Source organism: Delphinapterus leucas, chromosome 3 (assembly GCF_059928025.1).
Source record: "Delphinapterus leucas isolate spDelLeu-1000000601 "Yukka" chromosome 3, BTC_Dleu_Yukka2, whole genome shotgun sequence".
Taxonomy (NCBI): Eukaryota; Metazoa; Chordata; class Mammalia; order Artiodactyla; family Monodontidae; genus Delphinapterus; species Delphinapterus leucas.
The window spans coordinates 74,402,275-74,474,363 of NC_143131.1; the positions used below are offsets into that span (position 1 = coordinate 74,402,275).

The 72,089-nt window shown below is 39.5% G+C and overlaps 1 protein-coding gene across 1 annotated transcript; it reads left to right on the top strand.

Annotated features, from left to right (window-relative positions):
* The first annotated feature begins 2,389 nt into the window (after positions 1-2,389).
* Positions 2,390-59,028, top strand: LOC149749589 (adhesion G protein-coupled receptor V1-like). The gene is made up of 4 exons (XM_089909111.1): positions 2,390-2,751; positions 46,370-46,561; positions 48,947-49,124; positions 58,569-59,028. The coding sequence occupies exons 2-4, from the start codon at positions 46,424-46,426 to the stop codon at positions 58,685-58,687; spliced, it is 435 nt and encodes a 144-aa protein (XP_089765237.1). The 5' UTR covers positions 2,390-2,751; positions 46,370-46,423; the 3' UTR covers positions 58,688-59,028.
* Positions 59,029-72,089: the final 13,061 nt, after the last annotated feature.

Below are 72,089 nucleotides of genomic sequence, written 5' to 3' on the forward strand. Positions count from 1 at the left end.
AGAGAGGGAAAAATACAAAGTGGCTTAAACATTTGGAATCAAGTTGATACAATGACATATAGACACCTCCCAATAGAGTTATAATTGAGTACCAGCTACTAGCACAGTGTGCCAGTGCTACCATTACTAGGGTGAAGATGACAGCACTGCTTCTCTAGGATCTGATGATTCAGGGAGTAAGCAAACAATTAGCTGTAAGGGTATACTCTGGCAGGTGCCATGTAAACAAAGTGTTATGAGAGCAGAGTAGAGGACTTGTTTACTCCTGCCTGTGCTAGTGTTTGAGCTGAACACCAAAGGTGAGCCACTCAGGTCAGAGGCCCTGTCTTGGTCAGCTTTGAATACCTAGGCCTAGCAGAACTAACACCAAAGTCCACATTGACAGCCTATAGATGTGTTTTATTTGGTGGACACACAGTGGTACACAGAACAGGGTTTTAGATTTTTTTAATATACAGAGTGAAGTAAGTCAGAAAGAGAAAAACAAATACTGTATGCTAACGCATATATATGGAATTTAAAAAAGCGGTACGGATGAACCCAGTGGCAGGGCAGGAATAAAGACGCAGACGTGTAGAGAACAGACGTGAGAGCACCGGGGATGGGGGGAAGGGGAAGCTGAGATGAAGTGAGAGAGTAGCACTGACATATATACACTACCAAATGTGAAATAGATAGCCAGTGGGAAGCAGCTGCACAGCACAGGGAGATCAGCTCGGTGCTTTGTGACCACCTAGAGGGGTGGGAGGGATGCTCAAGGGAGAGGAGATATGGGGACATATATATATGTATAGCTGATTCGCTTTGTTATACAGCAGAAACTAACACACCATTGTAAAGCATTTATATTCCAATAAAGATGTGAAAAATAAATAAAATTTGCTCAATTTTTAAATTGCGAAATTTCACATGAAAACCTGAATGTCTGGCTTTCCTCTAATGGCAGTATTTGCATGGCAGCAATTTTCAAGTCTTGAGTAGATGCTGCCCTCTTTAGATGGGGCACGTTACCTCATTATACTCGATATATTCAATTTGTTCATTTTACCTGCCCCTGAGTTTGTGTCATATTTAATGTTTATTAAATAAGTGATGAGTAGATAGTTAGAGATGGGTATTTCAGGCAGAGAATACAGTGTTAGCCTAGGCTGCAAAAAAGAAACGTGATTAATCTTGCCTACATTTACCAAAGGTTTGGGGGAGGAAGAAAGGTTTTGCAGTTAGTGGTGGGAGAGGAGACAGAAGGCTAGGTTGGCTTAATCACCATGTTACCATGCTCAGAATAGGATGTTAAACTTCAGCCTTTAGGTAAAGGGAAGCCATAAAAGTTGGGTGTTTTGTTTGTTTTATTCTGATTAGTTTTTTAAATTTTGTTAGGGTTTTTTTTTTTTAATTTTTAAATTTTGAATGGGAATGACATGCTTATACCTGCTTTTTAGAAGGATAACTGGAAATGTTTAGGATGGTATTGAAAAGAAGAGCAGCTCCAGGCAGGAAGGCTGTTATCATATTCCAGCCTATAATGTTTGGGAGTGCACCTGGGGATAGAGATAGGTGACAGGTTTGAGAATATTCTAGAGATAAATATTGACGAAATTTGGTTAGCCAATTAAATGTAGGAATGTAGGGGGCAAGAGAGCAACGTCACCTAGAGATGCTGGCTACGATGAATGGCTGGGCACTGACTCCTTTGGTCAACATGGAGATTACAACAAGAGAGGGTCCTAGGGAACATGCAGCAAAGTTGGTGAGTTGGTGAGATTTGGGAGACATTGGTAAAGCTAACCAATGTTTTAGCAGGAAGGCTAGTGAAAGAGATTGTTAGTGAAATAGAATCAAGATATAGTAGTTTGGAGTTTCTGGTAGAAAAGAAGGCTTCAAAAGAAAACACCTAACTCTGTCAAGTGTAGCAGAGAAGTTAAATAGAATGAGAACAGAAGGGCATTGTGGTCTAGTGCACTGGTCCCCGCACTGTAGTGTCATCAGAATCTCGTGAAGGGCTTGCTAAAACGCAGATTGTAGGTCCCACACCCAGAGCTTCTGATACAGTAGATCAGGGTGGGACCTGAGAATTTGCATTTCTAACAGGTTCCAGGAGATGCTGATACAGCTGCTCTAGAGACCACAGCTTGAGAACCATTGGTTAAAGTGTGTGTGATCGTAACTCCACCAGCCTACTATCTGGTTGACTTCAGCTGAGTCACAGATGTTTACCCAGTTCTACTTTCTTCATCTGTGAAACGGGAATAAATACCATTTAGGATTACAGTGTGATTTAATTAAATGGCATAATGAACATAAAGCAATTGTACAGTAACTCACACTTAAAGAGCAGGGTTTTTTTGTTTGTTTTATTCAAGAAGTTTAATGGAGAAAGCAGTAATAGCTTAGGAAGGAAGATTGGTTGGTTCAAAGGAAACTTGGGGGTTTGGTTTTCTTTCCTTGTGAAAAGAACCAACAGAGAAGAAAAAACTGACAACTGGAGGAAAGGCTCATTGCCTTGGCAAGATCATGGACAGGGCAGGAAAACGGAAGAAACAGACGGCCTGTCTGTGGGAGGAGTTAGACATGTTTCTTTCACTGAGGCTCAGGAAAGAAGGAAGGATAGGAGTACACGAAAAACTCTTCTGGAGCTGAAAGTCTGGAAAGTTGGGGTTTGTATGTAATGCTCTCTCTTATCTCTGAAAGGCAAAAAGCAAGGACATTTGTTGAGAGGAATGGATTAAAAGCTTGTGGTAAAAATAGTAAAAGGTAAGGAGCAGTTTCTAAGCAGAAAGTAAATAATAAATTACGGTGGGTTGGAAGATGGTAAAGAAATGACTGCTTAGAGAGAAATTGGTGGGATTCGGGTTGGACACCTGAAATCTGTAATTGTAATTCAGCAGTAATTAAATAAATTAAGCCTTACGATTGAAATGGTATCCATTGTAACCTATCAAACCACACACAAGAGAAAGGTTTATTGAGCTCTTATGGAGGTTAGAGGTTTGGTAATAAAGGAGGATTGTTGAGGATTAAACTATGTTTCACAGGAAGATAAAAAAGGAATTGTTACGGTCTCTTTCTTTGAGGAACTGAAAACAAGCTAAGTATAAGTAAAAACTAAAAATATTTCAAACTCATGTTTAATGAGCTTAATTCCATCTATGTGGCACCATTGAAGCAATGACTTTTTGTATCACTGTTGCCTGGTATCTGGTGCACTGGCACATTCCTAGCACCAGTGCTCAGTGAGTCAGTCCTAAAAGGAATGCCTGTTAAGAAACACTTGGAAAATATGGTTTCTCTAGGGTTTATTAAAGTTCATTTAATTTATAAACTACTTCACGTCTTCAACTTGGGCATTTCCATGATTCATGCTTTTTTTAAATTAATTAATTTATTTATTTAGGCTGCTCTGGGTCTTAGTTGCGGCATGCGGGATCTTTAGTTGCAGCATGCGGGATCTTTTAGTTGCGGCATGAGGACTCTTAGTTGTGGCATGTGGACTCTTAGTTGCGGCACGCAAACTCTTAGTTGCCGCATGCATGCAGGATCTAGTTTCCCAACCAGGGATCGAACCCAGGCCCCCTGCATTGGGAACACGGAGTCTTACTCACTGGACCACCAGGGGAGTCCCTGACTTTTGTATTTTCTTATTGGCTTTTGTCAACACCTGTGACCGGAAAAGTGTACTATATATCTTACGCTTGGCTTTTATATTTTGCTCAGAGGTGATTACTGCCTCACTTTTTAATCCAGATTATTATTGTACCATAGGTGCTCTGAAACTGACAGATGAAAGTTATATTTTTATAATATTCTGATATTTGATATTTATTATTGGGTACAATTTAAAAAAGAAAATCTTGATCATTTGAAATATTATCAGAAATTTCTTGATCACTTTCTGAAGATTCAGGGTTGAGCTACCAAACTTTTAATATGTTTGAGCATTTTAAGAAAATGTATATGAAATACTTTCTAAAGCATGATGGATGCAAATGCAAAAGTGATGTAAAAAAAGTTATCATTCTAAATATGTCTACTGTTATTTTTATTGCTTCTTCCTTGAACTCTAAGACATTTTTTCCTCAAGAACTGAACTTTAATTCAAATTTTTATTGATTTAGGCATGTTATTTACATCTTCTTGATTGTTTAAAAAAATTTAAACTGTTGAGTATCGAGAGTAAGCAGAACATAGAGAATAAAGGGGGAAATGTCCTCTGAGTTTATTTCCTGGGTTGTTGTTTTTTTTTAATTCTAGGAGTTGCTTGCTAGCATGTCAGCATGTTTATGGTATCTGCTGTTTTTCCACTTCCCCATGATGCACTTGATGTGTGGATGTGAGGTGAACAAATCCTGATTTCCATTACGCTTTCTTTTGTATCAAAAGAGGGACTCTAAAATTTCCAAAAAGAAAAAAGTAGTTCTGTACATACTTGCTTAGCAATCCCAAATCCCAAAGGCCTCGGGGCTCTATCTTGTTTTTTGCTAAATGGGCTTTCTGAGTGCGCTGAGCACGGTAGCCACCACCAGTCTTAATTCCGACCGGCTTTCCAGCCCCAGCAGGGAAAATCCTGTGAAGGACTTAAATTACCCTCACTTTGAATCACTCATTATCCAGAAACCAGTCACAGGGTGGCAGGTACTCTGGCCAGGCCTGGGTCATGAGCAGACGCTAACAGTGGAAAGATGAGTTGATCTCACAAAAACCACATGGAATGGAATTCCCACCAGAAGAAAAGAATCTCTTACCAATAGAATGGTAACAATGCTAGGCAGACCAAAGTAACAGGTGTCCATTATATATATTTTCTTTTTTTTTTTTTTCATTATATATATTTTCTAAATTTTCTTGTTCTTTGATATGTTTGGACAAGGCCAAGGGCAGCTATTGTCAAACTACTAGGAAACTTAATCAATGTGACATAGGTTTATTATGAATATCCTTGGGATCCATCATATAACCAAATGTCTCTGTATTGTCCACAGAAAAGTCATAAGGGACTACATTATTTTTCTTAATTTTCTCATCCATTAACTCAATAACTTCTATTTTTTTTAAAAAAAAAGTTGAGTTTGTCATTTCTAAGTAGATTTATGCTAAAATTTACAGATGACAACTTTCTTAAAATGTTTAGTCCAAGGTATATCCACATTTGTGTAACAATTAAAGAAAATAATCACTAAGTTTGATACTCAGCTGATAGTCACTAGTAGAACCCTATCAGTCATCATAATATTGAAATAGGTACTGTCTAAACCCCCTGCAAGTGTCCCAGACTTCTAGCTATTTAAGCTAGAAGCACCACAGACCTCTAGCAGCTAAAAGGCTAATGCTTGGCTAGACAGGGAGCGCCAGGACCCTGCTCCAGCACTAGACCTGCAGTCTGACGGGTCAGTGCCTATGCCACACTCTAAACGTTTTGTGCATCGCTCCTAGCTTAACTATGTTCTAAAATACATTTCTATTTTTAACCTAACCACTCAGCTTCAGACTTACATACAGCATTTATTTCAGGTTTCTCTAGGGCTCTCACATTGACTACGTCAAAATTTCACTGACTGACAATCTTCTTACATGTAGGGAATCCCAGGTAAGATAATGAGGGTAGCCGGCAGTAAAGAGGCATGAGCTTCTTGGAGATGCTGAAAAATAAGTTCTGGAGAAGATTCATATACAGAGAAGAACCTTTCCAAAAGCTGAAATGCATTCTTCTTGGAATGCATAAGTTGGCAAGGGAGCGGAACTTTACATAGTACGGGGATATGACATTTCTCAGTATGTGAGTTTTGAGACCACATTCTTCAGAATCTTATTTGACCGTCTCCCTGTAACTGACTTGTACTTGTTCGTTTATGTGAGCATCTGGTTTCGAGATGTTCCCTGGCAGTTTTTGAATCATTCCCTATTTCAGAGAAGGGAGTTACAACATGGAATTTGTAGCTAAAAATATATAGCCTGTATTCAAATTTAAGGTCAGCTAGTTAAAATCATTTTCATTCCTAGCCCCGCATCTTTAACAGCTAAATTGCTAGGGAAATAAGTGACTTAAAGGTGGGAACAGTTTCTCCTACATTTTAAAAAATTATTGGTTTTTTAGTGGCCACTAGAGTGCCTTGAACACATAAAGCATTTTTCTTCTACTAAAAAATAGTGTTTCTGGGCTTCCCTGGTGGCGCAGTGGTTGAGCGTCCGCCTGCCAATGCAGGGGACACGGGTTCGTGCCCCGGTCCGGGAAGATCCCACATGCCGCGGAGCGGCTGGGCCCATGAGCCATGGCCGCTGAGCCTGCGCGTCCAGAGCCTGTGCTCCGCAACGGGAGAGGCCACAGCAGTGAGAGGCCCGCGTACCGCAAAAAAAAAAAAAAAAAAAAAAAAAAAAATAGTGTTTCTTTTCTTTATCCTCCTTCTTTCTTTCTCTCCCTTCTTCCTTCCTTCCCTCTCTTTCTACCTTCTTTCCTCTCTTCCTTCCTTGCTTTCCATGTATCTCTTGTTGTTCTATGTTGAATTTCAGCTTTAAAACGAAATCCATCTTTCATGAAGAGATTTTCCCAATAAAAATAGTCCTTGAGGTATCGTGAGAAATGGAATATGTTTCCTTGCTCACGGAAAGGTACAGGGTTCATTGCAAATGGAATAGAAAAGAAAATAATCCTCCATTAATTTTCTTCTGTGAGAATCCCTGTTTCGCATCCAGAGGACTTCAGTGCAGGTGTCTACATAGATACAGTACCTATTTAGTCTTGGCTGCTTCCTTTTGAGGATAAACAGCTCTTGGGAAATACACGTTGTTAAATAATCAGTTACAGAGGACTAATTGTTTCAAGGCACTCCCTTTGCCATTGCTTTCCAAGGGCCAGCAGTAATAAGAAACGTCACTTTGTTTCCATTGGAGACTAGCACATGAACTATTCATGAAGAGTGGAAAACCAGTGTTCCCAGAAAACCCTGGAATAAACATGTAGAAGCCAGAGGAGGTTGGGATTCTATCATTGATTTGTCCCAGAACCATGTCAAGCTCAGTGGAAAAAAATTACTACACTTGTTTTGTAGAGTGAAATTCAGAAACTAATGAATGCCTCGTGTGCTCTTCAGAACGTCCCAGAACATTTCTGTAACTTTACAAATAAATATACAGAAGCTAGCTCTTCAGAACGTCCCAGAACATTTCTGTAACTTTACAAATAAATATACAGAAGCTAAGACAAGTAGATGTATTTAAATTGTCTTGATTAGGTCGTGCAACTCTTTTCAGTGTTCAGTAGCATCTGGGCTGATGAAATATCTTTGAGTTTTCATGTAATAAACTTCTTACTCCATTTGACATTGAATGATAGCATTACCTTCTCATTAACCTGTTGATTGGCCAAGCAGGGCTCTTAAGACAGACTGCAGGGTTTTTACTTTTGTTTGTGCTGGGTTCTCTAAATACAAATGTCAGGATCTGATCTGCCAGTGAATGTCTTCTACAAATACAGGTTTAGAAAAGATGGGATTGAATAGACTACGTTTTGACACCTGGCTGCATCCTTGCAAAACAGGTACCCCATTTCTCCTGCCCTAATCTTATGTTAGTTTCTTACTCAGTGGTTTTTCCATTTCAAAGTTTTTTCCTGCGCCCTCTATGACTGCATTTTTTGCGTTTTAACCGTGTAACACGGCTTCTTGGGCTTTGTGAGCCTTTACTTTACCTGTGAAAGGATTTAGCACACTCTGATTCTGAGTTATCAAACCTACAAGAATGAGAGTAAGCGAGACACATACCTCCCCTTGTTAAAACAGTTTTGGGAGAAGAAAGCAGTTAACGTTTGAGCCAGTTTTTACTCAGTCATTCAGATTCTTTGCCTTGGTGTTAATTTATAATTTTTCCAGGGTCTAAAATTTTGTTTTTATCTCATGTATTACTCAGACATTGGGGTGGGGATAATACATTTTTTTTGTAAATACATTTATATGCATATTTTCTGATAACATTCTTTAATATTGAGCTGTTTAGTTATAGTAGAAGAAGCATACAATTAAGTGTCATGCAACCTCTATTCTACCAAATGACTTGACATCTCTGAGCTTTAGTTACCTACTTTCCAGAGAGAGATGCTAATTCTTGCTCTCAGTTTTGTCCTAAGTATTATATAAAAATATATGTATAAAATATAATTGGTAAACTACATAATGTTTTACAAATACAAAGTTCTATAAATGAATAAATGGACAAAAGAAATGTTTGTCAGAAGCTACATGAAGGCAAATGAGAGGCCAAAGAGAGGAAGTTTGTAAGCTCAGTCTTTTTTTTTTTGCGGTACGCGGGCCTCTCACTGTTGTGGCCTCTCCAGTTGCGGAGCACAGGCTCCAGACGCGCAGGCTCAGCGGCCATGGCTCACGGGCCTAGCTGCTCCGCGGCATGTGGGATCCTCCCGGACCAGGTTACGAACCCGTGTCCCCTGCATCAGCAGGCAGACTCCCAACCACTGCGCCACCAGGGAAGCCCCTCAGTCTTTTTTTTTTATTGAAGCATAGTTGATTTACAGTATTGTGTTAATTTCTGCTGTATAGCAAAGTGATTCAGTTATACATATATACATTCTTTTTTAAAAAATATTCTTTTCCATTGTGGTTTATCATAGGATATTGAATATAGCTCCCTGTGCTACACCATAGGACCTTGTTGTTTATCCATTCAATATATACTAGTTTGCATCCGCTAACCCCAAACTCCCACTCCATCCCTCCCTCAGTCCCCCTCCCCCTTGACAGCCACAAGCTTGTTCTCCATGTCTGTCGGAGCTCAGTCTTTAAATCCTCTCTTCAGCCACTGGTTCTCCCCCTGAATGGTGTCATCCCCCCTTAGGTATTCCCCTCATGCAGTCCCTTGCGATTACACTCACAGTGCTTGGCTTACAACATAGATTGTTGTCATCACTCATCTGCTTTTAAATGTGTAGCACATGCCTTCGGTTTCAGGTAAGTAACTTATGGGGGCAAAATAGGTTTATTGTGAGACTGCAGGGATTGGTGGGGACTGTAGAAGAACCAGACAGTAGAGCCTCCTCCCCAAAGCATGCAGATGAGAAAAGCAAACATTGTGTGGGCCAAACAAAAGCTTTGACAGGTAAATTCTCATAGGTGGCAGTCAGTGTGCAACTCCCGTATAAAAAGTTCAAATTTCTTTCTCTGAAGAGGATTTAATTTTCTTTTGGAAGCCAAAAGAGAATACGGGCTGATCACCTCTTTGGCCCAGCAGAAACTGGGTTTCAGGCATTGCGATGGTTACTCTAGTTATGTTTTGCCCGCTCTCTTGGGGCAAACTAAAAGTTTGTTCAGGGGACCCAGGTGACTCAGCTGAAAGCCTGTCCTGTTTCCTGGAACTCCTCTTCCTCGCAGTCTCTGGACTCCGTTGTTTTATTCCCTGGTACTGTGAACCGACTGAATTCTCTGCTTAGCTTTTGAGCCTCTGAGCAGCTGCTTTCTGCTTAGTTTCTTAGCCTTTCAACCCCATGCAGCTTGAGAAGTGGCAAATGCCTTTACCATTCCCTTCCTCTTTGGAGCCTTTGCCCCTCAAGTCCTGGTTGCTTTAGTAGATTTGAACTCTATTTTTTGTCTCCCCAACCTAGTCAGATTGCTGCAAGTCCCAGCTACAACTTTCTGTTCAGCCTCTGGGCATCTCACTTTGAATTGGAAAACTCCCTGAAGAAAAAAAAAAAAAAGCAGTGAATATAGGGCTCCCCACTCAATGGGTTTTGCTTCTCTCTAGGATCTTGGTCCCTCAGATACTAGCTATTTGGATGCCTTCCCTCTGCTGTCTTGTTACTGTATTTGTTGTTTTGTTATTGTCTATGTGTATCTGAAAGTGTATTCTCCAGCTTGTAGAATTGTAATCAATTAGAGTTAATCTGATATAAACTCTATCAGAGCCAGAAACCAAAGTCTCAAATTTATTTCAACAAGTATCTAATAAATGTTTAATATAAACAGAATGCACATTAATAAATGAAGATATTTAGAGTCACTGCAATTCATCAGATATCCAGTGGATACCTCTTAAAACATATGCACTGGGCTGGTGGTGCTCCTGGGAACACTGATGAGGAAGCCTATACATGCAACTTCTTAAGGTCAACTGATGAGGTGTACTTTATGTCTTCTATATCACCAAAACATATATATAGTATATATATATATATATATATATATAGTATTTTGAAAAATAGAAACTGAGTAAGGTCCTAGAATTTATAATCCATCAGTTGAAGACTGAGATTCAAAAAGGATTTTCTGGCTATAGAATAACCTCTGGCTATAGAATAACCTCATACCTATTTCACAAAACTAAAATACACCAATAAGACAAACAGACAATCAATGCAGAGGAGCAGCTAAAGGTGCATATTTTGAAAGGTTACTGCTCTAGGAAACAGGTCGGCCTTCTCAGAATATGGATTTTTTTAAATGCCAACTAAACTCCTACTGAAAAAAGTTTTAATGGCATGAATTCAAATATAAACTGAAATTTAAAAAAAAATCATTTTAGCTAGATGGATCCAGGAAGTTCTATCTTCATCCTTCAGAATAAATCAATTCCATGTTACTGTTTCCCTCTGCAAATATTTAAATAACATTCTCGTTAGCTTGAGAAATACCATGAAATAGTGAGGTAAACGTATTTTGGAATACAGATACTGTCCTACAGATTTTCAGCTTTGTGGTCTTAGGCAAATTATTTAATTTCTCCAAAATGGGAATACTACGATTTACTTTGTAAGGCATCTGTGGACATCAAGCAAAAAATATTTTTAGATTTCTAGCATATAATAGGTGTATAGTAACATTAACTGCCTTTCTTCTTTCCCTCATGTGACACCATAATTGCACATGCATTTAAGATTATTTCCACACAAATGAAACCTCTGAGCTTCAGATCTTCAGAGCGTACCACTGAAATCAGTTAGCAGTGTTTCTCTAATTGCTGATTATTCGGTCTTTTCAGAACCCTGCTGATGTCACAGGCCACATTCACTAAACTATCATCTCAATGATCTTATTTAGCTACAAGACCCCAGTGTATAGATACTATATAAATGTGATGTAAATATGACATCTGTTAGTTATAGGGTGTCCTTTGTTCCAAAATGTTAGTTATGAGGATGAGTGTAACTATAAACACTTCAGATTCTCTGTCAGCCTTGGAAACTCTCACTATAAAGTGATAATATGGTAGATTACATGTATTTTACCTTATTTTTGAGCCAATATCATAACACTGGAAATTTTATATTCATCCATTCAAAAACATTAATCTAGAATGTGTTTGTATATGTATATGTTAGACCAACGTCTCCATGCCTCTCTGCTCAATATATATTTATAATAAAAATCACAACAATAGTAACTAATATTTTTTAAGTGCTTATTATGTGGAATTGTATTTATTTCATTTAATCCTTACAACAACCCTGCAAGGTAGAGACTATTATATTTGCCATTTTAAATACAGAGAAACAGGGTTTCCCTGGTGGTGCAGTGGTTGAGAGTCCGCCTGCCAATGCAGGGGACACGGGTTCGTGCCCAGGTCTGGGAAGATCCCACATGCCGCAGAGCGGCTGGGCCCGTGAGCCATGGCCGCTGAGCCTGCGCGTCCGGAGCCTGTGCTCCGCAATGGGAGAGGCCACAACAGTGAGAGGCCAGCGTACCGCAAAAAAAAAAAAAAAATACAGAGAAACAGAGTCTTAGAGAAGTTAAGTAATTTAGGCTCGGTCACACACCCAGTTACTTATGAGCTGTCATTCTATAAACTATGATCAGTTCCCCCACTAGGCTCTGCAATGCTGCAAGACTGTAGAACCTCTTATTATTTCCTTATTCCACAGTACCTTAGCAGAAGGCTGTGCTTATAATAGCTTTCAACAAATGCTTGTTGAATTAAAAATTTTGCTAAATTAAAATGCATAAAGAGACAAGATGAATTAAAATGAATCAATAAGCATAGTTAACATATGAATTATTGTTTTGTTATCTTTCACTTATAAAAATTAATGCATTTCAACAAATGTTTGTCTATTTTAACATTGATGTTCACTATAAAGTCACATTCTCCCAAAGAACAGTGTCTTTTTGGCTTAGTTGAAGATCTTCATTGAGGGATCTGTGGGGCAGCAGTATCGTACACAGCAGATTCCAGATTAGACAGAAGTTCCACAGTGAATATGCTGCCCACAAGTTATCTGCCATCCTTCATTTCCCTAGTTCTGTAATTTAGGCAGTCTTAATAGAAGTGACCTTGAGCATCAAGTTAAGTTAGCAAGTCAGGTTCCTGTGGCTTGCTTAGGACACTTGTAAACACTGAGAAAGCTGAAACAGACATTAAAAAAAAGAAAAAAAAAAAAAAACATGAGCCCTACCTTCAGAGGCAGGAAAAGCTCTAAAAACACATGTGATGTTGGTGGTATGTCTATGGCTTCCTTACAGGTCCCTTGCTTTCTCTTCCCATCTCTCATTGTCTCTGCCACTCTCAAAGCCCAAGCTTTTAACTGCTGCTGCAGCTGAACTGCCTTCCATCTGGACCAATTGCCTAGTCTGTCTTTTTAAATATCATATAGACCTTACTGGGTAGGAAAAAACTTACATATGGGACACAATTAGAGACTAAGACAGGGCTAGAAGAAATCAAGTGTTGGATTACATGGCCCAGGCTCCAAGCATCTAGGAGGATGATCGTTAAAGGAGATCCAAAAACCATATGCCTTGAGCTAAACAGGCCAGATGGAGTGGGTTTCCCAAACCTCTGGTAAGACTCTTATCCATGAACTCCACTGTTTCCTGAAATCCCTAACACATTACTTTTCAATGAATATCAACTAAGTTTAAACATGGCAGCAAAAGCACAGTAGTTAACATTCTTCTAGGAAAACATGATAAGTCTCTGGCTTTATTTTTCTCCACTTACTTGATATTTACAGTGAAGAAAAAGACATAGTAAACTTAGCACTGACTAGGGCTAGACAAGCCATCTGAAATGATGGAATTGCAAAAAAAGGAATGGAAACTTTGGATTCACTGGCTGTATTCAATCCAAGGTGCAATTGTCCCAGATGTGGTTGGGTCTCTTAAAATGAAGTCAGGGAATTGATGCTTGAGAAGCCATTGTCTCCCTTTTGCTTCTCTGCTTTCTCTCCTCTTTGAGCGTTTAGGCAGTCTCTTGTCTGCTGATGTGGTCGCAGCACTTTGCACTGAAGATTTCTTGTTTCATCACTGAGTGCCCACCTCCATCCCCAGCACTAGCAAGAGTTGGAGAATCTTAAGTGAAAGAGTGCAGGAAAAAAGATTACTAGAACTGTATAACCTGATTACTAGAGCTGTATTAGTGACCTGATCACTTGCTAAAAGGAAGTTTTTCAAAGGATTTTTTTCTTTTTTCAATGAAGAGTGATAGGCAAATTAAAATTGAATAAATTTGTCCATGATTTTTTTTTTTTATCAGAAAACCCTCGAATACTTTTCCCCTTTAAAGTCTAACAGTTCATGGGGTAACCAGAGCTATTACAATGAGTTGGACAGGGTATAGTCTTACTAAATGAATTTTGCAATAGTTGTAAATGTTACCGAATTACAGATGATATGCTTTTAAGTTATCCACTTTTCGTGAAGAATCGCTATAAAAATAAAGGGGAGGGCTTCCCTGGTGGCACAGTGGTTGAGGGTCCGCCTGCCGATGCAGGGGACACGGGTTCGTGTCCCGGTCTGGGAGGATCCCACATGCCGCAGAGCGGCTGGGCCCATGAACCATGGTCGCTGAGCCTGCGCGTCCGGAGCCTATGCTCCAGAGCGGGAGAGGCCACAGCGGTGAGAGGCCCACGTACCGCAAAAAAATGAATAAATAAATAAAGGGGAGACTGTACAGGGATACCTCCCTTTTCACTTCTCATCCCAAGTGTGAAAACTTAGTTAGGTGTTTCTGAGTCTGGAGGAATCTGCTTCTTTTTAATTTTCTTATAATAATACTGTATTAGTAATAGATTTATTCATAATAATTTTCCTATTAATAATGCATTTATATTTCTCTGGGTCTTTTACAAATGTACATGCTTGAAACAAATTTATGAAAAGTAGTCATCCCCATGGACGCTTTTCAACATCACATTCCTATGAGATACTTTTGAGAAATTTAACTTTCTGCGATAGCCTTTTGCTTTTCTTTTATTCAGATAATCTCATTCATCATATTTTAAAGGTTTGCTTTCTTCCAAAGAAACCAATTAAGTAGCCATTATAGAAAAAAAATCTGCAAAAGTTTTTCACATCTACTTGAATTTTGTCCATTTGCAAATTTGGTTACTTCTAGACTAGTCTCAATATTTTAAGGAAACATCCAAGAAAATATTTTTTATTTCTAAATACATACTGGCCTTAGGTAAAGTGTTTGGATGTCTCTCATCAGTGCCAGTGTGACTTTATGTGTGTACAGTCTTCAGCAAAATGAAATAATATACTACAGGTAAACAGAGAGTGACAAGTTCTTGTTGACTACACTAGTTGAATACAGGTTCTATACGAGAACCTCTGCTCTGTTCTTCACTCATGAGCTCCACTTCAAAATTAAATTACATGAAAAACATTAACCTAGAATAATATAGATGTGTACTGCCAGTGCAAGAGCTATCTTGAAGAATGGGTGCCTTCAAATCATTGCTGCAAATTTTGTGGACTTGCTGTGTTTATCACCCCAATTTTTGTACGTTTTATTATGATGTGCTTGTAAAATTCTTATTTCGTCCTCTTCGTCCATGCTTCAGCATGTTACTTACGTATAAATGATAAAATCCACAGTGTTTTGTAACTGGTAGGTTTCTCTTAGTACACTATAATTTAGTACTTGCGTCTTTGGACAGAGTCCACAGTGTTTTTCTATGCCCCTAAACCATATAAATCAAACATTTTATTTGGAAAAGTAGAGTCAGAGAAACAGAAAGGTCATCTCTACCAAAACAAAACCACATTTCGCTAGTCCTTGATACTTAATTTCATCATGTGCTCTTCTCTCTCAAGCATGGAATGCACATTTTTAATGCAAAAGTGAATTGAAACCATATATAAAATCTGTTTGAGATCTGGCTTTGTTTGAATCACCAAATGGGTTCATTAATTGGTGTGAATTAACAAAATCCTATGCACCCCTGACCCTGACGCTCACTACTCTGTTCCTTTCTGCTGCCTCCCTTTACTGACCTGAGGGAAGGAGACTTGTTCTGTCGTGCTATAGTTATATCTGTGCTCCCCCTCTACCTGCCACTGTGAATTTTCTGAGAATCCTGTCTGGTTGCCACTATTACCCCACACACCTGTAGGATTCATTCCAGCTTGTTCTTTCTTTTACACATTACTCGTCTTCTGCAGACCTCTCCCTCTCATTGTATACAACCATAATTCTGAGAGATTCTGCACTTTTCTCTATTGGTATCCATACTGTTTATAATTCCCTTCTTCTACTTAAAACAGTCACCTGCCCCTGCCTAACCTTCTTTGTTTTCTGCTCCTCTGGATTATTATCTCCTATCACATATATTGCATTTTTTGCTCCTTTCACTATGACAACTTGGGTAATTCTTGGGCACCAAAAGTAGTTTTATCATTCTATCAGATTCTCACTGACTTAGTAATCTTTATTTATTTATTTATTTATTTATTTATTTATTTATTTATTTATTTATTTATTTTAGGCTGCGTTGGATCTTCATTGCTGTGCGCGGGCTTTCTCTAGTTACGGTGAACAGGGCCTACTCTTCGTTGCGGTGTGCGGGCTTCTCATTGTGGTGGCTTCTCTTGTTGCAGAGCACAGGCTCTAGGCACGCGGGATTCAGTAGTTGTGGCACGTGGGCTCAGTAGTTGTGGCTCACGGGCTCTAGAGCACAGGCTCAGCAGTTGTGGCACACGGGCTTAGTTGCTCTGTGGCATGTGGGATATTCCCAGACCAGGGCTCGAACCTGTGCCCCCTTCATTGGCAGGTGGATTCTTAACCACTGTGCCACCAGGGAAGTCCCTGATTTAGTAATCTTGCATCATCTACTTTACCTTATGGATGAAGAAGGCAAGGCTGGAAGGTTGACTTGCTAAGTCACTAAGTTTTCTTTCTAAAATTTCTACTTTTCTTCTTTATTTTCATTTGGGGCCAAAATAGTCCTTGAAGAACACCATCATAAAAAGAAATCAATTACAAATGTATTATTATATCGCCCAAGTACAAAAAGACATGTATAGACTTGCATATACAATAGGTTGTACTTATGGGTTGTAATGACCCATGAAGAAAGCTTTGAACTAAGAATTAGGAAGCACAGATATGTCACTAGCTAATTGTGTGACACTGACCAAGTCATGAGGCCGGAATTTCTTCATCTATGAAACAAATAGAATCAAATACTATCTTGCCTAGCTCTGGAATTTAATGATTCTTTTCCAAAACTTTATAAAAATGACTGATGCTCTGTGTGAGGAATCAGAAAAGTTTTAGAGACATTGCTTTTGCCATTCGTTCTTTTTATAACTTTTGCAAGTACACGTTTTCTGCTATTCTTTTGTTTCAGTTGGAAAACCGAGGCCTCAGCAAGTAAGATGAGCTCTAGGGTAACTGAACAATGAGGGGTTGGTCTGGAACTGAACCCGGGTTTCCAGCAAACAACCACTGGTCCCAGATGACATCCCAGTGTTCTTCTGTGCTGTCACTGCCCTTTCTTCACTCATAGGTGCTTTCCACGCTTCTCTTTGCTCAATCTCAGATATCTCCTAAGTCTCCCAGAACCCTGAAGAGCAATCACAAGATTAACAGAAGAGTACCTTTTGTATTTGAAACCCCAGTTTTGTTTCATACTAAAACCCCTTGCCCAAACAGTGCATTTAAAATAGTTTAATGGGGCTTCCCTGGTGGCGCAGTGGTTAAGAATCCGCCTGCCAATGCAGGGGACATGGGTTCGAGCCCTGATCTTGGACGATCCCACATGCCTCGGAGCAACTAAGCCTTTATGACACAACTACTGAGCCTGCGCTCTAGAGCCCACAAGCCACAACTACTGAAGCCTACGTGTCTAGAGCCCATGCTCCACAAGAAGAGAAGCCACCACAATGAGAAGCCCACACACCGCAACGAAGAGTAGCCCCCGCTCACCGCAACTAGAGAAAGCCCACGCATAGCAACGAAGACCCAACGCGGCCAAAACTTAAATAAGTAACTTTATTTTAAAAAATAAATAAAATAAAATAGTTTAATGACTAACAAATAGCAGCTCAAGAGACACAAATATTCATAGTTAAATGCTAAATTGATGATACTGACAAGAATGCTCTATCACTTACTAGGTGTCACTGGGAAATGTACTTCACTTCTCTAAGCCTCAGTTTCTCTCTGTCTGAAAAATGGGGATGATAATAGTACCTACCTGAAGATTGAATAATATGAAAAACATAATATATGTGAACCATGGTCAAGTTTGTGGAGTTGAAAGACTGCTCAGAAATATTAGTTACTCTTACTGTGATGGTTGTGATCTAGTCTTATTCGTAATTATTCTTAGCAACGAAAATAATAATTAGAGAAGTTCGCTGAAAGGTCTAGAAAAGGCAGAGATGACTTCATGAAAGATGTGGTCCTAGAACTGGGCTGCAAAGGATTCCAAATTTGGATGAGTTTGGAGGAGAAGAGTCTCTTCAGGGTCTTCAGATAGAAGAAATGAATCAGTCAAAGGCAAAAGATGGGAAAGAACATGGTCATCTTCATCTAACTGGAATGACGCTTATGTAGGAGAATAAAAAGAAATAGCATTGAGGGCTTCCCTGGTAGCTCAGTGGTTGAGAGTCCGCCTGCCGATGCAGGGGACACGGGATCGTGCCCCGGTCCGGGAAGATCCCACATGCTGCAGAGCGGATAAGCCCATGAGCCATGGCCGCTAAGCCTGCGCGTCCAGAGCCTGTGCTCCGCAAGGCCTCAACAGTGAGAGGCCTGCGTACCGCAAAAAAAAAAAAAAAAACATTGAAAAGGCCCTGGAGTGGGAGTGGGGAGGTGGCATGAGCAAAGTCTTTTCGCCACATTGTTATCTATTAGAACAGTTTCAAGAACTTTTTTAAAAGCTTCTTTAAAAAATCATTCTTTTGTAAATACCTTAACCACTGTAAATATTTAATTCAGTTCTTTTGCATTCCATCTATAAAGGCAAGTTCAAAGACAGCCACCAGGGTGTTTATTTTGCTGGAACACAGAACCATAACCACGGATGCCCTTGCTCCTCCCACTGTCACTGCCTCAGCATGAGCTCCAAGCAGCATGAAAGAAATTTATTATAAATAAATAAAATGTAAATGCATAAAATAAAATTGTGATCCAGAGTGTAATCTTGAGATCAGGGGCCATGATTTATAAATCTTCCATGCATCTCACAATCCCAGCCCTTCCGATAGTGCTGAGAACCTGCTGAATTGAATCCAGAAAGCACTTACAGTTTTGGACACTGCACCAAGGGGCACTGCTGTGAAAGAACCTCATCCCAACCTTAAGGCACGGAGGATGGCACCTGAACTTCGCACTGTTTGTATCCATCTAAAACCACTGGCCGTTCTCTTTTTTCTCTTCTTATCTCAATCTCTATTCCATCAGCTGGACTTTGTTATCATTTTTCTTTCCCTTTCAACATCTGTTTTTGATTGCATCTGTTCTCCTTGTTTTTTAATCTGTCTTGTTCATTCTCACACATTCGGGGTTCCGTCAGTAATCCTTAAGATAATTATGTGTGTTATCGTCTGAGATAGCAAGGCTTCTGCACACAAGGACCCATCTCTGCCCTGAAAACACAAAGCCAAGAAATCCACCTAATAGTGTTCTGCAAGGCATTGTTTGTTTGTTTGTTTTAGGAGACATGCTGAATTTCCCAGTTCAGGAAGGGTGAAAAGACAGAATAAAACATCCAGATTTGCGCGATTTCAGAAAGCCAGTGCACATTCCTAGTAGCAGTTAATAATGGCCGGTGCTGTGAGGAATCATAGGCAGGTAACTGGATTCCCCAAGCCAGCCCAGAGTTGATTGCTTGTGTTTTCAGAGCTGTGTGAAAGAAAGAACTGTAGCTGCCTCACTGCTGTGCAGTCAACGGGCGTCTTACAGCTGCAGGCCCTGAAGCACTTTGAAAATCACCCCAATTGTCTTTTGCCTCTGTGTTACCAACTTATCACCTAGCCCTGCAGCAGGTTTCACGCTGTGTTTCACCAGAAGCTAGCCTCTGCTGTTTTCTAAGGAGAGAACTGGCAGCTGTCCTGAATACAGAGTCTAAACGTAATCTCCGTAGTTTCAGGTTGAAGCAAAGAAACTATTTGAGTGCCCTTATCTTGACTTCGGACATCAGGCCTTATGTTTATCAACTTTGCATTCCAATTTGGGGCCCGCATTAAGAAATAAAATAAAATCACACACACACACACACACACACACACACACACACACATTTCCCCTTTAGCCCTTAGCACTCTCTCCCTTAGCATGACGTTACATCTTTTTATCGACAAATAGTTGGCTCAGTTATATGAGTTATCTGTCTTCCTCACTAATAAGTCTTTTCCTGCCAAAGCAATTCGATTCACAGACACAAGGCCATCAGAGAGGGGTGGCATTTGGGCCTTTCTTGAACTTCTGACCCTTTGGCAAAGGAAGATGTTCTTACTAGTAAGTGCCCGCATGCAGCTTCAGGGCAGCTCCTAGGCAGGTAGAAAGGGGAAGGAAGAGGTTAGAGAAAGTACCAGGCAAATTGCCAAATATCTGCTGACAACAGCCTAGTGCTTCCACCAGGTCCTGTCTTAGGAACTTCGGCTGCTTTCACGAGCAGCTGCACACACTCCCACGCTCCAAGGCCTGAGAGCAGACAGGCCGGGACTGCGGTCAAGAGGCAGCGCGCATTGTCTAAAGGGGCAGCAGCTACTTGGCTCCAGCTAAGCGTTTACTAGACAGGAAGCAGAGCCCGTGTCAGCCCAATCGTATGATTTTTCTAGAGAAGCCAGAAACCAGATTTTGATGTGCAAGCTCCTAACTTGTTAATGTTGGCAACTAACGTAAAGGCAACCTTGAAATAGTGTACAGGCCAATCGCAGCGTGTTAGCAGGCGATGCTCAGCTGCCAGGGTGTGGCCTCTGGCTTTACCTAGGAGGCACTCATGGAAGGGCTTCTTCCCTCGTGGTCCATGTGGATCAGGGACAAGAAACTCTTTGCCGGCTTCGCTGTCATGTACACATTTTTTTTTATACCAGACATTTTTTAAAAAATCAGAGTTGTTTTAAGAATTCTTGGACCCCTTTTCTGAACATAGTCTGGAACGAACCCCAACTCCCAGGGTGGCCACAGGATGGTCCATCCCCTCAAGTGACCTCCAGTCCATGGCTGATCCGAGAGGGGAAGGGGAAGAGGCTGGCCCTTCTGGATGACTACGAGACACGTGGTTCAACCTTGCTCAGATCTACAGCCCGAGAGCGGGCGCAAATCCAGTTATCCTTGATAGATGGGGAAAAGCACACGCCTGGCAAGTCAGGCCAGGACCTCCTCAGCTGTGCTTGGCAACCTGCAGTTATGTCCGAGCATACGGGAATGAGATGCTGCGGGAGACGGAGGAGATAAAGGAGCGATGGAATGGAGAGTGTCAGGGAATGGTACTCATTCCTATTCCTCAACTGGAGCTAAAAACAGGCCATGAAAATCAAAAGTAGAGGAGCTCAGTAACCATGCTCTGTGCTGCTTCCTTACGTGTTCCTTGAATGTGCCCCTCCATCCACCAGGCTATTGGAAATTTTCACCAAAAATAGAGGCAGTGCCAGTGGTCCAGTGGCTGGGATGAAGACAAAAGACGATTTTTGTTCCAAGTGGAGGACTGGGGCATGTGAGCAGATGAGATGTGGGACAAGGCAAAAGAAATGTCAGCCCCTGGGCTCATGAGTGTATTTCTTCTTTACGCTTCTTTATGGTGTGTGAGAGTTGGGCCAGAAGTCTAATTAAGTGAGTCAGGACCTGCAGTTTTGGCTTTATCCAGCCGCACTTCAAAAATGCAGCTCAGCATTTGAGACAGTGTCATCTGTGTCTTGTATTTGTTCCTTTGTTTCTTTTTAATTGATTTTTTTTTCCCCAGAGAGGCGAGGCTGACATCAGTCAAGTATGCGAAGCAAGCTTATCTAATTAAAATTTTGTTTATTTACTTGTGATTTTAAGAAGAATATGAAGCATGTTTGTGAGACGTTTGTGTCTGGAAAGAGTTGAGCAACTCTAAAGCTGTAGCATGTGGCTATTGGCTAAAAATTGCTAAATTATGTTTCTTTATTTTCCACAAAATGTCAGATGTTGTTCTTGTGCTTCTATAAAGGTCAGTATGACTTAAAGAGAGGGGAAAAAATGAAACTTGGACCATTCACTTGTTGTTGAACTTCAGAAGTGTTTTATTTACCAGTAAAATTAATTCTAAAAATGTTTTCCTGGCTCTGAAACAAGAGGAACTAGATTGCAATAAAGTTAATGACTTTGTATTACTTTCCTCTTCTTTCTGGGCCTTTCACTGAAAAAGCAAGGAGAAAACTAGTTTGACAGGAAAAGTTGTTTATGATTACTCTGTGTGTACATATATGTGGAATATATATTGTCATGTGATGTGGGTGGGTTTTGTCATAATTTTTCCCTTATGCTTTTCTACCCTTTGTTGTTCTTGAACAGAATATAGTTGTGGAAATAAAGTCTTTTACTGAATACATTGCATAGGCAGTTACCAAATGCTAACCAGGGACTTGCTTCTCAAGCAGAGAGGTCATCTCCTGTTTATAATTGATGATGAACAACCGAGCACACACACACACACACACACACACACACACACACACGGGGCTAGAAAAAGAGAAAATACTATCTGTTCTAGGTTATTTCCAAATAACCATTTTTATTTATTAGCAATGTTTGATCTGGTCATGGTGCACTGCCACCTCATAACCTCTTTTGGGGGGAAAATAAAAGTGAAGATAATAAAATAGCATTATTTAACAGTGAAAAGCCATAAATTTCTATTGAATTGCCTCTTCTGATCCTGTAACAATGGCTGAAAGTAGTCTGGCAAAATACAGGTCAGGAAACTATCATTGCTATCAGTGACAGAACACATACTAGTAACATTTTCAAGGTAGAGTATGCAAAAGTTTATCTTTAGTAGCTCCCCACTCAGCTTCCCATGTCGTTTTCCTTCTCCTGCCCCGTCTACCCCCTACCCCCTAATTGTGCTTTTTTGTTCAGTGTGGTTCAGTGTTACTTAACCCCCGATGACAGTTTCAAGGTGCCAGTCTCAGGTGTGCCTCTTGCCAGAATATTGGCATCTTAGAAAGGGACCCCCCCCCAGACCTCCTCCCATTTCTCCTATTCCCAGAGAGAAACTGAACCTCCTAAAACCCATGTACCTCAGTTGTCCACCTTCCAGCGTGTGCAGATAGCAGGCACAAGCTCTCCACCACACTTCCTGGGTTCAAATCCCAGCTCACCATTTGCTAGTCCTGTGATTTAAGATGAGTTACTTAACATCCCTGTGCCTTGGTCTCCTCATCTGTAGAGTGAGCATGATAAATGGTACTGATCTCACAGTGCTGCTGTGAGGATTACATGAGGCAATATATGTAAAGCATTTCAGAGTGGTAGTACCTAGTAAGCATTCAATAAATGTTCATCTTTTTTGTTTTTACTGTTATTCTCAATGTTACCTCCTGTTTTACAAATCTCATTTGCTAATTGACTTGTAATAATTGCTTCTCTGTTCCTGGACTGTGAATTTTTTGCACTAGAAGATGGTTAATTTTAATTAATTGATTGACTAATTAATTAATTTACTCTGTTTCAAGAACTGTTATATGTACTTAGGATAAATCAATTAACAAAACAGACAAAAATGCCTGCCCTTGAAAAACTTGCACTTGGGGGTGGGGAGTTGGGGCGGGGGCTGGATAGATAATACAAATAAACTTAATAAGGAAATTAGGTAGCGTGTTAGAAGGTGATAAATGCCAAGTTCAGGAGAGTGAGGGTCAGGCAAGTGGGCTGCAGTTTTAAATTAGTGGTCGGGGACGCTCATTGAGAAGGCAAGTGATGACCACATCCAAAAGGAAACAAGGGAAGATCTCAGAGTCCAGTTTCAGTTGCTTTTACTTCCTTGTCTATTTATTTTTAAAATTTTTTCCTGACTAGAAGTTTTTGTTTGTATTATTTCTAATTTATTTATTCATTTATTTATTTATTTTAGGGCTGAGTTGGGTCTTCGTTGCTGTGCGCGGGCTTTTTCTAGTTGTAGCGAGTGGGAGCTACTCTTCGTCGCGGTGCGCAGGCTTCTCATCGCGGTGGCTTCTCTTGTTGCGGAGCACGGGCTCTAGGCATGCGGGCTTCAGTAGTTGTGGCTCGCGGGTTTTAGAGCGCAGGCTCAGTAGTTGCGGCACACGGGCTTAGTTGCTCCGCGGCATGTGGGATCTTCGCGGACCAGGGCTCGAACCCATGTCCCCCGTGTTGGCAGGCAGATTCTTAACTACTGCGCCACCAGGGAAGCCCCTGTTTGTATTATTTCTGAGTAGCCATTAGTGAGTTCCATTACATTATTAGTATCACAAAGTGTCTCTTAGACTAGCTCTTTTCATCTATTTTTTTTGGCCTTTATCCTAAAATTTCCCATTGCATTAATTCTCGTATATTTTGAGTTCATCCATCCAAAGGCACCACAAAATTAATTTTTAAAAATGTTTGTCTTGTTTTTCTCTCCCAAGTAAGTAGGGTAAATGTTAGGTTCATTATGTAAAGTTTCAATTTCACCTTAGGCCAATCTAGTATTGCTGCATCAAAAGGAAGTTAAAACTTATTTGCTTCACATCACTTATCAAGATAGGTGCAATGTGAGGCAAAGTAGGACTAAAATACTAGATATGGAGATTGAAGAGTGCCAGTGGTGACTTTACCACAGCTGTGGAGAAAACGTTCTCTCTCTAGTACAGACACCTGAAGTTAACTTAATGAAGGACAGAAAAGGTAACAGATGGGACAAAAGCAAACTTTCTGTAAAATGGAGTTTTCCTCAAAAATATCTCTTCATAACAGACTTCGGCATTCCTGAAAAACAGGAAGAAAAATTTTAGATTGGTTTAGTTCAGGGAAATTACATAAAAATATATGACTCTAAAGTTTTCCATAATACTCTCTTATATTTGAATTTGTATGAGTTTTTATAATGAACATCAAAAGAAATATTTTAATTGTTCAATATTAAAATTAAGTTTCACTTCAGATGTGAAGTTGAAAAGTCTCTGGGACTGAGATGGTCCCTCAGAGACAGGGTTTCAGCAGTTTTGCTGCAGGCAGTGCCGACCTCAGAGTGACCAAGATAAAATCAACAGAGTAGAAGAAGGAGAGTCACGCACTGCTTTTCTCTCTACTTCCTGTTGAGGTACTGTCAGCTCTCAAGACTTGCTTCCCCTGAATCTATGCAGGGAGAGAAGAGCGACCATTGCCGCTCCCTGAGTGTGTTGCTTCCCAGGCATTTTAAACTATGGGCTGCTGACGTGATCCGTAAACACTGGTCTTTAAAAGTACATATCTTTCACTCTGGGCGGGTCATGTTATGTAATACCATTTGCCCCAAAAGTAGGCTTTCCTTTGCTTCTCTGCATGGATCAGGAGTGTAGTTAGAAGATACAGTGAAAGCTGTAATCTGGAGCATCACAGCACAGCCTTAGTAGGGTGAAAAACCTGAATGCATTGAAAATCCCTAAGGTCCAGAGAGAATCCAGGCAACACTAGCCTTGATAAATTACAACAAAGAGTTAGGGATTTGGAATCAGACCCAAGTTTGAATTCCAGGCACAGTGCCATCCCTGAGTCCCAGTAAATGAAATAATACACATAAAGTGCTTAGCCCAGCACTTGGCACATAAGTAAACACTCAGTAAAGGTAGTTTTACTATTGGGGAAAAAAAAAAAGGAAAAAAGAAGAGAGAAAGAGAAGAGTTGCACGGCCTTAAATAATTCTCCAGATTTATTTTGAGTAAATACATTTTGTGCTAGAGTTTTTTATGGTAACCAGGTCACCGAAGCATGAAAAGCACTGTTGCTAGGGCATACTGGCCGGAATGAGCAAATACAGCAGTTATGGTCGTTTACGATACAGAGGGGTTTTATTTCATTCCCATCTCCTTGCCTTCGACCACGCTGTTATGTTCATGTGTAATTGTGTTCCCCTTTAAAATTTTTTCCCAAATCTTACCTTTCTTAAGGATCCAGCTTTAAACGTCCACTTCCCTGAAATCTTCTGTTCCTCCCTAGTTTACCATAATCTCCTGATCGCCCCACATCGTATTCTGTATTTTCACTCACTTGGTACATCCTACACCACCTGGAGGTGTTCCCCAACCAGTTCCCTGAAGACCCACTCTCCCACTTCTTTTGTACTGCCCAGAATGCCTAATTAGAGGGCTGGCAGAAGGTCCTCAGTAAATTCTTGTCGAACTAAATCTCTTATTTGAAATTTCCAGTGTCTCCACTTCCCTCCCACAAATCTCCTCAATTTAGGGAAGTCTCTTGAAATGACTCACAAGTTTTACCACCTCATCCCAAGCTGACCTTTTCAAATTATTTACATGCTTCATAGTTTTCCAACATGTACCACCAAAATATTTATATTTAATTATCAAACATTGGCCCTAAGAGCTGTGTGATAGCTGGAAAAGCAGCATTGTTCTAGTTAAGAGCTATTTTAATAGCTAAAGGTTACATGCTTTGCCTCAAATCATAGACTTAGTGGTGGGGTTAGGAGTAAGAGTAAGAGTAGCCTCCCAGGGCAGTCGGGTGGCCTTAACCAACCAGGAAGGTGAAGTCAGTGCCTCAGCTAACTCACTAAGTTTACTGGAAGTGCATATTTTCCACGTGCCAAATTCATTAAGTCATGGAGGAAATGTTGATTTTGCTATGCTTTGAAAAGTTGCTTTGCTTCTTGTACGTTTTCACGGTGGAAGAATTCCAAGATGTGACTTACTCTATGTTTGCAGCATTCAACTGGAAACAGGATTTGTTATGTGACTTGGCTCTGTCGTTTATGGGCCACTTCTGCAGGGAAGGTGTGTGGAAGCAACAGGAGAAATGCCTGTTTGAACAGTTGTCTCTCTCACAGAGGCAATAAGCAATATACCCATATTACCAAGTTTGTTTTTTTTTCTTTTTTTCGTAAAACCAAGTTTTTGATTTTCCAACATCTGAAGGCAGGCATGCAACCTTACAGAGGAGTCATGTGTCCATCTTGTGGATTATTGTCACTCATTTTCAGAATTACAGTAACCAGGTTATACATGGGGTCATCTCATTGGACTTCCCAATAACCTGGACAGAGTACACTTTTGCACTTTGCTATAGCTATTATGGTTTGACGGTTTTTATAAACTGCCTCAGGCCAGAGGTGAGCCAGCCATCACAGTAGGGAAGCCCATCCCATCAGGGCTGTTATTATCCCTTGAACTTACTCTGCAGGCATCTTATAAAGCATTGAGACTTTGCTTGTTAACTAATAATAATCTTCTTAGAGATTTGATTTATTACAAAAGGGACTACTAAACAGTTTATGTCTCAGAAAAATCTCTCCTCAGCTGGATAAATAGTCCATGTAGTCACACAGTAGACAAAGCCAAAGCAAGACTTTCTGACAGCTTGAATCCTGGGTAAGAAATTAGGAAGCTAACTTCATAGGTGACACCAGCACTTGGCCTGCACCATTTCAAGTTTTTTCTATTTTCATAATACAAATTTGGGCTGTTTTCAAAATCAACAGACTGTCTTGCTGTTGATTCACCAGCTAAACAACTTTGTTAAGCCTTTCCTAAAGTCACTCTGATTCTTGCACTCACTGGAAGTGTAGTAGCTTTACAAGTCTTCAGAATTCCTCAGGCCCCCCCGCAAAGCAATACTCCACAATATAGTTTAAAATCTAATCCGACTTCTTGGTACTATAATATTGAACAATCAACAGGATTCATTTGGGGTTTGCAGTGTACTCAGTGGAACAATAATGCCCCTTTAGTAACCATCTGTGATTCCCTTTAGTTGTACACTGAAAGTAATATGCTACATGAAGATGTGGTTCAGTCTGATATCTGAAGCTTCACTGCTCCTCTCCATTGCTTGCTTGAGCATGAACGTGTTGTCTGGCCCTCTTGGGTACCTTCTTCTACTGCCCCTTCCTCCTTCCTCCTGCCTGCTGCCTGGCTTCCTAATTGTTTTTTTTAAAAACTCACTTAGGAGTCAAGTCTTACAAGGGGTCTTCTCTGCTTGCCCCCAACCACTTTTTGTTGTATTTCCTCTGAGTTCCTACAATATGATTATCTTTCCTGACTCATATGCTATAATATCATTACTTTTGTTTTTCTCTCACTCACCTGCTGGCCACTTGAAGACAAGTGTTATGTGTTTTATCTCTTGGTTCCAAACTCTAACAATGCCTATGCCCAGTAAATATTAAATGAATGAATGGATCCATGAATGAATGAATACTTGAATGAATGCTAAGAATAATGAAAGGTTTACTGTACCTTTCCAACATGTTGACTTATACTGGTGTGTCCTAAATTTAAATGGCTCTCTACCACCCCCCAACCCACCATACACACACACACACACACACACACACACACACACTGGGGAAAAACTAGTAAAGACAGGAAGGCCCATTCTGCTGTTCTTGCAGTGAACTGATAAGGACCACACTGATTCCAGAATGGTCTATCCTGTATTCCCAGTACTTAGTACTCAAATCATCAACATTGGTCAGTCCTAGGCAAATCTGAGAGGATTTACTGGGAAATAAAACTTCTGTTTAAGTTCCTAGAGGATTATTATAAAAACAATGAGGCAATGATTCTTTAATGTTAAAAAAATAAATCAGGACTTCTGTAATGGAAACCAAAAGTTATAGTATAGATGAAGAAAAACAGTAATCAGCCTGAAATAGGAAAAGCCTGAGTTTAAAGTATTTAATCTTCTCTGGACTAAGAAATTGATGCAGACTACTGTCGGTGTTTTAAGATCAAAATTATTTAGACAGATATATGCAGAATGTTTTGCTATTTTATTTATGGGTTAGAACTAACTCTGAAATTCATTTCCTTTCTTTATAAACAAATATGGTTGACATTTACTAGAGATGCTCTTTCTTCTCTGACACATAAAATGCGGATCTACATAACAAGAAGAGCAAAAATCACTATTAAAGATCTAGTTCTTAATCTTCCCCTATTACCACTCTCAGTCATGCAGGCCATGAGCCAGGCTAAATGAGAAAGCACTTTGGAAAGAAGGTAGACTTCTTCCCTTCCTACGAATTCTATCATGACTTGCTATGATTGGATTCACTAGTATTTTTATGATATGTAGGATGAGGAATTACTTGTTTTTTCTCAAGTATCAATATATTGTAGAAACTGCCTTTATCTTTCAGGACACCATGGATTAGAGTTTGATCCTTAACTTTGCAGGCTCAAAAACTCACACTTAACAAGGCTCCAGAAAGCTGATTCACTACTCAAGTATTCATGATGTATTAATTTACAATGAGATTTGTGTATGGCTGGGAAATAGACCAGTTGTCTACAGAAAGTAAATTCGTAGATTTAAACCTTCTTTGTGATAAGCCCTAAGAGAAGACAGAATATCTGCAACTATGTTATGTTCTGCAACGATAGAAAAAAAAAATCAAACTTTTCATTCTAGAAAGATTCATATAAAATCCGGTCTACAGAACACTTTGGTTTTGCACATAAGAAACTGGGACCCTAGGTTTTCAGCATTATTTGTTGACAGAGCTGAGACGAGAATCCAGGTCTCCTGGTTAGAGATCTATGTACTTTTCACAGCCCCTGCTGTCTCCCTGATTTTAGAGTGAAATGAGTAGTCAGAAGTTGGACCAAGAGATGGTTGAAATACTTTAGTGACTATAAAATTAAACAGGACGGGCTTCCCTGGTGGCGCAGTGGTTGAGAGTCTGCCTGCTGATGCAGGGGACATGGGTTCGTGTCCTGGTCCGGGAAGATCCCACATGCCGCGGAGCGGCTGGGCCTGTGAGCCATGGCCGCTGAGCCTGCACGTCCGGAGCCTGTGCTCTGCAACGGGAGAGGCCACAACGGTGAGAGGCCCGCATACCACAAAAAAAAAAAAAAAAAAAATTAAACAGGAAAAAAAACTCAAAAATAATACTTCCATTAAGCTAAAGTTGTCTGCTAAAGCACCTTGTCTCCACTTTGGGTTGGGGGGACTGGTAAATTTCTAAATTTAAAAATGGAAAGGACATCAAGAAATAAAGGGTCTGGGTCACTGGTTAGTGATGGAGAATCTCTGACAGATTCTCGCCTCTCACTGGCTACCTAAGTGATCACCTGTCATTGATTTCCTAAAAGTTTTGTCTTTATAGAACAAACTGTTAAACTTATTTTAACTGTCTACACTTTCGATTAACGTGTCTTTAATTATAAGGTCCTCTGGAGTTTCTGATAAATTTGAGTTTTATTACCTTCATCAGTAACACATTTCCAAATCATATTTTAGGTTGTAACTGAAAAGAGCTCAACAGGCAGCTTCCCTCATCATTTATTCATTCAAAGGTATTTATTAAGTTGGCCACTACATCTGGTTCTGAGGGCAAACAGAAATGGTCTTAAAAAGAATACATAAAACCACAGAGGCTGCTTCTCCTGTAGGAGGCATATTTTGATAAGATAGTCACACAGACATTGTTAAAAATCGTGATAAGTTCTACAAGAGAACAGTGCAGGGTGCTATTAAAGAAAGTGTAAACAGAAAGAAAGCAAAAACAGAAGAAATTCATCTTATCTGGGGGATTCCTAAGGAAGTGAGGTCAGAGGTTTGAGTAAAGTGGTGCCAGGCCCAGGAGGGATTATGTGTTTTTAGAAGAGTTTTCCAGAGGGAGCAGCAGTGTGAGGAAGCGGCACTTAAAGCTGTGCCTGGCCATTCTACCTGTGTAATACACACTCATGGAATGATTGAAAAAGGACTATGCAAAGGCCCTGAGGTGGGGCACTTGAAATCAGACTAGTGTAGCTGGACGTGATGAATGCAGGCTGGGTGGTGACGATGAGCTTGGAAAAGTGGATAGAATCCAGGTCATGCAGAGGCTTATAAAACATGGTAGGACTGGGGCCTTTATCTTAAAAATAGTGGTAAGCCTTAAAGGGTTATAAGGGGTCAAGTGACATTTTCTTTTATGGAGAATTAATTATTGTAGGAGAGGAAGGGAAGTGAGTAGGGGCAGCTTGATACAGAGATTCTTGCCATGAGGAAGGTGTGAGATTCTGGTTACTTTGACCAGCATATGAGCAGTGGATTTGGAAAGAAGTCCAAGGTTCAAGGAATGTTTTGGAGGTAAAATTGACTGGACTTGATGATGAATTGGATTGGGAGTGGGGAGGAGGTGAGAGAAAGTGTCCTCCCAGGTGTCCCAGGCCCTCCTGGGGACCTCAGTATGCGTAGATGATCCACCCTACACAGCTCTTGGTGCGCTCCGGCCCCACTCATGCAACCTGGTGCCACCGGGACTTAGCCATCACCTCAAATTACTTCACTGCTCCAATATAAGGGAAGCACAAACTCCTGTGCTTCCAGCCACTTCACACCTCGGTTTCCGAGCCTGCTAAGGAGAACTGTGTACTTGAGGAAGTTACTGAATCCCTCTGAAGGAAGGCTTCATAGCATTGTTAAAAGGTTTGAATGACAATGTTTGCAAAGCCCCTAATACAGTGCGTGGCACACACAGAATGCGATAAGATAGAGATTACCTTTCCTCTTTTTTGTGCTGATTCTTGTATCTTATACTTCTGAGAATCCCCACTAACCTTGTCTGATTTGCTACTACAGTAAACAAGTATGTTTTTAATACAGCACTTCTTTTATCAGGTTCTTGTACAGAGGTCAGCTCCACCACACAGCTAATTAGAGATACATGCTTACTATCAATTAGGCAGTAATAGGTGTTCTTAGGCCAGATTCCAATGTGTTTGGGAGAGTGTTTTCCCCACACCACCAACTAGCAATTCTCAGGACACCAGTTGGATGTCCTACCATTCAACTCAATTCTGACACTATCTACCTGGAGATAGCGTGAGATTCCACAGGTTAAGGGTTCAGTATTATAAGACTGCCCATCTCGGCACCTCCCCCCAACTTCAGATGTAGTTGCAAGCCCAGGTTTTTACCTGTACTTCTTTTCTTTTTTTTTTTTTTTTTGTGGTACACGGGCCCCTCACTGCTGTGGCCTCTCCCGCTGCGGAGCACAGGCTCCGGACGCGCAGGCTCAGCGGCCATGGCTCACGGACCCAGCCGCTCCGCGGCATGTGGGATCTTCCCGGACCGGGGCACGAACCCGTGTCCCCTGCATCTCAACCACTGTGTGTTTGCCAACCCAGAAACTTCTCCTAACCAGGTCCTTTGGGGTTTTTATGGAGACTTCATTACATAGGCATGATTGTTTCAGTCACTGGGCGTTAGCAACTGATTCAACCACCAGCTCCTCTCCCCTCCTTGGAGGTCAGGGGGTGGGACTGAAATGGCACCATTGGCATCCAGCCCCCGTCTTAGGTGCTTTCCAAAAGTCACTTCATTAAGCTAACCAAAGACACCTTTATCACTCTCCTCGCTACAAAAATGTCCAAGGGTTTTAAGAACTCTGTGCTAGAAATGAGGGTGAAGACCAAACATATATTTCTTATTGTAAATCACAATATCACAGGCAGTAACTCTGTTTATAGCACCAAGGGGGTGCTTGCTCCTTTAAAATGTAGCTACAATTTTTTAAAAAAACAAAAGGTAAATGCTCAGGATGCCACTGACTTCAGCTTTCTATATTAAAGATTGAATAAAATGGAAAAGACCCAACTACCAATATCTCAAGCCTGTTAACTTCAAATCTATGCATAAAATATGTAGGAACGAGGAGACAATATGTAACCTGCAGAGATACGTGTCCAAAATTCCCGAGGGAAAGAAAAATAGGCAAGCCTACAGCAATTTGTTTTACCCCATGTAATATATTGTCAAGGCATGGCCTGATGCTTCTCTGTGTCCAGATTTTGTTATTATTGACAAATAATATAAAGGACCTCAGTCATCCTTTTGCCATGTGGTAGAATACATAGATTCATTATTTTTCACCGATAACATGTAAATAAATATTTTTAGATTGTTTTTATTGACTGTACAAACATTTCCTTATACAAACTTAGAATGCTTTCTTATCATTTTTAGATTATTTTTTCAGAGAATATGGGATTTCATTTCTTTGTTTTGTAAGTCCCACATTTTCATTTGTTTATAAGATTTTTTTTCTTTTGGCCACGCCTCACGGCTTGCGGGATCTTGGTTCCCCAACCAGGGATTGAACCCTGGTTTCACAGCAGTGAAATCTCTGAGTCCTAATCACTGGATTGCAAGGGAATTCTCCACATTTTCATTTGTTCTAAAAATCACAACCTAGGTTAGAATAATGTTGTAAAATATGCATTCTCTTTTAAGGGTGGTAAAATTTAAAGTCAAGGTACAAACCACTTTCTGCATTGAAAGACTTGCAGAAGTACATAAAGTACAAAATTTGGTGTTTGGAGTTTAGTTCCTTAATTTTAGCAAAGCTTCATTTTAGACACAGCTATTGCTTCATATACTTAAATTAAAAGTATTTTTAAACCAACAAAATAGTAAAATGTATCATGCTTTCACATATACTCCGAAGGGCTTTAAACACACACACACACACACACACACACACACACAAACACACACACACACACGGGGTTCAGCTTTTATTGCCTTTCCCATAACATGCCTTTCATCCTCTCCCACTATAGGTGGTTTTTGTTCCAACTTAATAGCCTATAAAAATTTGTGATTACATACCCTCATACCGCCTACTTACTTGGGATCTGAGTCATGAGAGCAGCTGCCAAAGAGAGCACCCCAGTTTGTCTTCTAGAATTTCTGGGAAGGTGTAGTAAAGAAATGGCATAGATGGTACAGCTACACCCATTTCTTAGTTAAGAGTAAGCCCTTAAGTTATCAATGCTGTTCGTAGTGGGATCCTGGTTTTTCTTGCCCTTATTTTTCAAGGACCCAGATAATACAGATTTGGCGGGGGACTTCGTATATTCACTCACCCACTCAACAAAGATTTATGAAGAACTTGGTCTTCACTGGGTGCTGTGCTGTGCTTATGGCAGTGATGCCCAGGGTGTGGGACAGAGTGTTGGGTTACCTAACCCAGAATGGAGTGGTGGGGTGGCCAAAGAAGCACCTCAGTGTCCTGGAGGAAGCTGATACTTCCTTAAAGCCTTAGCCAGGCTAGGGGAGGAGGAGGGAGCAGAGGGAACAGCAAGTCCACAGGGCAAAGCTGAGAAAAAGTGCAGCACATTTGGAGGAACTGAAAGTTCCTGGTGGTTCATTTTGCCCGGAGTGTGGAGTCTGAGGCAGGAAATGGTGACAGACAGGACCAAACCGCGGAAGGCTTTATTAGCCAAGTTACAAATTGTATACTCTGAAGGTACTGGGAACCACTGAAGCATTAACACCTCACCACTACCTTCACATTTTTGTGAAATGACTCAATAAAGAATAAACCGTATCAGTGAAGAAACTGATGCCCATGCCTTAAGAAAGATGGTCAAGACTTGTATTTGTAATCACACTAAGGCAGAACAGCACCATGGTTTGTATTCTCTACCAGTTCTGGGAAAGAAGTGGTTCTTAGCCATGTAAAATATTCAACCACCAAGAGCCTGCTTGGCTTTATAGTGTTACATTATTTCTCGGAACACAACCTTGTGGCGGGCCACCTCAACTGGTAGGAATGTGCTATACAAAGAAAGAAACCAGCCAGGTTAAGGATGAGACTAACTTTGTGCAAATCCTTTTAGCATAAAAACAATATCACCTTATATTTATAAAGCAGATTTACAGCTTACAAATATACCTTGCATTTCTTTTATCTGAGCCTTATAATAATCCATTGAAGTAAAAGTTATTGATTCCCATTTTATAGATGAAGAAACTGAGGTTCATATAAAATATAACTCAGTATAACAGTATTTAGCAAATAGCAAAGCAACTTATACTAATTATACTAATTAGTATATAATTATACTTATTTACTAATACTACCTATTACACATTAAATTCTAAGATATATGACTTTAAATCCCATTCTCCACAAGGGAATGATTATAACCAGTCAAGAAAATTAAGTTTAGGGCTAGAATAAAATCCTTATTTCAAGTTTTTGTTAAATTATCAATCGTAAGAATTAAACACTCCACTTCCTAAAAGAGTAGAAGATAATACATAGTGTTCTTGGACTCCAAATATAAAACAATATAATACACACTCTGCTGATTGGTATACTTGTTTTGGTCTAAGGAAGAGAAATGCTCTGTTTAAAGTGTTCTCTTTTTCTTCTTTAACATCTTTATTGGGGTATAATTGCTTTACAATGGTGTGTTAGTTTCTGCTTTATAACAAAGTGAATCAGTTATACATATGCATATGTTCCCATATCTCTTCCCTCTTGCGTCTCCCTCCCTCCCACCCTCCCTATCCCACCCCTCCAGGCGGTCACAAAGCACCAAGCTGATCTCCCTGTGCTATGCGGCTGCTTCCCACTATCTACCTACCTTACATTTAGTAGTGTATATATGTCCATGTAAAGTGTTCTTTTTTTAAAAAAAAAGAAAAGTTAATTGATTGACTTAAGGTCATGGTCATTAAAAGAGGCACTAACTAAAAAATTTATCTTTTACTACCAGTATAACATATATATAAATTGTGTTCTGAAATATTGGCTATGGAATCAATACATGAAACTAAATCTTTTTTTCCTTTGACTTTCATCACAAGAGATAATACATGCCCACATTTGAAACTTACCGACTATCACAAAGTTGAAAAATTCTGTTGTGAAAGAAGTTTGGGAGTGTGGACCTGCATCATAGGAAGCATTTTAGGCCACAGGACTTAATTAATTTATATGCCTCATATTTTTAACTCTAGTGTAAACTCTTTGAAACAGATACCACATCTTTTATATTATTTTACGAATCACAGAATTTTCCTATACTAGACCCTCAAAAACTTTTCAAAGAATAGTATACAACATTATTTTGAGTAAGAAAGATAAAATATTTGGAAGAGTATCCCCAAATTTAGGTAAGGCCAGTCACTGGACCCATCTTCCACTTCACTTATTTTCCCCTCAGGCAGCGATCTGAGATTTAGGAAGCAGAGGAACTCCTGGTGGAGCTCCAAGCATTGAACCATGAGACTGGGCATGAAATACTCGAGAAAGCACTGAGCCTGTCTGTCCACTGCCTGTGTGGAACCTAAGTGCACTTCTTGGTGGACACTCAGCTATTATGTATTAATGAATGAATTGAAGATTGTTAGGAGAGAATTTAAATTGCAGACCATCCTTACGTAAAGAGGGCTGGTTAGAATCTGGATTTTTATTAGGATATACTCAATAGCTCTGTTGTTTCAAATAGGATTTCTTCCGCAATGCAGGATCCTTCTTGAGCCCTATCTAGCCCTACTAAACTGCCATATAATTCACTGTCATTGACACTTGAGTGAAAGGGAGTGATGTTAATAAAAATGCTGAGACAGCAGGCTAAACCAGGAATCCCAAGCAAACCAGGACTATTCCAGGCAAACCAAGATCTGAGGTTTCTTCAGCTATCGCCCAATTGTAAATCCAACCTTCAGCTCTCTTTCCCCAAAAAATGCTTACATATAAAAATGTGTCCTTACATAATTAACAGCTTGGGGAAAATAAACACTCTCTAGAAATTGTAGTTTTAAGAAAGTTCATAGACAAGATAGAGTGGTTATTTCTGAGTGTTAAGATCTGGTATAAATTTGGGGTGCAGGGGGGTTGACTTCTCTGTATTTTCTTTTCTTTCTTCTTCCCCCTTCTGCAATAAATGTTAACAATTGAACTTGGGCTGCTTTAAATTTTTGCTCTTTAAAATTAAAATATCCATACATTTTTAGAGTTTTGTTAGTAAATTAATTATTCCATAGAGCATTCCTAGAGATATCTTAGTGTCCTTGTTTCACTGACTAGAAAATTGCAATAAAAAGATACTAAATGATTTCTCCCTATTAAGTAGCTCATTAATCATCAGAAAAGAGTATTTGAAAATAATAACAAATAATATTTTGATAATATGTAATCTGGTTCTTAATATCTAGAATTATTATTGATATCCGTTTACATGCTATATTATCTCAAATCTATAAATGCAAAGATTCCCAGAAGTGTGGTAACTCAGAGTTTCTATCTGCTGCTGAGATGTCTCAGAATTTGCCAGTTTTGCCAGTTATAAGAAATCTCTTTCTCCTCAGTGCATGATTTATAACCTGTGAGTTTCAGTACAGCAAATCATAGGATGTTGAGTTCCACATTTCTATAAAAGTCTATATGGACTGTATCCTTATTTTGGAATTGCCTCATCAAGAATGTTTCTAAAACAAGGCCATTTAGATCACCTTTGATATTTGATTAACCATGTTATAATGAAATGAATAATTTCTTAGAAGCTTACTAGATTTTTTTCCTTTCAAAAGTGATATAAAAGATGTAGAAGCCCAGTAGTTACATGTCATTGGCTGACTGTCCGCCTTCAGCAACCTGTGGGACAGGAATAAGTCAAAAGTACAAAAATGGGGCATTTCCCAAAGGGACCTTGGTATCAGAGTTGACTTAATATTGGCAGGCAGGCACACCCATCGTAGAAAATGTGAAATATTCAATGTTCATTGAGTATCTTCAGATGGAATGCCTGAAGTTTGTAGTTTAAAGGAATTAAACTCTGTGCTATATAGTCTTTTGCTCTAAGAATAATAATGAATGAAGTAGATGAGGAGGAAGGAGGAAAACCCCCCATCCAGTGTCAGCATGTAGTTATCAAACTGGCTGATCTTATGTCGTGTGTCAGATCATTCCATAGCCTAAGGGTACCTTTTTCTTGACAACTCTGTGTATTATGTATTTCAGTCTCTTCTCATTGCTCTCTGGATGTGGTTGACAGTAGACTGCAATATATAATGTATAGTGCTATCAAGGAAAAGCCACTCTTAGGTTAGGGAATGATCTGGTTGTGTTTTTCCCAAAGATATCAGTTACATCTGCAGTGAAGAAATGCCTCTTTTCGCTTCTTCTGAATGTCTGTTTGTGCTGATGTGGACCACCTCGCTCTCCTGGAACAGCGTCTTCTCTTGGGGTCCCTGATATAGTGAGCTGTGGCTGTTCTCTCATCTGACCTGCCTGACCAGTCGGTCGTTCCTTGTTTACTTCACTTGTTCCTCTTCCTGTTCGTGTTCTCCAGCTGTGCCCAATCCTGAGCACTCAGCATTTTCCTCTACATAGTGTCTTCCTTAAAAAAATTATATACCATATGGCTTCAGCTTTTACCACTGCACAGCTATTTGCACACTTATGTCTCTAACCTTGCCTTTTCTCCTGATCTCCTGTCTAGTACTTACAATAATCTTATTTTCACTTCAGCATGGATGGTATGTAATTTAGTTTCCACAGCAAAATGATCGCTTCTCCTCTCTTATTTTTATTGTCACTGGGTCATTTAATTTTCCCTTTTCATCATCATCAACATTATTCTTTCATCTCCTATCACTGCACAAACAAGATTAATCCATAGAGTTGTTAACAGATACCTGAATGCTAAATTTTTAAGGCCTTTAGAAAAAGCAATTTAAAGGATGCTGACCAAAACTATGTTAAAAGTTTTAATAGGGTTAAGAATGTTTTTTTCATTTTTAAATGCTGGAAAAAATAGAGAGGAGAATGATATTTTGTGACATGTGAAAATTGTATGAGATTCAAATTTCAGTGTAGTTTCGACAGAGACCATATGCCCTGCTAAGTCTAAAATATTTACTATGTGACTCTCTTCAAGAAAAAAGTTTGCTGACCCTTAGTTTAAAAGATTAGTGTTCACTTTATTAAAACAACAAATTCAAAACTCTAGTTTGTTCTTCAGCTTTTAAAAAAAAACAGGTGGTTACACACTTATGAAACCACAGTCAAGATACAGGACATTTCCATCACCCCCAAAAGATTCCCCAGGCCCCCTTGCAGAACATCCCTCCCTTTGCTTCCATAGCCAGGCAAATACTGATCTGCGTTCTGTCACTGTATATTAATTTGTAGTTTCTAGAACTTTGTATAAATAGAATCATACAGTGGGTACTCCTTTATGTCTGGCTTTTTTTTTTTTTTTTTTTTTTTTTTTTGCCGTACGCGGGCCTCGCCCTGTTGTGGCCTCTCCCGTTGCAGAGTACAGGCTCCGGACGCGCAGGCCCAGTGGCCATGGCTTACGGGCCCAGCCGCTCCGCGGCATGTGGGATCTTCCCAGACCAGGGCACAAACCCGTGTCCCCTGCATCAGCAGGCGGACTCTCAACCACTGTGCCACCAGGGAAGCCCTATGTTTGGCTTTTTTTTACCCAGCATACTGACTTTGAGATTCATTCATATTGTTATGTGTATCAGTAGTTTGTCCTTTTCATTATTATGGGGTTTTTTTTTCAGCTTTATTGAGGTATAATTGACAAATGAAATTGTAAGATAGTTAAAGTGTACATCTTGGTGATTTGCTATAAGTGTACAAATTGGCAGTGGGCCGATTTGACCCATCACCATAGTTTGTTGGACACGCTGCAGACTTTTTACTGTTAGACAAAACAAATAATAAACTTTTGAATAATCTCTTCTGCATAGGAAAACCACCCCAGAGGACAAGGAAACAGCTCACTTTATTTTATTATTGTCATTGTTATTATTAATATTATTCTGCAGACTCTAGGTATTTCCAGTGCCTGTGGCAGAGATTTCTCAGAGTAAACCAAAAATGGTTCAAATTATTTTTTAAGTACTTATAAATATAACAATATTTAAATAAATAGTCATGGTACAATTTGGCATTTTTGTCATTTAAGTTAAAAACATTTTTCACATTCAAAGCTTAATCCAACTTGAATCTCTTCTCCACTTTTTATTAAAACCTTTTAAAAAAATTATCCTCAGATTCCAAACCTCTTCTCCATTATTTAGTTCCATCCCAGTACTGTCATGACCACTTCCAGCCTTCTCTGCCCCTCAATCCTACCACCAACTCAATTTGTACTTCTGAAAATTTTCTTATCTAGGAACTCTCAAAGCAGGGTGTTGGTGGGATCAGGGGTTTGTGTTGTTGTAACTTAAAAAAAAAAAAAACCTTAATTTTCAGTTCCTTCTATCTTGTCAAAAATAGTCTGGCTCCTGATAAGTAGTATCATGATTGATTAGCACTCCATGCTTTGAAACTTAACAGAAGCATAAAGAACATTGAGAGTCTCTGTGATGAAGTCCTGTAGAACAAGTTTCAAGAAGAAAAGCTGAAGGAAAAGGGACCATACCATCTGGAGATGAAATTGCTGAGGCATAACCAAATAATTGTCTTTTGATTCATGAGTATTAATCTCAAAAAAGACTGACCAAATGTTTCTCCTGTCCATAAGTGACACACACAGAAATATGTTCTTAAATTGCAGATAGAAACTTCAGTTGTCTAAAAGAAAAAATATCTTGTCTATGCTCTGGATATTTATGATAAAAAGAACACATAGAATTGTTGCTTCTAGGACTTAACAATATTTAGAATAGACATCTTTCGAAGCCCCAACCTTGAAAGTGAAGCCCTGCTACCCAGATATTTCAGTCACAGACATGTCTGAAGCCAGCAGACTAAGTTAACTGAACTTCTGTTGACTCTCCTTGTTCTGAACAAATCGTGTCCCTTAAGTTAATAAGAAATTTTAGAAGAATTTGACATAACCCATGGTGAACACTAGGTAATTACTGATCCCATCCAAATATTTTTAAGAGCAGTTGGATGATAATTGTTCCCAGAGAGTTCTAAATGTTACAATTGCACTGATAGCCAATGGCCATCAAGATGACTCACTTGTTTCCTTTCTCTGTATATTTAATGCACATGTTAGATTGAAGATTCTTACTGTAAATAAGAACATTAACAAAAGCAACTTAAACTGTGAAAAATAAGAGCAGTTCAAAAAATATGAAGCGATGAGAAATGAAATTCCTCCTTTTCTCACACCTGAAAAAAATGTACAAATGCATATACTGCATTTGTCTTTTCAATTCTGTCATTGGCATGACATCCAGTCTTTGCTGCTTAGTCACTGGTGATGCAAAACAGCAGTAGGTCAGCAGCCCAAGAGCTGTGTGAAGCCAAAAACAAGAAATCACAGAGACTTCACAGGGGTGTCTACCAAGGGAGAACAAAAGCAGAAGCTGTGAAGCCCTAAGGAGAAGTAGTCACAAGAAAAAGCAGCAGCATTATGCAAACCCAGTCCCAGCAGAGAAGGCAGAGACAGCCAGGAAGTCACCTGGGGATCCAGCACCAAACAAGCCTACCACCAGAGGGTCACAGACCCAGAAGAGCAGAGAGACAGCCAGGAAGTCACCTGGGGATTCAGCACCAAACAAGCCTACCACCAGAGGGTCACAGACCCAGAAGAGCAGAGACCCAGCCAAGAGTGGATGCTTTACTCTCCCATAAGAGAGTCTTGGCACATGTAATGTATAAAACACAAAGACTGAGGCAAAACAAAATTTTATTGAGCAACTACCAAAGTACCTAACCATAGTGAGAAAATTAGAGGACTAAAACGAACACTTGCCTGTCCCCACTCCATCGTACTCTCTCCCACTGATGAAACTTAAACACCAGAATTTCTTATTTAACGAATATTTCTTAAGCTCCTCCTGTGTGCCAGGGACCATGCTGTAAACTAAAAAATACAACTGTGAGCTAACTGGACATAATCTCTTGCTTTCTAGGAGGTTACAATTTAATGAAAGATATTCTTTTTGCAATCCCAAATTTGTAATTTTTGAGTTAAAAAAAAAGCCTAATTTTAATGAAGATTTCATTCCTCTAAGTCCTTTATCCTACATTGTTTTGTGCTCTTTCTTAGGCTATCCAAAAGATAGGTGGTTTTGATTAGGCCATTTGTAGGATTACACTGCCTATTTCTTAACTATTTTTCATAACAGAATTAACATATACCTGGAGATTTTGAAATTGCACATTTTCCCTGGGTCTCCAAAAACAATATTCCTATTATTTTAATATCTTTGTGCTTCAAAGTTTTAAAAACATAGAAAAGAAAAGCAGCATTAATAAACGGTCCCTGTGTCCATGTTCCCTTTATTACTAATATACTGACAAATTTGCTTAGACTTTTTTTTAATCATTATTATTTTTGGAAAAATGATAAATATTTATTATAAAGAATTGAAACAAATAATAAAAATATAAAGATTAAAAACTTTTAAAGTCACTTCAAACTTCATCCATAAGTAATCCTCATAACTATTAGGTGACTATAATGATGGCCAGGAATTTTCCAAATTTGTTAGTACAAACCACAGATCCAAACAGCTTAGAGAATCCCAAGCAAAGAAAAATATGCCTAGGCATATCATAATCAAACTCTTGAAAATCTGAGTAGGAAATCATGAGGGCAGCTTGGGGATGTGAAGGGAACATTGTATTCAAGAAAATAATGATAAAAATTAATACCATTCCCATCAGAAACTCTGGAAACCAGAAGACAATGGAATGACATCTTTAAAGTCCTGTAACAAATGAGAAAACAAAACCTGTTAACCTAGAAATCTATATCCGGTGAAAATATCCCTCTAACAGGAAGGTGCAATAAAGACATTTTCAGGCAAAAGCTGAAAGAATTATTTTCAAAAAATCTGAGCTTTAAGAAATCCTAAAGAGAACTTATGCAGGTTGAAGGGAAAGGGAAATGATATAAGAGCAATCCAATTATATGGAAATTAGTGGAGAACACCAGAAAGAGTAGGTCATTAAATATACAGGATCATTTAACAAATCATTCCTACTTTATACATATGTATGTCATTTTGTCTCAAAGACTATTGACTATTTTAAAGTAAAAATAACAGTAAGTGAATATCATTTCAGGCATCTTTCTAGACATACTAAATATGATTGGATGCCTAATTATAAATAAAATTTAAATAATGTGACCATATTATAGTTGCTATAATATATTGGGTGGGCCAAAAAGTGCCTTTGGTTTTTTTAAGTAAAAATAGAAGACACATTTTTCATTTTCACCAAGAACTTTATTGAACAATGTATGCACTCTTTTGTTCTACTACCTTCTGCCATTTTTCAGGCAACTTCATAATTCCATCCTCCCAAAACTTTTTATCTTTTTGAGCAAAGAACTGTTCCAGGTGCCTTTTACAGTCTTCCAGGGAATGGAAATTTTTTCCTTTAAGAGAATTTTGTAAAGACCGAAATAAATGGAAATCCAAAGGTGCAATGTCTGGTGAATACGCAGATGAATCAGAACTTCCCAGCCAAGCTGTAACAGTTTTTGCCTGGTCATCAAAGAAACATGCGGTCTTGCGTTATCCTGTTGGAAGATTATGCGTTTTCTGTTAACTAATTCTGGAGGCTTTTCGTCAGGTGCCGCTTTCAGTTGGTCTAATTGGGAGTGGTACTTTTTGGAATTAATCATTTGGTTTTCCGGAAGGAGCTCATAATAGAGGACTCCCTTCCAATCCCACCATATACACAACATCACCTTCTTTGGATGAAGAACAGCCTTTGGTGTGGTTGGTGGTAGTTCACTTCCCTTGCCCCACAGTCTCTTCCGTTCCGCATTGCCGTACAGTATCCACTTTTCATCGCCCATCACAATTTGTTTTAAAAACGGAATGTTTTCATTACGTTTCAGTACAGAATCGCATGTGGAAATATGGTCAAGAAGGTTTTTTCCGTTTAACTTGTGTGGAATCCAAACATCAAAGAGATTCACATAACCAAGCTGGTGCAAATGGTTTTCAGCGCTTTTTATCAGATATATTTTAATATCTAGACTGATTCAATTCTTTGTGTTTCAATTCTTTGTGAGACACGATCACCAGCATATTTTTATCACATATAATAACTCTTTGCCAGAATCTAAAATAAATATTAGAAATAGAGGCCATGTGGAGTCAATATGTCAGGTTGCTGAACACATCAGGTCAGGATTGCTGAGAGCTCTTGCTGTGTGGGTGTGTCCATGCTCACTGTTCTGTCACACTAGCTCCAACTGGCTGTGCATGCAGGCCAGCATTCAGAATGCAGACAAAATAATGAACTAATATTTCACTTTATTTAGAGACATAAAATTAAAGGAATGAGCCTGGGCAGCTCATTTGATAGTTTAACCACTTTTCTGTAACCTGAAGAAATTATGGGATGGGAGAGGCAGAGACAAAAAAGACTGCTGCCTAAGACTGTGCCTTTAGTTATAGTTTGATACCTGGTTTAACCCTCCTCTGAGATCTTTTTACAAGTCCTGCGAAGCTTAACTATTCTTACTTAAGGGCTGTATCTTAGTCCTCAGAGGGGATACTCAGATCAGTATGAAGCCCTGAGACTTCACTTCCTTCAGAGATAGGCAGCTTAATCAGCTTCCCATTTTACCCACTCCTCTGCCATCACTTCTCGGGTAAATTTGGCAAATGGCAATGTTGATTCTTTCCCACCTCATATGGAACCAACATAATTTTTTGAGATAGGCAGCCAAAACCTTCTGTACTTATTGGCTCCTTCAGATGTTAAGAGTATTTATTAACTCCTTTAGAACATTTTGGTCTCGTTTGTGTCTCTGCTAATAAGTGTAAATTCCTGAATCAAAAGGAATCCAAGTTTGGCCAATCCAGATACAATCTAACTAAAGACTTTTGAAAGCATTTTTCATCATTGTAAGTAGGAGACCCAACAAAATAATCAAAACAGCAATGCACAGAAAGAATTTCCTTCTCTGTAAGCTTTCACTAAATAAGGAAAAGGAAGGACAGATGAATTATATACGTCCTGCTTCTGGAACAGTTAACCTATTATTTTGTAGGATATTGTTGTCTTTGTGAGCAACTTGGGAGTAGCAGCCAATGTTCTATCCTTGCATCTCATTATCTGGCAGTGCACATAGGGGTGGTCTGCAGATTGGATTGAATAATTGAGATTCTAGATTCTCTCTTAAAATCCTTTCACGCAACATCATACAAAGGAGAGCCTGAGATTTAACATACAGCGTTTGGAGTAGGGACTTGTTTTTACTGTGAGGTCAGAAACCTCCACAGCTGAGTACTTTGGATAATGAAGGTCCTTTTTCTATATTCGCCCAGCCTGGGCTGGGCACAGGCAAATGTCATACAATCTGCGTTTAAACATTCTTTTCTTTCCATTTTAACAGTGTTTATGTTTCCTGGCACACATCTAAAAGATTCAGAATATTTACTGTATATGTAAATATGCTTTTAAGGAAAAAAAAACATGCAGTTTTCACATGCAAGTTGTTTTCAGCAGACAGTTCCTTCTCTGAAACACAAAAGACTAGATATAAAAACAAACAAGAGAGAAGTGCTGTTTTAACAAATGGATCTTTGGAGATGGATTTTTAGGACTCTTTTTTTTTTCCTGATCCAGCTTTTACCTTATCACTTAGTAACGCTAAGAGAAATCCTAAAATATGTGACATTCTCACAGTTTTTAAGGCTGACAGTTTAATTTTTTTCCTGTTTTGTCTGTGGCCAATATAATTAGGTCATACCCATGTGAAAAATTACTTGTACAAGAAAAATTTTGGATGTGTATGTTTTCAGGAATATTTGTTTCTGCTAATGTACATGACATCATTTGTATGTGAAAGTAATTCACTTACCCTACGTAATTTAGAATATTAATGTTGTTTCCAAAAAACCAAAACGAGCCCAATTCAAAAGGAAATGAATGTTTCTGTTACTAATTTTATATCGTGGTTAGAGTAATTACATTTTAAAATATTTTTAGCAGGTAAACCACTGATTTTAAAACATATTTGTTAATTACATAGACTGGATGCCAACTCAGGAAGGGGTCATTCCAGTAGAATGAGGAGAAAGGCCTAATTTATAACAATATTCCAGAAATGGCAACAGAGATCAAATGCTAGCATTCCTACCTTGCAGACTGTCCTCTAATTTCATTTTACATTAAAAGTTAGTTGTAATTCTTGTGCCTTGAGGATTTTCTAATAGACTTTTTACTATTTATACCAGCAGATACAAGTTTTAAGCCCACAATATTGTTTGCTTTACTGCTTCTACACTGCCAGAAATATTAGGAGATATGGGAGAATGCAAACTTAAAAAAAAATGACCATACTTATTTGTGTTTTATGAAGATCTTGACATTAACTCCTTTTTTTCTTTAACAAGCTGAGTGTCTTGCTTTCATTTTTGTGGATTAATTTAAGAATTTTAGTAATTAAGGGGATTCCTATTTGCTTCCAAAACTTAAACACCAGGATTAACAGACACAAAAGTCACAATTTAACATATTTTATTGGCTGAGTGTAAAGGTCAAAATTACCAAGCTTTGTAGAAGCACCATTAGAAGTATACAGTAGATCCCTTGTAGAAATCATGAAGGAAAGCCAGTGTAGGCAGCGTCTGGAACACAATTGTAAAATGTGAGTTGCTGTCTGTGACGGAAGCAGAGCAATTGTCAAGAGTTTGACTAGGTTGCAAAAGAATTTAAAGGGCCTGCAGATGTTTAAGAATGCACAAGATAGCTTTGTCATTCTCATGTAACGTTTGCTGAGAAGCAAGGCATGCTAAATATTAAGCAATCCATACAGAGTCCCTACCCAGCGATTTTATTTCCAACTGAGATAAGTAGGTGAGATATTTAAACAGAATTAGAAGGCTTAATTAGTGCTGCCCTTCCCTGAGTCGCCAAGGTGGCTGGAGCATTACTCCCCATTTTGCTAAGAAAAAAAAATGAGATTAAGTGAGATAGGTGGGAAAAGACAGTAATTTTTCAGAAGGCAGGAGGTTTGCCCTCTAAAACAAAATGTACACAGCTAATCAGATATACTTCTGCAATTCTGTTTTCATGTATTCGTAGAGCTAGATTCAGAGTTACTGATGTTCTAACCAAGAAAAAAAAAATGACTTCTAAGTGAGAGAGCAGTTTTCTCAAATGACACTGAAGAACTTTTGTGACATTCAGAAATTTACAGTGGCCTGTTGGTAGACTTCGAACATGTTCTATCATTCCCAGCTTTGGGTAGCATTTGGAGAACACTTGTAGAAAATCAGCTATGCTTACAATCATGTTTATTCTTTAGCTATGGTAGCAGGACTTCCTTTAATATGCTAGTGTTCTCTTCTTTTGCAGGGACTGTACGTTTTTGTGGTTTATTTCATTCTGCACAACCAGACGTGTTGCCCTATGAAGGCCAGTTACACAGTGGAAATGAATGGGCACCCAGGACCCAGCACAGCCTTCTTCACACCCGGGAGTGGAATGCCTCCTGTTGGAGGGGAGATCAGCAAGTCTACCCAGAATCTGATCAGTGCTATGGAGGAGGTGCCTGCCCTTGACCTTTCTCCTTCTCTGTTTCTCTCTCTCACTCTTTGATATACAACCTTTCCATTTTATGGAGTACAAGTTAAATGGTGCCATGTAACTTTTAAATCCTTTTCCTACTGACATTGTCTGATCTCTGGTATTTGCTGTGCTCACCATGGTATCATGTCTGTTATCTAATTCTTTTTCCTCCTTGCTTTGTGAGCTGTATTAACCAGCAGTTTGTACCGGGAAATCAGAGTTCTTTCTTCAAAAGCTTCCTAATTGGTTACGGCAGTGACTGAATCTGCTTCAGAAATGGTTTTTCAAATACTGTTTCTTCCTGAAAATATTTTCACAGCTCTCTTCCTTTACTCATGCCAATCCACTACTTCAATCCCAACAAACAAATAAACCTCCCAATGTTCTCCCTCCACGTCATTTTGGGTTCTTGTGTCTAAATCACATTGCCACCAACCTCTCAGTAGTGCCACCCATAGCATTGGTACCACTGCTTGTATTTTGAAACATACCTGAAGACATTTGTCCAGGAAGAGATGGTAAACAGGTCCCTGACAATTTCTGTAGTGCCTGAGATGTGCTTGCCTACCATTCCTTACACAGCCCATGTTAGTGTCTCTGTATTAAGGAGCCAAGGGGAACAGTATTTGTGTTTGCATCCTGAAAAATGGCAGGAAATCAAAGTGCATATGTCTGAAAAGAAAACAGTTTATAGATAGTTAAGTAGGTAAATAGATAATCTACCTGCTCAGTGATGTTTTTTTTATCTTCCATGTTAATTTAGAAAGTAATTTTATCATGTCAGGCGAAAATTAAGGTAAGTGATCACAAATAAAATACCATATTTAAAAATCTTGATATGTGTTTAGTACCCTGAAGGGTTCAGCAATCTAGTACCATTTCTATATCCCATAAGCTCTTAAAACTGAATTATTTTCACATCCCAGGTAATAACAATAGAAACAGATATTTTTAAGATCAGCAGTGTGGGAGTAAATCTTCAAAATAATGGTTTTTGTCTCTTTACTTGGCTACCCTAGCATTTGTCTAGATCGAGACTATACATTAGCCATTAGCCATGTATGTCTGTTTAAATTTAAACTAGCCACAATTAAATAACAATAAAAATTCACTTCATCAGGGCTTCCCTGGTGGCGCAGTGGTTGAGAGTCTGCCTGCCGATGCAGGGGACACGGGATCGTGCCCCGGTGCGGGAAGATCCCACATGCCGCGGAGCGGCTGGGCCCGTGAGCCATGGCCGCTGAGCCTGCGCGTCTGGAGCCTGTGCTCCGTAACGGGAGAGGCCACAACAGTGAGAGGCCCGCGTACCGCAAAAAAAAAAAAAAAAATTCACTTCATCAGTCACCCTGGCCACATTCTAGTGTTCCATAGCCACATATATCTGGTAGCTACCATAATGGAGAACAAATATCTAAAACATTTGTGGCATCGCAGTGCTATACTGAACTGTATTGAACCATCACTGTGTTGAACAGTGGTAGTCCAGATGTTCCACTTCTTCGTAAAATCCTTTAAGGTTTCATGTTATCTCAAATTTATTTCTCCAGCACTCAAATCATTTTTCTCAGTGCGAGGCATCCCCGCAGTGTCTCAGAGAACCTTATATTGGGAGGCAGCAGCTGTGACAGTTCAGTTCCTGGCCTGAGCCACTACTTAAATGTTCACTGGGGGTGGAGCGCAGTGGCATACCCTAAAGTGTGCTCTGCATTCCTCAGCGGCTTAGAATTGGCCTTGATCCAGCTGTCAGTGAGGCACTGGCAGAGACATTCCAGAAAGCCACGCAGAGAAGGGAAAGCATTAGGAAAGGAAAGATTAAGGGGTGTTTACCAGTAACCACAAGGGAAGCAAATACATTTACTCATTTCAAGATAGAACTATCTTTTTAATCATTTAATTTTTAAAAAGGAGGACTTTAGCATTCTATCAAAGAGCTTTTCTTTTCAATTCAGTATATCCTCATAGATAGCTACTATACTTAAAATTATATGTTGTATCTTAAAGATTTAGGAGGGTTCTCCAGTTCTTATATTTTTAACAGCTTTCTTTGCACATATTCTATGAAAAAATTTAACGTGTTGATTGGGTTAAAAAATAATTCTCTTCTTCCACGCATGACAGCTTAGAAATCTACAAGTAATCCTCGTAGAGAAATTGTTTAGCATCACCAGATTAGACTGTCTCATGGAGAGACATACTTTTCTAAGGAACAAAGGTAGAATTAAAGGTCAATTCTAAACAGTTCAACAGCCCTTTCACTTAGTCTTTGTAATGAGATGCAGAGATAAATAGCTCATATAGATTTCAGGGTAAGTATATATGTACTCATATTATGGTTTCCTTTTCTCCCAACCCCAACCCAAAAAGGTGCCACCTGACTGGGAGAGAGCATCCTTCCGACAAGCCAGCCAGGCCAGCCCTGACTTAAAGCCAAGCCCACAGAATGGCGCCACGTTCCCTTCCTCTGGAGGATATGGCCAGGGATCACTAATAGCCGATGAGGAGTCGCAGGAGTTTGATGACTTGATATTTGCATTAAAAACTGGTATGTGAACCCGCAGACCCCATTGGAAGTAGGCACCCTTGCTATGCTACAATTTGTATCTTCTTCCCATGAAGTTGCAAAAGTACAATCAGTCACCCGTACCACATCCCAATTCTCATGACCCATTCCTAATCCCAGCCGAATTCTAGGATATTTTGTTCTTGGCACCAAATATGAGACAACCTAAAAATAATTGACAATTTGCTTTAAGAAAAAGGAATACTCTAACCAGATGTAAATCTCTCTGCACTGGAATCTTGCTAGAACACCAAGATACTGCTGAGTCATAAGAATCTGGTAGTGATCTCCCTGAGAGAGTTTTGCCTCTGACCTACCAAAGAGAATTTCTTATGGAGTATCTTTGGAGCAGAAACTTTCAAAGGCAACATAATGGGCCTCATATAGTTCTACAGTTTTCAAAGTGCCATCATATATATAGTATTTCATTGGCTCTTCCTATATGTTCAACTCCACTCAACCTGTGACCCCGATGGAGAGTTGTTTTCAAATCAAATATGCAACTTTTTTCTTTTCTTTTTTCCCTCAGAAAAATGTTGAACTGTCACTGTTAGAAAAAGTTCAGTGAAATTTTTCATTTCTAGATGTACAAACATGCAAGAAGATGTGTCCGTGCTCAGATGAACCTATTGAAATAGTTATTCAAAAGTGCATGCTACTATATATATTCCCATGTCAGATCAGTGCTTGGCAGTTGGTAAACCTTTTGTAGATGTTGTTGGAGAATGAATGAATGAATTCATTTCATGAATGAGTGGAAGAAAAATGAAACTTGAGTTTGCTTGGAGGAGTTTGCTTGGAGGAGTAGACATTAGATAAACATGACATAAAGAAGAGTAAAATAAGTAGTGGAAAGAGTTATTAATTATTGAGAATTCAAGGAAAATTTTTTAAAAACCTGCTCAGTTGATTCTTGAAGATATATAAAGCTTAAGTAAGTAAAGAGTGGAAGAAAAGCATTGCAGACTGAGGGAATAGAATTAGCCAAAGCCCAGGGCTGCAGGTGCATGACCTGCTTGGGGAGAAGAAGCATGCAGTGTGGCTGGGATGGAGGGTGAGTAAAGCCAGGCAGCAGGAGAAAAGCCCAGAAAGTAATTTACCTACATTGTTAATAAGTTACTGTAGTTCCTCCACTGGGTTTCAGCAAGCACCCTCCTTGGGATATTCCTAGACATCCTTGGTGAAAGGATCCCCTGACCAAGTATATTTGGGAAACTGCAGAGATTCACAATTCACTTGAGCATTTTAGCAGCTCTAAAAAGTCCTAGAGTAAAGAAAACCACTTCACTTAATTTAACTTGGGGCTTCCAGAATACATTTAGTGATAGATTCATTTGGGGGAGCAGAAGACTTCCTGATACCCTGCATAATATTAAAATGCTCTTCAGATGCCATGCTAAGGGATGGGATTTTTATAGAACTCAGTGAGCCATCGAGGTTTTTGAGGAGAGGCACAACATGTTCCCACTGGTTTTGAGGCAAAATAACTCTTAGGGAAGTCTGAAGAATAAATTTAGAAGCAAAATCAGAAAGGCTGAGAGGTGTTTACCATGGTCCCAGGGAATAAGGTTTAGACCTCAAATCTGGTGAGTGGAAAGAAAAAGGACAAGAAGAATGCTGAGGAAACACTGAGAGGACAGTCACCAAAGGCTCATGCTTCTCACCTAGGTGACTGAGGGATCATACATAGAGCATTTGCTTGTTTATTTGTTTTCAAGGGGAAACTGATGAGTTCAGACTTGGATAATTTGATCATTCTGCCTGGTGGCTCTTCAATAGTCAAGTTGGGATCTTTGGCGAGGGATCGGGGTTGGAAGTAATGGTCTGAAAGGCATCATGCAGAGATTACATTTGAAGCTGTGGGGATGAATAAGTTTAGTCTGGAAGAGTGGAAGCTAAGAGATGAGAAGAAAAGAAGTGAGGGAGGGAGAGGGAAGAAGGGAAAACACGAGAAAGGAAAAGGAACAAGAAGAACATCTAAGATGATACCTACGTTTAAGCGTAAATAGAAGAGGGTCCCACAGAGGACATTGTAGCATGGTCAGCACGAAAACTAGAGAGAAGAGTTTCATGAAGGAGGAAGGAACAACTGTATGAAATGTCCATTCGAGCTAGGACTGAAAGGGGGCTTTCAGATTACAGATAGTTCCCAGGGTAGATTATGTCCCCAGCGCTGCAATGCAGTCAGTTGATGTTACAGCGCTGGAAGCATAAAATGAATTCTTGCAACGTAATTAAATTAGATCTGGGTCCTATATATATATAACAAGTACTAAATGCATTCCATTCCGGAATGTATGGAATGACTGACTTACTTATAGACTGAGTTTAGCATTCCTTAGAGTTCACTAAACTCTTTAGGAAGTAAATACTTTAAAAGACCACAATAGCAGTCTCTAACACTGGCCCCCTCTAATTTTAGAAAAGGTACGATAATAATCAAGTTCCACCCCCTAGATGCTTTCCATCATACAATATGGTCAAATCAAAGGAGCAGTCCACCTGCCACTCCATCCACAGTGGAATTCACAATTGATACATAGGCCTGATGTGGACCAACAGGGAGTTTTATTTGAGCTTCATTGCACTTTAACAATTTTTTGTGGCAAAATTTTAAAATTTAGAGATATCCCATAAAAATCCAGAATATCTTAAAAAAAAAAAAATCTACCAATAGAGTGCTTAAAATCTAACACAACACTGCTTGATTGGAGCTGAGTAATGGCTGCCCCTTTAGACAGGACATGAGCTCTTCAGTTTGTCCAGTGCCCACCAGACCTGTGTCAATGATTTATGTGAGCCTCCCTGGCACCTGTGATGTTTGAGTTTGCAAACCTTGACCTATCTCAGGTCCACCTTAACTGCGGGCCACTCCAAGTCAACTACTGGGAACAGTGGGACTTCCAAGTCTTTTTCATTTGAACCCTAAACAACTTTGAAAAGTTATGTTACCCTTTGCATATATCTAAATAAACATCCAAAGGTTTTCATAAGTTTAAATAGAATCAAACAATGTCATTTCTATTGTATTATAAATTTTAGGGTTTAAGGGCCTAAGTACCAGAGCAATTTGATACTCACTGCTATTCATTTTATTTTCAATATGTACAAGAAAGCTTTTCTTTTACATTTGGGGATTTTACACTATTCTCTTTTCTCTTTGAACTTGTATTACCATTCTACTCCCGACACAGAATTTTATCCTAATGTAATATATTTTATGTTTGAAATTCATTTAACTGGTATAAAATAGAAGCCCTTGTCCCAAAGCCAGTCATGGACTTGCTTTTCCATTTGAATTTTAGCCATATTGAATTCCTTAAAGCAAAAAAAAAAAAAAAAAAAGGACACAAAGGAAAACACTTGACCTTTTTTCATTTTTAAAATAAATTATCTTTCTATGAGAAATTCACATTTCACTCTAAAAAGAGGACATCATATCTTTCAATTAGTTGTTCTTGAAATGCATCAGCCTCTCCACAGGCAAATGAGACACTCAGTTCTAGACTAGTGATGCCATGGTTATTATTAGTTATTTTAATAGAACTTTCCGATGTATCATCAGTGTCCCCAACCAGGACTGTGGGAGAATGAGAACAGCCACCCTGGGACAGCCTCCATTTAGGGAGGAGGAGAAGGTAGAGAGCTAACTAGAACAGATTCAGCCTACACAGAGTGTGAGTCCAGGATGGAGGGGCATGTACTCTATTTACATCCCTAACAAGAAGTGTTTTGAGTACTGGCATTTTTATGTTGATCCAAAGCTGACAAGACTCTAGAAAATGTCAAACTGGGAGCCTGTTGGGCTTAGAAACAGGGTGTTTTTCCACAGGGGCTTCTCCCAGAGGGACTAATCTGATTCTCCATCATCCTTAGTCCCTTAACTTCCTTATTTTACCTCGGACCAATGACACTAAAGTCATGGTAAACGTTTCCCTACTGGAAACGTTTTGCTTGTTTTTTTGTTTTGTTTTTTTTATCTTTGGCTGCGTTGGGTCTTCATTGCTGTGCACGGGCTTACTGTAGTTGTGGCGAGTGGGGACTACTCTTCGTTGCAGTACACAGGCTTCTCACTGCAGTGGCTTCTCTTGTTGTGGCACGTGGGCTCAGTAGTTGTAGCTCGTGGGCTCTAGAGCGCAGGCTCAGCAGCTGTGGTGCACGGGCTTAGTTGCTCTGTGGCATGTGGGATCCTCCTGGACCAGCGCTCGAACCTGTGTCCCCTGCATCGGCAGGCGGATTCCTAACCACTGTGCCACCAGGGAAGCCCAAATTTGGAAAGATTTTGATTTTTTTTTTCCTCAGAAGAAGATTGAAGAAGTATGACCTTTGTATCATTGCCGCATTTTAAAAGGCCATAGAAAATAAGAATGGGCTCAGAGAGGGTTCAGAGAGCTCTGTGTTGGAATCCTAGCTCTGCAGTCTACTACCTGTGTGACTTTCAGTAAGGAACTCAACCTTTCAGTTCCTCGTTTATCAAATAAATGTTCTTTTTTAAAAATTTTATTTATTTAATTTATTTATTTTTGGCTGCATTGGGTCTTTGTTGCTGCACGCAGGCTTTCTCTAGTTGCGGCGAGCGGGGTCCACTATTCCTTGCAGCGTGTGGGCTTCTCATTGCAGTGGCTTCTCTTGTTTGCGGAGCACAGGTTCGAGGAGCACGGGCTTCAGTAGTTGTGGCATGCAGGCTCAGTAGTTGTGGTGCATGGGCTTAGTTGCTCTGCAGCATGTGGGATCTTCCCGGACCAGGGCTCGAACCCGTGTCCCCTGCATTGGCAGGTGGATTCCTAACCACTGTGCCACCAGGGAAGCTCATCAAATAAGTGTTCTTATTGTAAGTTTTCATGAAGTTTGGAGATTGTCTATGTGAAAAATCTACCAGTGTCTGGCAGAATTTAAATTCAGTATGTGGTATAAATTATTTGTTGGGTTCGATTTGTTGTTATGTTTAAAAACAGTTTTAACTATTCATAATGTGTTCTGTAACACCTGGGTGTTCACTGCACCATAACTATTGAGTGAGGGAGGTTCGTGCTTGAATGTGTGCCAAGGAGTTTGAAATTTATTCTATAGACAAATATGAACACGTGAAACCTGTGGGACAAAGAAGTCACACGAATAGAGCTGCCCCCATAAGAGGCTGTAGGATGTAAAAGACAACACCCTACGTCTGGGGTCAGAAGTCCAGTTGGGGGACTTCCCTGGTGGTCCAGTGGTAAAGAATCTGCCTTCCAATGCAGGGGACACGGGTTCGATCCCTGGTCAGGGAACTAAGATCCCACATGCCGCGGGGCAATTAAGCCCACGTGCCACAACTACGCTCGCGCCTCAACTAGAGCCCACGTGCCACAGACTACAGAGCCCACGTGCCCTGGAGCCCACGCCACAACTACAGAGAGGGAACCCGCATGCCACAACTACAGAGGAGCCCACGCACCATAAGGAAGAGCCCGCACCACAACGAAAGATCCCGCATGCCTCAGTGAAGACCCTGCATGCCTCAACTAGGACCCGACGCAGCCAAACAAAGAAAATTTTTTAAAATAAATTAAAAAAGCAAAGAAGTCCAGTTGGATATCTTCATTCTGTGACTTCCCTGCTGTGTGACGTGGGCAACTCAGTGAACACCTCTGATCCCCATTCAGTCCCTATGTCTGTAAAACAGGACTAATAATCATGCTTTCCTAATTAAAGCATGTTTGAAATGTTGAGGAAAGGAGAGACTCTAGATGAATGTGAACTATTACTTGTAGTTCCTTTGACATTGCCCGTTCAGTCTACCAAGGGGGAGAGTTAACTGTTATCACAGTTGCTGGATTTTTCGGCTTAAAATTTAAGCATGAAAATACCTTGCAGAAAATCAGGATACTTACTGCCAAATACCTTCCTAGACCATTGAATGAATTACAAAGAGACAAGAAACCTGGGCTGTGTTCCCAGTTCTGCCGTGTTATACTTGTATGTAGAATGTGTCCTTTCTGAGTCTCAGCAAGGGATTAGGATTTGGGTATTGTTTATTTATATCAACTGGGAGGAAATAGAAAAGGAGGACGAGGTGGATCATACAGATGTGGTGACTCAGGGAAGGCTATATCTAGAACTTGCTGACATCTTCCAGGGCTCTGGGCTACTGAACAAGCTGGTGACACCCAGTCGCTTGTAAAGCTGCACCCCACGTTGGACCTTCCAGCCCAGTGTGCTTCGTCCCTCACAGTCTGCTCAGCAGGCTCTTAGTTCAGAACGTCTAGTGTGCTTTGCCCCCATGCTGGGCAGATGCTCATGCATTCCTAGTGGCATTTAGAGCAGGCCAACCTTGAAATCAGAGGACGTTGGTGCTCATTTGTTCATTAAACCCCACTCTTCCCTGGTGCTAATGCTGGGGTCCTCTCTGTTTCTCTGTAGTTGACCCCATATTGGGCAACTCTGTTACTCACCGAGATCAAGCTGCTATAGGCCTCAGGGCCTCAGTCACCTTCTCTTTATAAAATGGCAATATGTCACTGGTCCACTTGGAGGTCCTTCTAAGTCAGACAGTTCCTCTGCTTCCCTGGCAGAGAAACATGGGCCCTTTGTCCTTCAAAGGCAGTGTGGCAAACTCAAATGTTACTCACATGTAGGGCCAAACACCATAACTGATTCAAGAGAGCTGATAAAAACAGTGGCATACCAAAAAGTAGTACCTGGTCCATGTTTTGGTTGTTGTTGTTTTATATAATCCAGAAATACAGGCCCAGTGTTGCCTTGTCTTCTGCTTTTTAAAGAGAAACCCCAAATCTGATTTTTTATTTTAAATGTATTCATTTTTAAATCATGGCAACTAACTAAATTTTTGAATATACATTGTCATTGGTAATATGCTAGTTCTTAGCTGAGGAAAGAGTTCACAGGTGTTTGTCATGTTTTGCTTCATGACTTACATGTACATTATATATAGAGGTACCCTACAATTTATCATCCATACCAGGACAATTCAAGAGAGTAAAAGAGATGTGATTAATAATTTTTTCAGGTATAAACTAGGACTTTTCTTTTCAAATATTGCATCCTCCAGCTCCCTGCTTGAAGGAATAGTGAAAGAAGTATTTGTGAAAGGGTGTGGAAATGGGCCTTGACGGATAGGTAGGAAGACGCTCAGGCTGGATTTACATGGCACTGCAGGACCAGTCAAGAGAAATCACTTTGAGAAAGCTCTCCAATGGGCAAAAGTTGGAATATATCTATCTGGTAAGGTCCAGCCGGGTTAGGAGTATCTTGAAAGGAAAGGCAGAGGGTTCCAGGCTGACGCAGTTGACAATAGGAACTAACGTTTGTTCTTGAGAAGACAGTGGAATGCAGAATGGATCAGAGGAACAGAACAGGCAATAAAAATGGAAGAGGAATTTTCAAGAACTAGGATGCAGAGCATAATTTAATACACTGAGCAAACATTTACTGAACACTCACAGTGTGCTGGGCACTGTCCTATTAGCTAAGAGACATAATCCAATGGGAGAATCTGAAATTTTAAAAGAGAATCATCATGTTTCCAAGGGTAGCAGAGGGGATACTACCTGAGTTGATAATTTATAGGAAGAGTGGAAGCAGCCAAGCTAAAGCGTTGAGGGGGCAGGGAAAGAGCATCCTAGGCAGAAATGCTTGACTAATAACACGGTGGGGAAAGGGAGTGACCAGCAGCTCTAGTGAGACATTAGGCTAGAGAGCAGGCAAGAATCAGGTGGATCGTGCCTTGAAGCTGGGCTGAAGACAAGCCCTCCAGAGGTCAGACCGCAGGAGGAGATGCAAAAGAAAGCAGAATAGCTTTGGAAAGGGTCAACAGGGGACTTCCCTGGTGGCGCAGTGGTTAAGAATCCACCTGCCAATGTAGGGGACCCGTGTTCGAGCCCTGGTCCACGAAGATCCCACATGCTGCGGAGCAGCTAAACCCATGTGCCACAACTACTGAGCCTGCACTCTAGAGCCCGCGAGCCACAACTACTGAGCCTGCACTCTAGAGCCCGTGAGCCACAACTACTGAGCCCACGTGCCACAAATACTGAAGCCCACACACCTAGAGCCTGTGGTCCACAACAAGAGAAGCCACTGCAATGCGAAGCCCGAGCACCACAAGGAAGAGTAGCCCTCGCTCGCCACAACTAGAGGAAGCCTGTGCGCAGCAGCGAAGACCCAACGCAACCAAAAATAAATAAATAAATTTATTTAAAAAAGGAAAGAAAGAAAGAGTCAACAGGTCAGTGGATGAGTGGATGAGATGGGCCAGTGCAGTGTCAGAGAAACAAAGCCAGGAAGTGGGGTTTCAACAGCAGCCTTTAACAGAGAGAGGGTGGGAAGGACAGAGACCCAAAAGAGGGAGGGTTTGGCTAGAAAGAGGTCATTAGTGGGTTCCTGCTTCCATCTCCGAATAGGTTAAGAAGAAGCTAATCCACTATCTTCCCATAGCTACTAACTGCAGAATTGCCTTTCCTACATCTCAGACAGATAGGGAAGTCTCAGCTGCCCAGGCAACTGGTTTTTCACTTCCCTTCTTGTTTGCAGTCTTGTGCCCAGCAGAGGGGGTGGGGCTGGGAACTGTAATCTCTGGTGATTCAGCCAACAGCACACCCTGTGACCACATCCCTAGTCTGTGTGTGTGTGTGTGTGTGTGTGTGTGTGTGTGTGCATGAGAGAGAGAGTGTGTGTGTGTGTTTATGTGTTCCTCTGCACATTACAGAAGAAAACAACAAGGTGTTAGTCTAACATAGTGTCAAGTTTTCTGAATTATTCTGAGTTGTGAAAAAAATAGTAAACAGTGGAGCGTCCTCAAAACAGAGATTCCAGGCGCTATCTTCAGTTAACAGCTAGCTTTGTGGGATTCTTGTGCGGATCTGTTTTGGCACTGTGTTACATAATTATTTTTATCTTAGGAGCAGATCTGAGTCATTGAGAGCCAGTGTCTTCTGGGCACTGATATGATACCAGGTGTTGTCAATGCACAGTTTTCTTCTCGGATCCCTGCCACACTGAGTCTCAGCTGAAGGACTTACTAGGTTTGGTACATGTAGAGTTGGAGGTTATACGTTTTCTAACAGCAAATCCTACCCCCCTGCTGAAAAATTCTAATAACTTGCCTGATCTTTTTTATTTTAGTAATCCCCCAATTAAGAAATGCTATTCTTTGGAGCAAGTTATACCTGTCAACCATGTAGAAACAGAAAAAAAGATTGAGAAGCCAAATTCATGTCTTTAGAAATTAATTTGTACTTATAAAAACTACCAAAAGGAATTTAAAATACAGTTTTATAATTGCTAGGTATTAATAATATTTATTCTAAATGTATAGCTCACTTTTTACTAATATAATAGAAGTAAACGTGTGTTGACTTACTGTAACTTGACCATTAATTTGCTGGACTAATAGTTGGGCGTTTTGTGTTTATTCTTTTTCTATTGCAGGAGCTGGTATCAGTGTCAGTGATAATGAATCTGGTCAAGGCAGCCAGGAGGGAGGCACCTTGACTGACTCCCAGATCGTAGAACTCAGAAGGATCCCCATCGCCGACACCCACCTCTAGCACCTCAGTAACCATTAGAATGAGGGTACTTCCCTGTTTGTATTGGCTCTGTGCTAAAACTTTCTAAGTACATGTAGCCGTATAATAGGACTCTGTGAATTGTACTGGATGACTAACCCAGAGGTGATTGTTGTGTTTGGAATATAAATTACTTATCTTTGTGCAACCTGAAAATTAACTGCTATAATGAAAGACTGGATTGATTTGTATCAGTTAATAGGATTGACATGTCAGTTAATAGAATGTACATATTCCAAGAGTATTAGTTGTTTTTTAATGATGCTACATGGCTAACATTGTTTAATAAAAGTAATAACAATCAATAAAAACCATAGAATCCATTTGGCATGACCCAGGCTCATTATTTATGAGGAAATATTGTGCCTGAGCAAAGAAACAAACTCTATCTAGATGATGTCCAGCACCCCATTTCTTCCCGCATTGATACAGGTGATCCAGATTTAAGACTTCACCTTCATTCCTAAAAACCATAAAATGTATTGTCTGTTGATTTTGTACCTGAGTGTCGACGGAGTACTGTAGTTTACATAGTCTTTCATCAAAAGTATGTATTTCTGCTCATTATAAAATTAGGGATCTGGGGCTTCCCTGGTGGCGCAGTGGTTGAGAGTCCGCCTGCCGATGCAGGGCACACGGGTTCGTGCCCCGGTCCGGGAAGATCCCACATGCTGCGGAGTGGCTGGGCCCGTGAGCCATGGCCGCTGAGCCTGCGCGTCCGGAGCCTGTGCTCCGCAACGGGAGAGGCCACAGCAGTGAGAGGCCCGCGTACCGCAAAAAAAAAAAAAAATTAAAAACAAATTAAAAAAAGAAATTAGGGATCTGAACATTTTCCAGAATGAATGTTCTGTTCCCAGTTAAAAATAACTCCATCAAGCATTTTAGTACAGCTAAGAAGAGGATCATCCAAACAGTGCAGAGTTTGTTTGGGAGAAATATTTCTTGGTTTGGATTTTTCAGTCTTTGTCTTGGAATGAGCAATCAGCAAGTCTGTCCTAGAACAAACCCTATTATGTTCAAGATGATTTCATTGACTATGGTTCCAGAGGAATCATTAAGAACAGAACAAGTTTGTTCTAAGAAAGCCTTTTTGACCTTTTATTTTTGAATTCCTAAGTATTTGGGGGAAAATCAGTAGTCATTTCAAGAAAAAATTTAAAAATTGAAAAAAAATCTGCCTAAGGGAAAATTTTGTTCTATTAATCATTTCACTTAAAACCATAATTAAAACACCCAAGTGTTCTATCATCACTGTGAAGCATGGCTTTATTTTTTATAAAATAAGGTGGCATTACTGATCTTGATGAATTATAAAATGACTCTCCTTTCTTCTTCCTGTTGGTCGTCCCCTACTTCCATCTCCTCGTATATTAAGCTTTGATCAGTGACTTTTTAGGTAGGAAACAGAAGCTGCACAACAAAATCAAACAGCCTAAAAGACAAAGGCAGCATCATTGGCAGAGTTATAATCCTTTTTAGGAAGTTTAGAAATGGTGCTAATAAGATTGAATTTACGTTACATGACAAATAAGTTAGTGTCTCTCTCAACCTACAGCATTGTACTGTAGTCTCTTCCAAAATAAGAAGCAATTGATGGAATTGGTTATAAAATAAAAATTTAACATGAAAATTTTGAAATTGGTAATAAGCATTTTTAAATTGTTAATAGGTTTTAATGAATTTGAGGCTAAGATAATGATTACAGAAATGTGAGATTTCATGGTGTGGAATCCATGAGTCATAATTACTATAACATTTTTTTTGCAGATACCTCGATTCCTATTTGTCACTTAAGGTAAAGTTATTATCAGCATTTTTAAAGTGCCTAAATGGATTATAACTACACCATAATGAATTCTCTAACAAAGACAATTGTCAATAGCTATTTTCATTTCTACGTGTTGTCAGAATTTGGGAAAATCTGGCCAAAAACATGACCAATCACAGACACCTTTCTTACTTCAGCTTACTGAATTTCTATTGTTATCCAAAACGCCATCTTGATAAAGAATCAAAAGAAACTCCTGCCACTGATCAGCATGATTCTTTAAACATTAGAAGGAAAGGGCAAGATTTCTAGAAGCTGCAGTGCTAAAACAAATAAGCTTCATATTCCAACAGCAGCAATATTTTGCCATCCGGTTTCCTCTCAATGTAGAGTGAGATGGGACATCAGCCAGGGAAGGATAGTACCAGGTAGGAGGAAGCAGATCAAATCAAAGTCTTAAAAATGAGAACTCGAAGACTAGAACTAAAACACTTTGTGATCTTTCTTTTTCAGGAGGTTTTATGCTCCCTTTCTCCATGACTTTTTTTTTTTTTTTTTTGCGGTACGCGGGCCTCTCACTGTTGTGGCCTCTCCCGTTGCGGAGCACAGGCTCCGAACGCGCAGGCTCAGCGGCCATGGCTCACGGGCCCAGCCGTTCAGGGGCATGTGGGATCTTCCCAGACCGGGGCACGAACCCGTTTCCCCAGCATCGGCAGGCGGACTCTCAACCACTGCGCCACCAGGGAAGCCCCTCTCCATGACATTTTTTAAATAGCTTTATTAAGATAGAATTCACATTCAATACAACTCACCCATTTAAAATGTACAATTTAGTGGTATTTGATTGTATTTCATTATTGCGAGGTTTTACAATTAATTTTTATTGGAGTATAGTTGCTTTACAATGTTGTGTTAGTTTCTGCTGTACAGCAAAGTGAATGAGTTATACGTATACATATATCCCCTCTTTTTTAAAATTTCCTTCCCATTTAGGTCACCACAGAGAATTAAGTAGAGTTCCCTGTGCTATACAGTAGGTTCTCATATTGGGGTTTTTTTAATTGTTGTAAATTATGTGTAACACCAAATTTGCCATTTTAGCCATCTTTAAATGTAGTTTTTAAATTCAGTGATATTAATTATACTCACAATGTTGTATAATCATTACCTCTATTTCCAAAACATTTCTATCACCCTCAGACAGAAACTGTGTATTCATCCCATCTCTTTGACATTTCCTTCCCTCTGTCAGTAGACACCTAACATTTCTTTGGGAAATGTCTCTGCTTCTGCACTTTTGTAACTATTTAAAATTTGTTTTTCTTGTTGCTTTAGTTTTTTTCTCAAGTTTGTTTTTTTTTTTTTTTTTTTTTAGAATGTTAAGGCAAAAAAGAAGGATTTTCCTAATTTGGATGCAAGTGCAGACAGGTATGCATTTGAGGTATGGAGCAGCAGTAGAGCCCACAGAATTCCAACCAAGACGGGAGCCTAGGCAAATGAAAATCATAGTAAGCAAAACACAGAACGAATTTCACCCTGGAACTGTATCTTTGTGTTGGCTTTCAATCTCTTGAGGTGTTTTAGGGTTTAATTAATACTTTCCATGGTTCCTAAATCTGACCAGAGAAGTTTAAATACGCAATGGGGGTATGGCTGGAAAAAGAAAATGCCACTCAGGAATATAGCTCCCAAACAACTTAGTCTTGTGTTTACCAGCACTTAAGATCCACCTTGAGTTTAGCCTTAAGTACTCTGGGTAGATCGTTTGAGGGTAGGTCTCAATCAGATCGGTAGGTAATGTTGAGTTTTCAAAGCAGCTGGGTGGCAGAGTGGATCTCCTCTAGACAGCCTGACCTTGATAGGAACAGAGAAAGCAACATGGGAAATTCTGTGTTTCATGTGGTTTTTAATTGTTAATGGCATGGACCCAGTTCCCCAGTACTGCTCTAGCAGGATGTAAGTCAAAGGACCACATTGCCTATAAGTAACATTTAAAGAATGGACCAAGTGACTGAGGCTTGGAACTCTTCCATCATCTTGAATCTCTTTTAGTCTAATTGACTAATGAAATAAAGGTGAATGATATTCTTATTGGTAAGATTTAGTTGGTACATTGATGTTGTTATTCAATACATCTCATGTACCTAAAGTTTTCACTCATAAAAATAATTTCAACATCATAATAGAAAACCAAACTCACCTTTGCAAAAATCTAGAAAGCCCCAGATGCTTTATTAAACTATAACACATACTAGCACATACAATGAATACATGCACAGTATTTTTAAGAAATAATAGCCCTGAGGGGGAAGAAACTTTACTTCTATTGTGGTTTGTAACTATTCAAATCACCCTGACAAGTTTGGCAACCCTCTTAATTAAAAATTACTACACTGGAGATAAAAGAGTTTAACAGTTATGCTTAATTAACATCTTTACTTAAGTAACTTACATGGTTTCAGGAAAAGAAGCAAATGGAGAATAACTTTGTTTCCCATCATCTGTGACAATGGGATGCAGTTATCAAACACTGTTGCCATGGTCCCTGGGAGCACTATGGGATGCTTCAGTTCAGTGCCCAGCCTGCCCCTGCCAGGGACTCAGCAATGGGGCCCAATAGCTTAGGCAGTGCTGTGAGCACCAGGGTTAGCGCTGAAGTCCCTAGAAAGACTCAGCTCAAGGAAACCGTTAGCATTTGCAGGGCATGAAATGGTATGTTAGTCCTGTGAGAAAAGATAAGTACTCACTGTTTTCTAACAGATAAAAGGATTCCAACTTAAGCAGGGTAAACTATGTTCTTCCCTGTGATTAGCCTTTAGGAGTCTGAGCAACATCACAGATTTGATATTTTTTAAAAATTTAAGAATGTATTGATACCATTTGTTTTATAATAAGAATGAAGGGAAGAGGCAATGCAAATCATTTCAATATCACTTATTTGATTATATTTATTTCAAAGGTAAGGGTGTATGCTCGTGAGAGAGAGAAACAGAAAAGAGAAAGGAAGGAAGGGAGGGAGGGAAAGGAGGAAAAGAAAGAGAGATTGAAAAAAGAATAAAAGAATTCTGGGAGGGCTTCCCTGGTGGTGCAGTGGTTGGGAGTCCGCCTGCCGATGCAGGGGACATGGGTTCGTGCCCCGGTCCGGTAGGATCCCACATGCCGCAGAGCGGCTGGGCCCGTGAGCCATGGCCACTGAGCCTGCGCGTCCGAAGCCTGTGCTCCGCAACGGGAGAGGCCACAACAGTGAGAGGCCCGCGTACCGCCAAAAAAAAAAATACTGCACGATTCCACTTACAAGGTATCTAAAATAGTCAAATTCACAGAATCAAAGTGTGGAATGGTTGTTGCCTGGGGCTGAGGGCAGGGAGAAATGGGGAGTTACTAGTCAACAGACATAAAGCTTCAGTTAGGCAAGATGAATAAGCTCTAGAGATCTGTTCTTCAATATTGTACCTATAGGCAACAACACTGTATTGTACATTTAAAGTTTTGTAAGAAGGGTAGACCTCATGTTCAGTGTTCTTACCACAATAAAATAAACAAGTTTTTAAATTGTTAGCAGGACTGCTTGATCACTGTTCTTCACTGCAAGTGCTAGCATTGCATGGAGAAGGAAGTTCAATTTTTTAAAATGTTTTCCAGTCTCTTCTGGAACTCCTAGTTAACCTGTCACAGAACCCCTAATGACATCTGCAGAGCCCCAAAAGAGAAACGCACATTTGCCTGTAAGCTCCTGAAGAGCAGGAACTACGTCTTACTCGTTTTGGTATCCTGAGCACCTAGCACAATGCCTGGAACAAAATTGATGACCAATAAATACTTGTTCAACTGAAAAATAATTACCCTATTCGGATAGCTAATTAGAGAATAATTTTTCTTGATCTTTTATAGTTTTAGTTACAGATGTTTTGCCTCTAAGAATCCAAATGAATGGCAGTTATTGCACAAATCAGATGCCATATCATCTTCACGTTACCAACAGCTTTCATTTCCAAAGCTATAATTTGTTGAATTATATATATGTAATTCATGCTGCTTCCTAGTCATCCAAGGAGTCTTGAAAACCACTGAAGACTATGAAAAACTTGTCATTTTCATTTTGGCAGTAGTCTATATAACAAGTTTCAAACTAGGATAGCTGTTTTAAGGCTTACTAGGCAAGGAGGAGGCCAAACCAAAAGTAAACAGACAACAAGAGGTGATGTTTACTCTTCATATCTCATTGTTATTCCATGACCTGTTAGTCATAAGGGCTTTGTGTGGGAAATTACATATGCATGAATATTTTGTAACCAAAGGGTTATAATCTACAATCTTTCTCATACTTAATTGGTTCCACAGTAGGAAGTCAAAGAAGTATATATGTGTCATTTCATGGTTGATTCATTATGCCCGTACTAAATATATTTGAAATAACGGTCTGCATTGTAACACTCAAACCTAGATAACATATAATTTCTAATCTTAGTGAGCCAAGGGAATAAGACTAATTGTACTCTGAAGCTAAAAAGTCAGTGTCTACCAGATTAATTGTTAGTGTCCAAGGTTCAGAAGAACACACTATCGTCTTCATAACTGAGCATGCCTTTACCCCATGCTGTTAGGAAATAATTATGGATAAGAGTCAAGACCTTCCCATATTCAACCACTTCGTGATTTCTCAAGACAACCCAAAAGATTATGAGTCAAAAGTCATTGTTTCTTGTCATTATCCAAGATAAAGACTGATCTGTGGAAAGTAGACTTTCTTTCTGGCAAAGGACAAAAATATGTTTGAAGAAAACAAGTAATTTTTTAAATAAACATTTTAAAGTCAGCCAAAAATAGTTGATAAATTGCTCAAAAATCACAGTTTGCCTGTGTAGATGCTATAGACTATATAACAGAATTGCCAGATTGGAAGGATGAACAGAAAGATGAACAGATTTTATTTGAATTTATCTTTGGTCCAAGTATTTTAAAACTCTGTAAATTAGAACTGTATAAAATATTTTGAAAGAGAGAAAAAACATTTGTTTAATTCTACAGAATCTCCCTTTTTGTCTTAGCTTGTAAGACTGCTCACATAGTAAAGAAGGTTTTGGATCTTTACCCTTTGTCTTCCTATTTACCGTTTCCCCTTTTCCTCATACTGGCACACTTATTTTATATGAGAAACAATTTCTTAAAATTTACATTAAAATCATGTATTTTGGACTTCCCTGGTGGCGCAGTGGTTAAGAATCCGCCTGCCAACGCAGGGGACACGGGTTCGAGCCCTGGTCTGGGAAGATCCCACGTGCCGTGGAGCAACAAAGCCCGTGCGCCACAACTACTGAAGCCTGTGCACCTAGAGCCCGTGCTCCGCAACAAGAGAAGCCACCACAATGAGAAGCCCACGCACCGCAACGAAGACCCAACGCAGGCAAAAATAAATAAATAAATTTATTTTAAAAACCCCAAACATTAAATAAAATAAAAAATAAATAAAATCATGCATTTAAATAAAGTATATCACATTTTTCACTCCATATGAGAAAGTTTGATTATAAATAAGGATTCTGATGGATAAACAACAAGGTCCTAATGTATAGCAAGGGAACTATAGTCAATGGAAAAGAATATGAAAAAAGAATGTATGTGTGTATAACTGAGTCGCTTTGCTTTACAGCAGACATTGGCACAGCATTGGAAATCAACTAGACTTCAATTTTTTTAAAAAGCAAAAAAAAATAAGGATTCTGATAAAAGTTTAGCTTATATTAAGATGAAGTGCACCTGCTTGCTCATCAAAAAGAAAAGAGAAAAAAGAAAAAATGGAGATGTGTGATGTTCAGCCAGTTCTCCTGAGAGCCTAAGTCACCACCTGCTCATGATTCAGCTGCTGGAGATGAGCTGTAGGCTCAAGTACAAAAGCATGCATTAGAGGCTAGACAGCCAGACAGGGAGAGCAGAGCAATAGAAAATGTTTCTCTTTGTGTTTTTATCTTATTGTCAGGGTTTGTTTAAGGCTGATAGCAGCTCTAAAATATTGCAGTTACTCCTTAACACAGAGATGTTGACCCTTAGATTGGATTAGCCACTGCATTAGAGGCACTGTTACAGTATTCAGTCACACTAACTTCTTCACAGCAAGGAAGGTCTTCTGTCCCCAGAGAACAGATTGACGTTGGAGATCTGCAGCCCAGAACGAGAATCTCTCCCCTCCCAACCTCAGCTGCCCCGATGCAGGCACCTGCATTTGTGCCTCAGGTGCTTGGGGATATTTGAGAGCCAGAAAGGCCCACTTTTCTGTGCTGATCGTGGTCAGAACAAGTAAAGGACCAAAACGGTCAGCATGTTCTTCTCACCTCACATCACTTCCACTTTGTAGCTGGAAATACCAGGTAATTTTTTTCCTTTCACCGTTCCCACCTATATCCTCCCCACTGAGTGTTGAAATATGGGTTATGTAATCCACACTTGATTTTTAGAAACTCATTTAATAAATACGTCCACTCCATTACTGCCTTCAGGGAAGTGAAAAGCAGTTGGTGTTTTCTACCTTCCAGGATTTTCACCAACAAACTATGTTTTCAGCATAGATGAGGCAGAAAGACACTTAACTGTAAGTGTTCTCGATGCAATTTGTGTTTTTGGCAAAGACAGGCAAGATTTTTCTGTATGTGGGTGAATTATTTTGATACAAGATAGAGACAAGAGGCGAGATGGGATGAACCTCTTTGCTCTCTCCTCAGCTCAGGAGGTTTTGTGATACTCTCCTCCCTTCCCCTCCCCTCTCCTCCCCTCCTTTCTTCCTCCTCCTCCCTTTAGGTTCTCTGAGGTAGTTGTTAGGGGTTAACAAATTAGCAAGTCCAAACAATTATTCATAGTAAGTTTAATAATGATTTATTTTATTTAAACAGTGATCAGTTTACTTATGACATTCAGACTAGTAGACTCTGCTTGTTAATAGCTAGGAAACCCTATAAGGAAATTACTTTCTTGGACTTGAAAGGAACTTATACAAATAAATATGACCAATTGTATACTCTACAACTAAAGAAAAATGTATAGAACATATACTGGATTTTCATAATAGAGCAAACAATAAAAGGAATGAATCCCAACAGGTGGAGAAATTTATTTTTTGAAGGGTCACAAGTAGATGCAGTTATTGGAAATAAAGTAGGAATTGAACATGCTTTAAAGACAAGGTAGGGCTTCCCTGGTGGCGCAGTGGTTGAGAATCTGCCTGCTAATGCAGGGGACACGGGTTGAAGCCCTGGTCTGGGAGGATCCCACATGCCGCGGAGCAACTAGGCCCGTGAGCCACAACTACTGAGCCTGCGCGTCTGGAGCCTGTGCTCCGCAACAAGAGAGGCCGCGATAGTGAGAGGCCCGCGCACCGCGATGAAGAGTGGCCCCCACTTGCCACAACTAGAGAAAGCCCTCGCACAGAAACGAAGACCCAACACAGCAAAAATAAATTAATTAATTAATAAGCTCCTACCCCCAACATCTTCTTAAAGACAAGGTAAATTGGATTTATTTTGCAATACAATTATTTAAGTCAAGGAGTAAAAGACAAAAGCAGTATAAAATATCTGACAAATTTGGAACACAAAAGATTTGTGTTGGAAAATGGTACAACTCTAGATTAATGTCTGCCTATTTTACTTAAAGGTGAGCTTAGAAACAGAATTATTCACTAAATGATTACTCTGAAAAGCTCTCTTTGCAAACGCCCAAAATTTTCTAAAATTCTATTGGATTTAGCCTGCTGCTTCATTTCTACAAGAGAGTAGCTTATATTTTCTATTAAAACACATACAACTGCTTACTTTTCTTGGTTTCATGGTACCGTACTTGAGATTATATACTTCTATCTCATCCAATCAACAGAAGTTTATAGGCAAAGTTCAGTGGATTTTGTATTTTGCTCAAATATTATCTCTAGAATACAGGGTTGTCCATTTGGAATTAAAAGATTCCTTCACTTTCCAGCACTTTAGCTATTTGTTTTGCTGTCCTTGGAGAACAGCCATTCTTTGCAGGACTTAGATCGCAATAAATAACACTGAGACCACAAGCTAGAAACTCTCTAAAGATGACAAGCCTTTTAATTTCAGTGATTTGTACTTCTCTTTGCATCCACACCTTCTCCAAAGCATAGTTGCTGAAGACTTAGACCTTCAGAGTGGAAAAATGCCAATCGGATATATAATAAATTTCATGCATTTCATCAACTCGATTCCAGTTGTCATATGGTACAATCTTAGAAACCAAGGCCCTGTATGGCTTTTGGAATACACAATAGTTGATTACTGTTTTAGGACTAAACTGTGTAATGTGAAGCAGAGTGGGGAATTGCTCACACTCCGCCTGCTTCAAGGCAAAGTAAAAATTAAGCTCAGCATGTCATCACATACTTACAAGTGACTTATGTGAGCATTCTTTATAAATAGATTTTGACAGTGCCAAGGTTTCCAATAAAATAGGAAACCATTAAAATGGTTTATCGTTTATCATTTTTATTATGGGAAAAACAGGGAGAACCCTGATTCCCCTCAGGCAATAATTGACCCTTCAGGAACTGTAAAAGAATCATAGACAATGGTGCAAACTATTAAATTCATTCCCAAATGAATTTCCCAAATAGGTAGGCTTTTTAAAATATGGCTTCTACAATGACCACCTTGGCAGTACGTATGTTCATGGCATGCGAAGAAGTACACATAATAAAAGATTTTATAAGCTTCCTTTCGATGACGTTGATGAGCTGTAGTTCAGTTTTCTCTAATAACTCTAAAGCTTCATTTCAAAGAAGAGACCATCATTTGTTTTAAAGAAAAATGTAACAGGGGTAAGATTAGAAATTTACACACGATACGTGCCCTTCTACGGTACAGATTTTATGGACAGTGAAATGTAGGAAGAAAGCTCTTGTGAAGTCACTTGAGAGACAATATTTTTAGAGTGTCTTAAAAATATGAATGAATAGGACTTCCCTGGTGGCACAGTGGTTAAGAATCTGCCTGCCAATGCAGGGGACACGGGTTCGATCCCTGGTCCGGGAAGATCCCACATGCCACAGAGCAACTAGGCCCCTGCGCCACAACTGCTGACCCTGCATTCTAGAGCCCATGAGCCACAACTATGGAGCCAATGTGCCACAACTAATGAAGCCCATGCGCCTAGAGCCCTTGCTCTGCCACAAGAAAAGCCACTGCAATGAGAAGCCTGCGCACCGCAACGAAGAGTAGCCCCCGCTCACCACAACTAGAGAAAGCCCGCCACGCAGCAACAAAGACCCAACACAGCCAAAATAAATAAATAAATTTATTTATTTATTTTAAAAAATATGAATGAATAAGACAACTTTTATAATACAAACCAAAGTTTATAGCTAACAAAGTTATATACAGTAAAATTCTACATATTTACATATATGCAAATATATAAATATAAAAATATATTTCCATATTATATGTATATAAATATATAACATGTACATTTATATATTACACTTACAATGTAAGTATATATTTACACACATCTTCACAGACACACACATGCACACATATATATATATAACAAGTTAATAGTTTTCAGAGATTTTCCATTTTTTCTTTGGTTTTCGTGTATTTTTCAAGTTTTCTACAAAGAACACGTATGATCTTTGAAATCAGAGAAAGTATATAGCTTTTTCAAAATTATTTTAGCCCTGAATTTAACACAGGTGGTATTTAAAACATCTCTTTTTTTTTTTTTTTTTGCTCAATTTCTAGTGAAACAATTATAGCTATTGAGATCTTTTTAAAAGCAGTTTTAGGTTTACAATAAAATGAGAGGAAGGGACAGAGATTTCCCATATACCTCCTGCCCTGATACTTGCATAGTCTCCCCTATTATCAACATCACTCCCCAGAATGGTACTTTGTTAGGACTGAGGAACCTACGCTGACACATCATAATCATCCAATATCCAACGTTTACCTTACAGTTCACTCTTGATGTTGTAATTCTCTGGGTTTGGATAAATATATAATGATGTAATCCATCATTATTAACTCATACATAGTATTTTCACTGCCTTAAAAATCTTCTGTGCTCTACCTATTTCTCTCTCCACCACCCACCCCTACCCCTGGCTGGTGAGATTTTTAGAGTCTGAGTTGAGGACCTTGAACACCCTGTTCCTGGAGGAAATTACCTGCTTTTATAATATGTTTCGTAGATGATATTAGGAGACCACAGTGATTGACTCACAGTGACCACCATGAGCCTCGGAACCACTGGAGCCATGGGCGCTAGAGTCTTGGGGAGCTCTACTCATAAGCTCTTAGACTTCCCTCTCAGCCTAAGGAAATCTTGAATTTGTGTGTGGAAAGCAAGGGGGAAAAGAAAAGGGAAGCCCCAACCCACAGGAAAGGTCTGTCACTGGCAGTTTATAGACGGAACAAAGGAGTGCTTTTATCCCAATCAGTGGGTGCACAATGTTAGCATACTTTAAAGATAATGACATATATTTGGTGGTTATTCACCGAAGAGTGAACATTTGGGGTATTATTTCAGATGTTTGGATTTCTTACATGTTTCAGGAAAAAAACAAAAACAAAAACTTCTATATTTTAAAGAAACTGTTAGCTCTAATGTTTTACCCTTCAGATGTTTGGAAATTTCAAATAACTGTTCCAAATCTGATCACTAAATATTTCTTTTGTTGCACAGAAACTGACTTTTAAGTCACTGTATTTAAGTACTAAAAAGCAAAGGGAAAAATGGGTCCTCTTCTGCCACTTTCTCTGGACTCCCAGGCCCAGCATGCTTCATATCTAACTGCATGCAATCCACACCTTCTCCTCATACAGTTCCCATCCTCACAGCACCCTCTACTCAGCAAGCTCAGAGCTTCCAGCCTCTCCTATTTTGAAATACATGTAGCATAATTCAGCATTGTTTTAAAAAATCTTTTTCTATATTTAAGAACTTTATAGTTCTTTGATTTTTTTCCTATCTTATATTTTTAAATAAATGTAATAGATTGTGCTTCATTTACAGTTGTATGAAATAGATATTCTTTTAATTATAGTTGTCAAAAATAAGTCAGTCTACTTTTATACAAATTGAGGTCCATTGAGAGGTGTCCTGCTCAGTTCTAAAATTAGATCAGTACATCCACAAAGTGTTTTCTATCTATGGAGGCCCTCCATGCCTGATGCCATTTGTTTTCTCCTGCTCTTCAACCCACCCCCCTCCCCTTGAATATTCTCTCTCTTAGTAATATTTTTCGGCTTCTTTATTCTTTCTTTTATTCTCTTACTGTGACAATATCAAAGACAATATCATAACCAAAGAGATACTGTGTTAATCAGGATAATTAATGTTAGCTATTGTAAGAAACAAATAGCAACTTTCAGTGGCTTAAGTTTATTTCTTGTTTTGCAAATTCAATATTCCTCCCCTCCAAACAACGACTTAGGAGACCCAACTCCTTCTATCTTGTGGTAGCATCATCTTTCAGACCCTCAGAATCCTTTATTTTTAGCAGAGTGGCCTGGGAAAGAGAGAGAGAGTGGAAATCTTCATGGGATATGTTGTGATCAGAACTACAAGTTCATTGGCCAGAGCTCAGTCACATGACTGAGTACAAGA

What these genes read in the sequence shown, in the direction of transcription:
- LOC149749589 (XM_089909111.1), top strand. Translation starts at nt 46,424, where the DNA reads ATGAAGGCCAGTTACACAGTGGAAATGAATGGGCACCCAGGACCCAGC. An exon ending in TGATCAGTGCTATGGAGGAG is followed by an intron (nt 46,562 to 48,946) that starts GTGCCTGCCCTT and finishes CAACCCAAAAAG; the next exon opens with GTGCCACCTGACTGGGAGAG. An exon ending in GATATTTGCATTAAAAACTG is followed by an intron (nt 49,125 to 58,568) that starts GTATGTGAACCC and finishes TTTCTATTGCAG; the next exon opens with GAGCTGGTATCAGTGTCAGT.